This window comes from Chelonia mydas, chromosome 2, assembly GCF_015237465.2.
Source record: "Chelonia mydas isolate rCheMyd1 chromosome 2, rCheMyd1.pri.v2, whole genome shotgun sequence".
NCBI lineage: Eukaryota > Metazoa > Chordata > Testudines > Cheloniidae > Chelonia > Chelonia mydas.
Window position 1 is genome coordinate 51,255,982 of NC_057850.1, and position 72,089 is coordinate 51,328,070.

A 72,089-nucleotide genomic window follows, 5' to 3' on the forward strand; every position below is an offset into this window, starting at 1 on the left:
CAATTAGCAAGTATATTTTCCTCTTATCACTCCGAGTCAGTCTGAATTGAACTCCCAAAACACCTATGATAGATCTTATTACTATCAAATCACCGCACACAAATTCCACCTCCTAAAGATAAGCTAAATGTACAGACAAATGTTTTGTTGTAGCAGCAAGAATGTATGAAGGGATGTCTACATTGCAGATCTGCGAGCCCTGGTAGATGTATGGGCTCTTCCCAGGATGCAGTCAGGTCTCTAGTGGAATACACTTGTGTTGTGCGGAAGGGAGGGAAATTACCTAGCTGTCATATAGACAACGACCTTCATCCACCTGTAAATAGAAGACTTCTGATTACAGGTTAAGCAGGTTGGTCACACATTCGGTTATCTAGATTACTTATGCAGAGTCTAAGCACAGGTGCAGAAGCTTTTCTATATGTTTCCAAAGAATTTTAAGAACCTTAGATGACAGGCATTTTAGAAGTGCCAAGTATTCTGTTCTCTCATTCTTTTGGAGGCAGTTCTTCCATCAAAATGTTCCCCAAGCTGAGTTGTTGAGGAAGGAATCTTAGAGAAGCAAGAAGTGACTCAACACCAGTTCTTTGGATGCATATTAAGTAGTAAAGTGCCTTCCCCAACTCTGGCTGAACAGAATTAAGAATCTGAAAGACAAGCGAAAAAAAAAAAGCCGTCTCTACTTTATTAATGAGAGCTCTACTAAAATCTTACCAATTTAAAGCTAATGTCAAATAATAAACAAAGCTTTTCTCAGATGGTCAGAGCTACGTCAGCTGTTGGGAGACAAGAAGTTTATTGGAGGCTGGCGTCCAGGACTTAAAGAAAAAGTTATCGGCTGGTACCCATTCCCCTCAAAATGGAAATAAAAGGTTCTGGTAATATCAAGCTGTAAAAACAGAGCTGCGATGTATGGTATCCATTTATAGATGCAAAAAAGTTTTTTACTATTGTGACTGATACAGTACAGGCAGCGGGAATTGAAGGTATCTATTAAGGATCATGTGCATCAGTCTCAGAACTCAGACACAAACTAATTTCACTTCGGAAAAAAATGATAGATTAACTCTTACAACAGATTCTTAACTGTGAATTTCTTGTGTGATGGAAAAAAGTCCATCTTTGTGTTTCATACCTTTAACATTACAATGGGAAGATGCTCCTTGGGTACTGTATGCTATTAATGTGTGTGTGCAATTTATGACAAGTTTTAATCTATTTTAGCTGTAGCTAAAAGTTTGATAAGGAGAATGAAATTATTAATCAAAATCATGTGTCTGCATCCTATGAATGTTATCACCCTGTCTCATGAACAAGTGGCTAAAAAGAAATGCCCTACATGAGTTTCTAAAGAGCAGGCATCACAGCTTTGCAAAATAAAAAACCCATTCTGTACTACAGACAGCCTGCAAAAGGAAGGGTTTGTGTCTTTTTTTGCTTCTTTAGGATATATAAAAAGGTAGCTAAACAAATCCACTGTGTCACTTTTCTATTCACTGTTCTACTAAATCACAGCCCCCAATTACTTTATCATTTATTTAAAATGAAAAATATTGAGCGACAACCAACTCAGAGTACTCAGGTTATAAACCATGTTCTGAACAAGCGCATCTCCTGTACTTACCTATTTCACACCAGATGACTAAGAGCGTCTCGTGTTACAGTAAGAAGACAATTTCTGACACCAAACAGTAAATGTTACTAACCACATAGAGATTGTCACAATACAACAGAAGAGTCTAAGGCCAGTCAATTATAAGAATGTTTGAATATTTATAAGTTACACTCAATCTATATTAAACCCTGTTTTTCAAAATATAACCAGAACAAAAGCACAACAATTCTGTAGTGTACCAAGTGTATATTTCAATTTACTGTATGCAATCTAACAACAAATTTGGTCATAATTTACCAGATATACATAAATGATTTAAGTAGTAAAAGAAGATTCAGTTTCAAGAGAATAAGTTCATACCTTGAGAAAAAAGTAAAATACATTAAGAATGTAAAGCCAGGTCCAGTTTCTAAGCATTAAGTGAGCTGTATTCTAATAAAGCAGATTTAGGTGAATTTCATATATGTGTGTGTATATATTATATATACACACACACAGACAGATCTACCAATTGTAAACTATGGTTTTAAAGGGGATAAATGGGATGGAAAAAATCTTTATGCTATACTTACATATTCACAAAGCAGAACATTACTTTTAACGTTTAAAATACTTTTTCATAGGATCTTTGCCCAACTAATTTCTACTTTGGACCCCACCAGAATTACACATTTCAGTCTAGAACAATGAGAATAAGATGTATTCTTCAGTTTAAAAAAAAGCAAAAAACAAAAACTAGTCATCTGTCAGGTTTATAGTGCTGTGGAAACTACCCATGAAACAACTGGATGATTAAAAAAGATGCATTTTAATACGCATATAACTGTAGTTCAACTTATCTCAGTTTCCTCCAGCAGAAACAATGTCTAACATTAAATCACTGTTCTACTGAAATAAACGGACAACAGTAAAGCTTGTCTCTTTAAATACATACCAACTTTGATCAGATGGAGCACCATTAAGATTCTGTCCATCAAAGCATAGTTCAAAGTTTTCCACACAACTAGCATAATTTAGTTACCTGATATAAAATAGGAAAATATACTTATTTTAAAATTAAAACAAAAGCTGAAAATATGGGGACCCTCAATTTTTTAATACAGTACAGTCACACTGGCCTAGCTATGTGTTATGATAAATGCTGTGCATATTTATTCATTGTGACACAGTATTACATCAAATGCAGTGTCCAATGATCAGCTAATTCATTAGGCTAGATGAAGCGAAGGAGTTTAACCTAAAGGTGCAATACCCTCCCCTCCCTCAGAAAGAGGCCTGAAATCATTGGTACAGTATCACAAGTTTAGAAAAAAAGTCCATGGCTACAAAAATTCAAGTTTCAATGCCTCCTCAAAAACTGAAGTAAAGAGTGTGGGGAGTGGAGCATTCTAAATGGTGAACTCAAATGAATATCACTTTGCTTTTGGTTTTGTTTTGTTTTTTAAAAACGTTCGATCAAATTAAGCCGCCAAGTTAAACATAATTTAACATTAAACACTAGAAACACCCCAGAAAAATACAAAAGAATTAAAAAAATTAGATCATTTGTGTTCATTTTAATGAATAACAATGGGCACAACAGCCTAGTGTCTAAATTCATACTGCATAACAAAACTAGCCAAAAGCAGACATTAATCGTAAATTAACAAAGTCAGATGTCATAATATTTCTATGACACACTTTCTCCATTTTGGGGATTCTTTAAGCTTTGTGTTGGACTGAGGTATACACTGGAGGAAAAAAGATGGTCAACAGGGAATGCTGCCAACAAAAAGATACCTAAAACAGGCAGCAAGTATTTAATATAGTAAAATTTTTTAAGTGACAAGGAAAAAGTTACTCATACTTGAATCACAATCTTCCCAGTATTATTAATCATTTTTTCCTCGTGTGATTATTCTGCATTTGTTGAAAGAGAAATAGCTTTCTTGCAAATTCAAAATTGTCAAGAAATCAAGTCAGTAAATTAATGCCAATATTATCTTCTCCAGTGCTTGTCACCTACACCACAGGCTGGCTTAAAGCCAACCAATATAAGTCAATTTCATTAGCATGTTGATATTACCTATACTGCATATTTAAGTTACTGAGGAGTTTAGACCATTAAGGGTAAGGGGGAGGCAAGAGTGGTGTGACAAAGCCCTATTCTTGGAAATAAGAGCCACTAGCCCAAATTAGCCTCACTGGTTCACTGAAACTATGATTGGATTTGGGGAAGCTGTCATGTATTTCCATAACAAGATTGTAATTTTCTTCATTCATGTTGAAGGATACATGAATGCGTAACATAATAAGTACAGTTACCATGTTTGAATAGGACCCAAGTAGCTATATCCTATAAATAATAAAAAATACATTTTCTTTTGATAACTGACTAGATGTGAGGACTCTGTATAATTCAACCAAATGGTTGTATGCTGTACAGTCCTGTGCAAATATCATAAAAAATTTAATAATCCTTTTTTGCTATAAGGCTTTGACCCTACAGTTTTCACAGCAACATAACTACCATCCAGCCTGTACCATATTTTGCAAGCCTTCAGTCCAAGAACTCAAATTGTCAATCCACAGTGTCCAACTGCAGCATCCTTAAGCAGTACACCCTCAGTCATCTAAAGGCATACAGACTTCCCCAGATTCATCCCATCGAGACTGGTCATTCTGTTCTTCTACATCATCAACTAACTCTTCATCGGCTTCTCCGACTTCATTTTCCTCATACTCTTCATCCCTAGGGAAGTCTGTGTCCTGCACCTGGTCTACTCCCTCTTGCCCTCCTGGTTGAGATTTATCTGCACAGTCTACACACACTCCGTAGCGTCGAGATCCATGTCTTATTCCAACACTGGCTGCTAGCATGAAGATCTTCTTACACACCATACACTTGTACTTTTTATCCTTTTTATGCACCTGAACAGGAAGAGAAATGTTATTTAGAAGAAAATCACATTTGCAATATTTCGAAAAACCTGCTGAATTTGCATGAATTGTTTGAGGTCAGTTCATGTTTTGAGGTCATCAAAAGAGTTTTTGATACAAACTTTGCTAGCCAAAGGCTGAGAGGGGAGACAAAAGGGCCTCTGAAGGCTGAAAGGCAATATTTTCACTGCCTTAACTGTTGCCTGCCTACAGATTAAGCAGCTGGCTGGGATCAGACTGGCATGATTCTTGTCAGTTTCACTGCTGTACAGAGTTTTATATAGACACTTGAAAAAAAAGACACTATAAAGTTCCACGGGGTCATCTTTTAGAAGACTGTCTTTGCTATTCTAAGGGCTAGAAACTAAAAATAAATTAGCTTAAATCCTGCATAAATTAATGGCTTAGGCCCCTTCGTTCCCTAGGAAAAGCTTCCCACTTCTCTATGAAGAGATTATTTTCAAGACCTTTATATGGGACTGAGCTCCTTATGCATACAATTGAATTAATATGATTTGTAACCATTCCATTATTGTTTAAGGATACGATATGAAAATAGTTTTCAACAAATCACTGAAACGCACAATTTAAAAACCAGATGGAAATTAGTCGGATGGGAGGTATTTCACCATATAACATTTAGGCCTTGATTATAGGGGAATATGTTAAGTTACAGTGCTATAACTATACCAGCATAACCACTCTACGATATTTATAAGAAGAATGTTTTTTGTTTAGCTGAAATGCCTTCCTATGCAACACAATGTAAACAGTAAAAAGTCAGTCTTATATTGGAATACAAGTGTGCTCACAGGAGGTTATACTGGTATAACTGTTTAAATTCTCAGATTATACTGAAAAGTTTCCTCTGTAGACAAGAATGAAATTGGTACTCAGTTTAAGGCAATGAAGGATGATGAAAAAATAAAAATCCATGCAGATCATTACTGTTCTCAGAAGCAATAGATTTTCATAGTTCAGACTAACTCGGATATTGTCCTATACCTAGTGCAACAAAACCCATTCCTCAAATGAAATTTACTTACTAATAGAAACACCTGCTCACTGCAGTTAAAGTCTCGAGTGGTACTGAAACTACACCACCACGGAACAGTTATAACTTGGTATATATTACTAATACAATGTGTTCTCTTTTACTCTGAGCTCAGACTGACGCAGTAGGCAGCAGTACTGTGTACCAGCACCTCTTTCCTGTTGCTTTCTTGTTCCCCAGAATTTTTGCTTTGCTTTAATTTTTAAAAAAAGTTAAGGCTCTACGTGCAATGGTTGTTGAAATAAACTTAGTTGGCTTTTAACATGTTAACAGATGCAGTGATGCTGGCAAAACCTGGAATTCCTCCTCAGAGATACTAGCACCCACTGAAATGAATGGAGCAGCTAACTCAGATGCTCAATGACAATACTTTAAATAATTGATATTGCTAACAGCTTCATTGCTCACAGAAGCATACATGAGAAAGGAGAGGGAGGACAATATCAGGAAGGTTTACACAGGGCACTGAGTGTGACATCTCATTTAGAAACCTTGAATGAACAGACTCTATAGTGTACTGCCATTTTCCCTTCCCTGACTCAAGAAGCAGCCAAGTCCAACGAGCCTAGCAGAATGTGTCTTTCCTGCCCTTCCAAAGGGGAGCCAAATTCAAGAACCCCAATAGGGCTTATGGGCTTGAGCTTCCCCTCAATGAGGCCCAAACAACCCAGTGGAGCTTGTGGATGTATTCGGATAACAGAGGGGGCCAAGCCCAAGTTACCCACAGAAGTTGCAGATGTTCAAAATGCAATCACACAGTCTTCCACAGTGGTGTCTCATGAGGGTACTACTTAAGAAAAATACCACCATCTTTTTTGCTACCAATTTGACAAGCCTTTATTGCTTCCCTAAAGCTGAAATGTTAGTGCACCTAGGATTTATACAACCCAAGAATTAAAATGAAACTTCATCTGTCTCATCACTTGTAAACTACATAGAAAATACCTGTCGAAATGCCTAGAATATAAACACATCTCTGGCTTCTCACATAATCATAGCACTTCAAGATGAGTTCTTTTGGCCATTTAGATACTCACTAACGTGCCATATGGGTGCATGTAACTGTTCAATGGCATTTTACATGGGATCAGTGTCAAAGGCAAGTTTTCATTTTCAGCATCAGGTTGGAAACACTGGTCGCCCCAACTTGGATTTTTAAAGTGCATAATACATCATCCAATCAGATGGCTTTGGAATGAACATACCTTCAACTTCACCAAGGCACTTGGGAGAAATTGATTAGTGAATTGTCAGTTTGGGCAGAAAATGGTGAAGTAGTAATACAGAATGAAAGGATGTTATATTCAACTGCTGCCCTAACAAGGGAAGGTTTCTTCTGGTCTACTAAGCCTATAAAATGATGCATTTCTGCTCTTATTTTTCTGTCACTTCCTCAATCCTCCTAAAACATCTGCCCCAAAATACTCGTGCCATCTCCACGGAATATCTTGGAACAAATTTCACTGACAACAGTGTGATTTCCAGATGGGAATTTAAAGAGAGATATAGTTGTCCTGGCACCAAGTAGACTCAAACTTGGTTACTTCACAGTAAAACAGACTATTCACATGTCAAATCTCTTATGAAACTGTTTCTATCAAAAGATTAAGAAACATTTGAGTGCTTTAAAGACAGAGAAAATGTTACTCACCAAGGAATGTCTTTTTACATGCTCTCTTCGAGTAAACAGCTTCCCACAGATGTCACAGCTAAAAGATCTCACCCCTGTATGAATGAGCAAGTGTCTCTTTAGTGTTCTTCTGTATTTGGCTACATAATTACAGTGTGGACACTTCAGTTTGTTCATGATTAGAGCAGATGAATCACCTAAAAAAAAAAATCCCAGTGTTTAGTAACGAAACAAAATAAAACAAGACTATCATCTGATATATTCTAGTTCAGCTGAAACAGCAAAAGGTTTTTGCACCATATAGATGTCAAAATTACCCAGGTCAGAACAGTGCTTCCCTGGGGTCCACTGATACAGTAGGCCCAGGAAGCAGAATTTGACTGAAGGTGCCTATCTAGTAAATATGGACACCTCAAAGTCTCATTCTCATACAAAAAGATTCCAGAAGCCAAGGACAGACCAATTCTTTGAAACTGAGGGGAAAAACCCTGTTTTTATTGGTTTATATAAAAATTTGTTAAAAATATGGAAGGTATTTTGGTTCATTATATTGATAGCAAGTTTTATTATAATTTTAGAATAATCAAAGTTACTTAACTTCATTAATTTACTTATGCATTGCCTCCATAGAACCTCATTTACCCTCCCTTCTTCCCCTTTAATTCAGAGCTCAGATACAGCTTCTAGAGGTAGTGAAGAACCGAGGTATCATCAGGAGGCAAGAGCTAGTTATTATACCCATGGGCTAGGGATGGTAGAGCTCAATGGCCATGCACAAACCCGAATTACAAGAAATGTTAAGATACTACACTACTATATGACAAAAGGAAAGGAATGGGTCCTATGACTATAGTGCAGTTGGACAGAGTAGAACTCAGGAACCATTATGGGGGATGGCTGTTCATATGTTCACCCAGGGAAGACAGGAACACAAGATACAGGCACATGGACCTAACTGCCACCAAAACTTTTAAAAGAGGTTTTCTAAGTGCACGTGGCTATGCATAGGATGGATTCTGGGGAGCTGATGTCAGGAAGGAGAAAGCAAAGACTTGTGTGTGTCTAAACAGAAGGTACTACTGCTCCCTCTGGCAAAGAATTAATTCATTTGTACCATGGATTTTAAGTATTTGTAGTCTTCAAAAATTTGGCTTGCAATAGCTGAGCACTCACATTTGCTGCATCTAACAGATCCGTAACGTTAACTAACTTATTTGAATTCTAGTCACCTTTAAGAAATCTTATCCCAGAACTGACTGAACCTGTACTCGTATGCTTCCAGGCAGAGACAGTCAATAGGTGGACTGCAGACCAAATTCGGACCGTCAGATGCTTTTAAATGGACTGCAAAATCTTTTTATTTACTTATTACCATTATTGTTATTGTAGTGTGAAAAATGTTTCTCTGGAATCAGGACCTTGACAAAAAATAAGTGACTATTCCTGCATCCAGGTATTGCATCTTTAAAAGGCAAAAAAGACAGCCACTCAGAGTGCCATAAAAATCCCCAACAAAAATAATCAATTTAAAAATCTAATACTAATGTATAAGGCTATGATTTAGTCAGAGGTCACGGATTCTGTGACTTTACTGGACCTCTGACTTCTGCTTCAGCAGCTGAAGCGGTGGCTGGAGGCAGGACTGTGCACCCCTGCCCAGCTGCAGCAGCTCGTAACTGCAAGCTGGATAGCTAGAATCAGGACCCTGCAGCCCCTGCCCTGTGGTTTGCGGGGAGTGGAGGGATTGCAGTCAGGCTGTGCGCCCCTGTCCCGCAGCCAACTCTGGAGCGGGGGCTGCACATGCCACCGCCCTGTGGCAGGAGCTGCAGCAGGGGCTGTGCACCCTTGCCCCGCAGCATCCCAGAGCCCTGCCCGCCCTCCCTGCGGCCAGCTCCAGAGCTGGGGCTGCGCTTCCGCTGGGGGCTGCAGGCGGGAACTGTGTGCCCTTACCCCGCTGCGTCCCAGGACCATGCGCCACCCCGGTAGATCAGCTCCAGAGCTGGGGCTGCGCATCCCCCACTGCCCTCCAGCTTCCACCAGGGGCCACAGCCGGGGTTGCATACCCCATCACCATGGCGGGAGCTGCAGCGGGGGTTGTGCGCCCCTGCCCCATGGTGTCCCGGGGCCATGCGCCCCCTCCTGGCTGAGGCCGCAGCTTGGGGAGGCTGCAGCTGGGGTCGTGCACCTGTCCCACAGCTGCGGCCATCTCCAGAGCAGGGAGCTGTACACCCCCCAGGCTGTGCCCTGCGCTGCGGCTTCTGGCATGTCATTCTTCCCGCCCCCTCCCTGGACTCCATTCCTCCTCCCTATTTAGCCCTGTCCCCGGTTATTTTTAGTAAAGTCACGGATAGCTCACAGGCTCCATGAATTATTGTTTATTGCCCATGACTTTTACAAAAAACAACAGTGACAAAATCTTAACCTTACTTATGTGTGCCCGCAAGGATGGGCGGGGGAGAGGCAGATACAAAACTTAAGCGTAACATTAAGACCCTGCTTGAAGTATTATGTTGAGGAAGTTTCTCCTAGTAGACAGAATACTGGACTGGGACTTGAGACCTGGGTTCTATTCACTGGCATGCTGGCAAGTGACCGTAGGCATGCCATTTCACCTCCTTTTGCCTCAGTTTCCCTACCTACAAGTGTCAGAATATAATCATCCTTCCTTCATAAAGCACTTTGAGTTCTGATGAGGGATATAAGGGCTAGATATTACTACTGTATGTTCCTAAAATAGCTGCTTTATTGAGAAGGGGTGTCTTATTAAGATGACTGTTACATGACAGTGCTTCTTTGTATATTCTCAAAAACTTCAGAGAATTTGTCTACAGCTAACCCCTAGCTAGATCTATGTAGTGGGGGTGAATGGGGGGGGGGGGGGGGGGGGGGGGGGGAGGGGAGATGTTACTCCCAAAAGGGCAAGACCACCCAACATGGGTCTCAAGACAAGATGCTTTTAGCCATGCTGAAAGGAAATATGAATTGCACTAACCAAAACTTAATATGTTGAGTGACAATTTTCAGAGTTAAGCATTATATATTTGAAGATCAAATCTATTTCATCTGTATGCTAATCCATCTATCCCAAATTGATGGTAAGAGCCTAATATTTCAAAAAAAGCCAAACTGGATATACTTTGGGAAAAGCTACTGTGACATTGTCAAAGAGGAAGTTTGCTATAACCCAGGATTTAAAAAAATTTTCATAGAACAAGAATAAATTCAAGGAGGTCCAATGGTCTGTGCTATACAGAGGTCAGACTAGAGGACCACCGCTGTCCCTTCTGGCGTTCTGATCTATACGATCATTAAATAGTACAAGAAACTGGACCCCCCAAACAAAGGGCTATGAAGGGAAAAAAATATACTTGCCATTTTCCCATGCTTCTTTTGGCCAAGATTCCGGCAACAGTCCATACTTGAAGTCATTTGAAGTACCCGGCAACAGTCCATACTTGAAGTCATTTGAAGTACCCGGCAACAGTCCATACTTGAAGTCATTTGAAGTACCTGTTACAAGTAATGTTCTTTTCACTTGATTTATACAAAATTCTACAGAAGAGAATTCTCTAAACAGTTATATTTTTAAACAAACTTTTCAAAAAGCTTTATGACTAAGAACCTATTTAACTTGCGATATTGGGCAAATTGCAGATTCTGCAATATTAGGTTTCCACTGCAATTTTGACAGCGGGCACCCGCATTCTCAGCCCCGAGTGGCTGACAGCAGAAAATTACTGAAAAGTAATAATGACTTCATTACTGCAAATAATAAGGTCCATTATTACTTTTCCACAGTTTTCCATGGCTTGTCTGCAACTCAGCCACAATTTTTTTTTTTTAAACCGCACAGCTCAGAATTCAAATAAGGCCTTATTTATGCATTGATTACTCTGATAGTCCCTTATAAGTAAACATTAACTAATTTCACCAAAATGTAAGATTCTTAGACTACAGCCCTGGGCAATTTTATCCTCTCCATGCTTGGAGATTCTACAAAAACATTTTTCATGCCACAAAAACCCTGAAAGATCAAGTTTTACTGTATGTATAGAGCCCTACGCAAATTCAAATTTATATCCGTGGATATAAATCGGTATCTGTGGAACTGCAGGGTTGAAAGGAGCAGAACGTGTGTCTGCCACTCCCAGGAGCCAGCTCCCCGCACCGACAGCTCCTCCAGCGCAGCTGCATTGCCCCCAAAGAGGGGGCAGGGCTGGGGGTGGTACAGCTATGCTAGAGGAGCTGCCGGCACGGGGCACTGGCTCCTGGAAGCAGCGGCCCCACGTTTTGTTCCTTTCACCACTGCAGTTCCTGGGAGAGCCCTGCGGTTCCGCGGATACTGATTTAGATCTGTGAATATAAATTTGTATCCGTGTGGGGCTGGCTTTATGTATGTAGGTCCTCATTCCCCCACTTTTTGCCCTCTTATTTTTTCTGTTTTTGTACGCCAGCAAACCCTTAGTGTAAACTCCCAGAAGTTGTTCTGCTGACATAGCTACACAATCTCTCTCAATGACATTAGCTATCCTGACAAATACTCTTCTGACAGCACCGTTGCATCTACATAAGCAGTTTTGCCAACACACCGATGGCAAGCAGAAAGCATAATTTTTTCCTCATTCCCAGCCAATATAGCTATGCTGGCAAAACTGTGTAATGCAGACCATGCCTTATACCTGTAGAAAGGTGATTTAAACAGGTGTAACTCATTTCTGTAAGTCTACTGTGATAAGTGCATGTATTTGCACTATAACTACATGCATACCGGGGATTGTACGGCCTTAATTACACCCAGTTTCAAACATACTTAAAGCAGTACAAAAAACTGATCAGCCCTTTCTCCCATTCAGTCTCTGTAAATTTGTATGTTTGTGAAAGAAGTTGCACAAGGAATTTTTTTTTTTTTTTATAAAAGTCAAATTTAAAGGAACAGTCTACTTAACACACACTTATTTGAATTTCATCCTATTGTCATACTACTTACTTAGTAAGTAAACAAACAGTCCTCTCACTGTCCCATTTTTGTTGGTTTGTCAGTATTCTGTGTGCAATTAGTGCCATGGCTTCCCTAGCCAATGAGTTTCCACTTTTTCTTATGTCTATTATATAGCAACAGGAAACTACTTTTAAAAAAGCTGATTAAATCCACCCACCCAACAAGAGATCCAGGAGTAAGTGTAGAAGCTGAAGATTGTAGTCATTAAGAATGGTTAAAACTTTTAAAGTCCTATCTCCCTTTAAAAATGTTATAAATAAGGAGCCGTTCTGTTGAACCTCTATGAGGACTGCAATTCTATTTTTGGTTTCTAAATCTAAACCCTCCCCATACATACACACACAAAAACACCATACACCTATTATCTACAGAATGTGTAGGAGAAAGCTTTGAAATACAGTCTCCACCACAAAACAAAATTTTATGCACTCTGTATCATTCTTCTCGTCCCCCATTCAATTCATGTTGTCTCCCTCTCCTCGCTTGACTTCTTAGGTTTTTGTTTTATTCTTCTTCTAGCTACCAATGATGAAAAAAATACATTTAGAAACCACCATGCCCAGAACCATATATTGTGGTGATCCCCCAGCAATTAACTGGGTACAGGTCCCTTATCTATTTTGTTTCTTTAGTCAGGCATAAAGAGAACAAATCTTTTATCAAGGGCATATCACGCTGGCATTGGCAGCATTACACACCATTCTGATACACAAAAACATGTGTTTTAGACTGAATTCTGATGGGCAGCCGCATCATTCCTACCCTTCTCCTGTGCCTATTCTTCATTGGTGATGGGTGTTTTAAATCTGGAGGTTTGTAAACCTGTCCTACCCTCTTTTGTTGGGGGTTAAGTCCTGAGCAGGATGGGAGTAGCTATGTCTGCACTTTTGTAAATTCCAGCTAACAAATCCATTTGCAGGTAAGGAGTGCACATGATATAAGAAGTTATGCCATGCTTTGACAGTGCTACAGCAGAAGCAGGAGTGACAGTATACTTCCTTTCTGCTGGGCAAGGTATGTGCAGAAGTATCCAGCGTACATTAATTTTTCACTACTATTGTAGAGTGAAAATCTCCTCAACATCAGATTGTATGCATCAGTTTTACTCTGCTGCTTAAATAGCATTATGGATTATGGTTGGCAATGGTAACTGCATGGGAAGACAGCTCAAAGAGAGCCCAAATGAAGTTAACAGGTGTCTGAAAAAACTGTCACGCAGCTGGGTAGCCAGCTACAGTCCATGTGGGATCATTCATGCAACTGACCTCAGCAGCTCAGTCTCAGTGATCACAAAGCCTCAGATCCCAATGAGTAAACAGGAAATTTTTCTCCCTCTGCCCACAGGATTTGTTCCAAGGTTATTGGTTTTTGGTTTTTTGGCTTGGGGGGGGGGCGCGTAGAGGGAGAGAAGAGGAGGAGAATTCCAATATTTTAGCTCTCATGCCTGGTTGTCGGAGGGGAGGAAGTGACAACGTAACTTTCCTTTGATTCCTGGGAGCTGGGTGGAGAAAGAATGAGGGGGGAAAAAGTTCCTTTGTGCCAGCAATGCCCCTCTGCCATGTACATTGGTCAAACCAGACAGTCTCTATGCAAAAGAATAAATGGACACAAATCAGACATCAAGAATTATAACATTCAAAAACCAGTAGGAGAACACTTCAATTTCCCTGGACACTCAGCAACAGACTTAAAAGTGGCAATTCTTAAAAAAAACAAAGACAAAAACAAAACCTTCAAAAACAGACTCCAATGAGAAACTACAGAACTAGAATTAATTTGCAAACCGGACACCATCAAATTAGGCCTGAATAAAGACTGGGAGTGGACAGGTCACTACAGAAACTGATTTCTCCCTGCTGATACTCACATCTTGCCGTCAACTGTTTGAAATGGGCCACTTTGATTACACTGGCCTCATTAGCACTACAAAAGCTATTTTTCCTCCCTTGGTATTCACCCCTTCTTGTCAACTGTTGAGACTAGCCCACTTCCACCTTAACTGAATTGGCTCGTTAGCACTGACCCCCCACTTGGTAAGGCAACTTCCATCTTTTCACTTGCTGTGTATTTATACCTGCCTACTGTATTTTCCACTCCCTGCATCTGATGAAGTGGGTTTTAGCCCACAAAAGCTTATGCCCAAATAAATTTGTTAGTTTTTAAGGTGCCAAAAGGACTCCTCATTGTTTTTGCTGATACAGACTAACACGGCTACCACTGAACCCTGTAAGGAAGTTGTTCTTTGACATTTTAGATCATACTTATGTCCCGGTTTCTGCACACAAAACGTAGCGAGAACTCCCTCAGCTTGAAGAGTATATTGTTGATTCCAGTACAGGCATTTCACAGTATCTCATGTAATGAAACATGGGACACACATAGGGTATCTAACTTCCTATTCCTTTCGAATAGGTCAAATTCCCATATATACACAAAATCCTCCCTTTGTGGTGAAGAGTATGGATGAATGGTGATCTGTTATACCCCACTCTGGGGAATTAAAAATCTCCAGGTCTCTATTTAAAAAAAATCAAGGAACTGGAACCGATAGTGAGGGCAGGCAAACACTTTAAAGAGAAAGGAAATTGTTATGATGCTCTTAGTCTTAAAGAAAAGCTGTAAAGAAAACAGTGCCATCCAAAAAGAAAATTTAAGCACCAAAAAAAGCTTTGTGATCAAAATTTTTAGCAACCCTAAGCAAAAAGGCCCCATATCTGCAACACTGATAATCAAACCCTGTCTCTTGATGTCGTGTAAACAATACGACAACTGTTCTCATCTCTTTGCAAGGCAAACTAAAGTTGTGTGGCAGCAAATTAAAGGTTTGATGATGATGATTAAGGACATGATTCTATCTCAAAAAAATACAGCAGATAGGATAACTTGAAATCAGACTTAGCAGTTTTCATTTTCTGTATAGACAGACATCCTCAGTTGTGTTACAGAAAGTTTAATGGTTCTCTGTCACCAGATATGGAGAGACTTTTGCAAGATATAGTGGGCAACCAGAACACTGAAAGGATAGAGAACTATATTTGCCTCAGCCAATAAGCAGCAATTAGATTTCTTACTGCTACTAACACACTAGTGCCCATGCCCCTACACAATAAGGAACAGGGTTCACTTGGTACAGGGTGTGCCAGAAAGTATTTAGCAGGAGAACTGCCCAAAGATTTTACGATCGCATTTAACACAAGAGGAAATAAGTGGGTAGCAGACAAGAAAGGCAAGAGAGACAACATTATGCAACCAGAGCAGCCATTATGCATAGTTCATTTTAACTTGAAAACAGCAAATGAGTTAAATGAATAGGCAACTTACCTAGCAGCTATCAGTTACATTTTACTGTAGGTATCATGGAGGTGACTTTTTGAAAGTGACTTAGAAGTAGTTTAATGAGAAGGTCAGTAAGAATATTATATGCATTAAAGCCACTTGGGAGAGGGGAGACAGAGGCTAGCTTTGTTGATGGAACAACACAGTAAAGATACAAGGAAGGATAGAACAACGAGGAGTCCTTGTGGCACTGTAGAGACTAACAAATTTATTTGGGCTTAAGCTTTCGTGGGCTAATAACACACTTCATCAGATGAATGGAGTGAAAAATACAGTAAGCAGGTATAAATATACAGCACATGAAAAGATGGGAGTTGCCTTACCAAATTGGGGGGGTGGGGATCGGTGCTAACTAAGCCAATTCAATTAGGGTGGCTGTGGCCCATTCCCAACAGCTGACAAGAAGGGGTGAATATCAGGAGAGGGAAAATTACTTTTTGTAGTGCTAATGAGGCCAACTCAATACTCCCATCTTTTCATGGGCTGTATATTTATACCTGCTTACCGTATTTTCCACTCCATGCATCTGATGAAGTGGGTTATATCCCACAAAAGCTTATGCTCAAATAAATTTATTAGTCTCTAAGGTGCCACAAGGACTCGTTGTTTTTGCTGATACAGACTAACATGGCTACCCCTCTGAAAGAAAGGATAGGTAGCAGCTAAACTGGAGGGCCTAAACAGCATAAAGACCAGAAGTTTGATACAGTGGAGAAGGGGAGAGTCAGTAGAGATACTGGAAAAAGAGGGGTGACGTGGTCAAAAGCAAAAGGTCAGGAAATCTATTTTTAATCAACAGCTTTTTGAATAGGCTGAAGGAGGAGAGATGGATGTCAGGAAAGCCAGAGAGAAGGAGTTTGCTGTAGTTAAAATAAGAGAAATTCTTAGATGAATGCCAGAAAGGGTCAGAACTTGGAGTGTTGTGAAGGAACAAGGGGCAAGCTATGGATGCAGACTGGTGTCAAGAACAGAGAGTTGAAAACACCCCAGTTACGTGCTATACAGGCGAGTTTCATCTTATGCTGTGGTCACGTTCTGTAGTCAGTGCGTAAAGCGAAAATCGCGTATAGTCAAAATTACATTGAGTGTAATGGCAGGCGGAATCGCACGCACTACAGGTACAGTATTTAAATTGTTATTTTAATCTTTTTTTTGTTTTTTGCCGACTGCGCAAAGCTGAATTCGCGCATGTTAAATGCGCGTAAGATGAGACTCGCCTGTAGTGGCAGATAAAATGGCATTGTCAGGGGCAGAGATCTGGACGGATGGGGAAGGAAAAAAAGAGAGGGGAAAGAATGGCGGTCACACTGGTGTTTGGCGGGAACATTAGTTCTGATCATGAAGCCTTTGTCTCAGAGGTTGGTCAGGACTTTTTGTATCAGAGATAGTTTAGCAGAGGAACGTACGTAACCCATCTCTAGTTGCCAGCCCAATCTTTCTGGTGGCAAGTGTAGAGCAATTCTAGGTTGTTATAAACAATCTTTACTGTGCCCCCATTCATTAAAAAAAACAACACAAAAACAAAAACTGATTCACTACCCCCAAATAAGGGATCATTCATGTAGCTCTGTCACAAATTGGCTTCAGTCAGTGATCAAGTTTTGCTGTCAAGCAAACTAGGAAAATCTATAGAATACTGCCTAGTCTAAAGACTTCTTGGTACAATTAGTCTGTTTATTTAGAAAACTGTGACCTTACCATCCACCTGAATCAGGACCTCCTTGAGATTACCTGAAGCTCCTCAGTGCATTCAGAACCACCCAGATGGTCCTAGCAACAAATGCCTTAGCCACCTTTTAGACCATAAAATTGCCCTAGCCCAGAGTTATGGGTCACTGTAGCTTTTGACAGAAAGGATTTCTTTTAAAGCATGTAAACCTGGGAAGTGAAGAAGAGCCATTTTGGAGGCAATTCAAGAGAAGAATTTCTATGAAGCAAAGATTCCATACCCCAACAGTGCAGAGCCTTTTGATGTACAAGACTCTTAATATCCCTTTAACAGATAGGTCCTCTAAGGCAGATACCACAGACTTGCTGGTCTTTCTGAAACCTTTTGAAGACCAAGCAGCTTTTGCTGTTTGTATTTAGGAGGCTTGCGTCCCTTCACCCCTGTGTGAAGAGAAAGGCCGAACACGCAGATTCTGGATGTATTAAGTACCATTTAACTTCTCTGGTCAAAGATAACTGGACAACAAACCCAAGGAAACTAAGGTTGGCTTCCATTTTCTTAGTCTTTGAGGAAGCCACCCTTTTTCTTTTGGGAGAAAAAGAATATCTTCCATAACATGGCAGATCACCATGCTTTTATTGAGCCCCTACAAAGGTCTGAACAGTGCAGTCACGAGTACTTTCCAGCATCATGGCCAGAGAGGAGCTGCTGTTGCTACCATTTACTAACAAACTAATACCTACGCCCAACATCTGGCAGCCTCAGTACCTTCACATGTTACCTTGTTGAATTAACCTTGTCTCCCTGTAGAAACTATCATCCACACAAGTGTCCTTCTACCCTTCTACAGTTGAACTGGTATTTGCCCATGAATAGGCATATGTGACAGATAAACACTGGTATAACCTTTTCGCCAGGAGCAGATTTACTATGAAAAACGGTAGGGTGGCACAGGGCCCCTAACGACAAGGGCCCCCCCAGAATTCAGGGCAAATATCTGACAACCTGCCCAAGTCCCAGCTGGCAGTGCAGCAGGGCTCAGGCAGGCAGGCTGCCCCCATGCTGTGGCTGGTTGCCCCACGCCACTCCCAGAAGTGGCCAGCTGCTGGCATGTCTCTGCATGCCACTGGAGGGGGGGAGGTGTCTCTTTGTGCTGCCTCCCTCCCCCACAAGGGGCATGCAGAGATGTGCAAGCAGCAGGGCTAAGGCAGCTCCCCGCCAGCTCTACCTCCCTCCCTCCCTCTGTGCCACTCCCAGAAGCAGCTGGCATGTCCCTGTGGCCCCTGGGGGTTCGGGGGTGCTGCGTCTCCAGGCACTGACTCTCGCCCCAACACTGATTCCGCAGCTCCCATTGGCCAGGAACTACAGCCAATGGGAGGTGCAGGGGCGGCAGCACGTGGAGACACCCTATCCCCCTCCTGCTTAGGAGCTGCTGCCAGAGGTGTGCGCGCGCTGATTGCTTTGGGAGCCACACCACCCAAGGTAAGCATCACCCCCCCGCCTGCATCTAAACTTCCTCCCAGAGCCCACCCCCTGCAGCCCTACCCCATGCCCCAATCAAGGTACCTCACTTTATTTTAATTTACTGCCCCTTACTTATAATACAGAAGGAGGATGAAGAAAAATAAAAAAAACAGAAAGGGGGGTGGGGGTCGGGGAAGACAGAAGATAAGAGAATGTTCTTTTCTTGGCCGGGTCCCAAGGAAGAGCCCCAGAAATGAAGCTGTGCACAAGGCCCCACTAACTCTAAATCCACCACTGCTTTTAGCTGACAATATACTAGTATATGAAGTCAGAAGTGTGGCTGGCCAGTGTTGCCTCTGGTCACTGCAACATTCACCACCAGGCTCTCGTACACAAGGTATAGCTGATGGATTTCCTAAGCAGAAGATACTTTCATCTACTCCTTTGATACAATCAGATCAATGGATTGTGCATGGGTCATCCGTGCTACCTTTTATCCCCAAACCATTATGTACTATATCAGCTCTAGGGCCAGCAAGCGTAAAGGCTGCCAGAGCACACTATTTTATATAAGTTTTTATACGAGGCTCATCAGCACAGTATCTGAGTACCTTTCAGTAGTGCACTAAGAAACATGACTATTATTATCATCATGTTTGTTCGCTAATTCTCCCCAGGGAGAAGTCTGATCAGTGAAGCATTTTGTTCACATGCAAAAGTCATTTTCTCTGGTACACATTCCCTATATGTACCTGTTTACTGAGCGAGATCAAATCCGACTTTTTAAATATTGCTTTCCCAACCTAGAACTCAGTTGCTGGACACTAGCTCAGGTTGAATTGGAGCAGGTAAGCTCTATTTGGTGCAGAACAGTGTCAGTTTAAAACAGAAGTGTGCACACAAGTTAGAACAGTACAAGTCTATTCACCTTTTTTCCTGAGAACGATCTCTCTGGGCTGGGATCAAATGATCCCAAATTTGCACCACTGAAACTGACTTTGCGCCCCAATGAGGAAAACCAATTTTCAGGACAACTGAGTATGCATATGGAATTTAGAGCACTTTGAAACGTCAGCTCTTACTATGGGAGCTTGGCCATGAGCTTCCTCCCATAATGCTTTTGACCAGCCTTTCCTGTGCCACTCAAGCAGCAGCCGCTGGGGGAAGTTCTGCTCCCTTCTTCCTCCTTGTAACAAAGCTAATTCAAAACCACTTTCGTTTTAAAGAGTGGGGGTGAAGCTCAGGGAACATTTTCAACTCACAACCAAGTACAAATTTTGTTAACAATTGCCCTTAAGGGCCACAAGTGACTATGCCTGTCCTACAGGCTTGACCAACACTGATTTATTAATCCTTTGAACTGGTCAAAGAAATAGTGGATAAAGGAGAAACAGCGGAAGTTTATGTGGACTTTCCTAAAAACTAGTAATTGATAAAATTTCTCACAAAAGGCTATTACAGGAAGTTAAGCACTCATTGGAGTAAGGGGCAAAGTGCTAAAATGAACTGAAAACTAGCTGGGAGAAAACAGGATAAGTAGATGGTTTATTTTCAACATGGGAAGAGGTTAATTGCAATATTCAACTCTTGGGGCATCTTAAGACTGGTATTGTTTAAAATATTTATTGATTATCTAAAGGAGGGGTGAACAATGAGGCAGAAAAATTTAAAGATGACAAAGTTATTTTGATTAGTGCAGTTAAGACTAGTGAAAGCTTTAGAGGGACTGAAGGGCTGAATGAGTAAGTAGTATAACGACAGATCAAATTCAATGTTTTTCCAATGCACATTACCTCACATTTGTGGAATAATTTGAAATCTCTAACTATTCAGGGCAGTGGAGAGAGGGTGGAGAGAGGAAAAAGGGTAGGGATGGAGAGATGAAAGGACATCCTTGTGGGCAGCTGAAATAAAAAAAAGTCTGCTCATCGTGCAACAGCAGTTGACAAAAAAAACCAAACAAATTATTAATTAGTACATACACATAAAAATGGGATGAAAGATACTGAAAACTTATGCCAGGAAATACTTTTAATAAAACCCACTCATTACTTCCTTCAGTAGCATGGGTTCTATTGCTCTTTCTAGAAAAATAATTTCTAGCAAACTCTTCATTGGTTACTAGCTGGGAAATTTGACACAAGAATCCATTCTCATTTTGAGTAAAGTCAGTAAGCATGGTCTACCTGATGGTGACACTACAAAAACAAAAAAAACAAACAAACAAAAAAAACACAAAACCTCAGCAGGATCTGAGAATCAAGAATAAAAATTTACTTGTTGAGTTCCCTAATATTTATCAAGCAATGTTGCTGTTCTCCCTCATTCAGGCAATATAAGGGTAATGGAAGTTGTCCACAGCAGGGCATTTGTGGGTATCCCAACATGTGGAGAATCCATAACAGCACAGATCCAGCATGACTGGCTCCTACACACCCTAGTGCAGTGCCCTGAACAGAGAATAGGTTGGAGCAAGGAGAGGAATAGTTTGAGCATGCTGTACTCCAGCTATCCCCAGCTGGCATATGGTTGCTCAGGGACCATTACTAGCTGAAACTGGAGCTGCCATGGGCTGGACAGACAATTGGAGACCTATAACTCACTGATTCTCAGCTTCTTTAACCTTTTCTTAGGCTGCCCTATCTGGCTGCACGGGGAAGGAGAAGCCCTCTTTTGCAAGTCAATCCCTTAAGTTTAGGCAGGGTCAGTCAAGTTCCTATCCTGTTCATTATAAAGCACCTGCAGCTCAACAAGGAAGCAGACAATATAGCATCCAAAGCAACTCTCCTCCCTCTCATGTAATACAGCAGGCAGCCAGCTAGGGAGCTACTAAGGAGCTGTTCAGAGCAATCCTGACTCACATTACAACTACTCCTGGGAAACGCAGCTGGAGGGAATCCCATCCAACACCAGCCCATACCAATAGGACTGGCACACCACACCACACCACCCATACACCACGCTGCAAGTGTGGCTCAAGGAACACACTTTCAATTCATAATAAAAGTGAAACGTCTCTTCAAGGGCCATAGGTTGACCACCACTGGTGTGAAGTCAAAATGCAACTTCTCTTTATACGGAACAAAGGGATGATCATTAAAAAGATAAATCACTAGCAGACGCAAATTTACAGACTTCAACCTTTCCACCACAGGAGAGGTTTTGGCCAGGCAATTAAACTCAGTTATTTTCAAATTAAAAGGCAACTGCTGATTTTAAAAGCATAGTACGGATTAAGTTACATGTGGTGTGGATAGTTGAAATGTGCTAGTCAAGAGAATATACAATTAAACATTTATATAAGCAAAATAAAAAAATGTGAAAGTTTTCACCAGTTGATATTACATTGTTTGGTTTAATAGATTACTGGCTCTTGAGGATTATAGGAAGTAGGTATTCACCAATGTGAACTGTAAGTTTTAATACTTTGTCTACAAGTATTTTGGCAATAGTGTACATCTGCACACGAAACAGACATTCAGCCTTTTTTTTTTTTTACTACTAATTGAAACAGAGTAAGCATGTTTACATTAGATAAGACTCCCTGCAACATTGTACGATATTTGCAATTCATTTTGTCTACTGATTTAAGACTTGTTGCAGGATCTTAGCTAATACATGTTTATAGAAGTGAGGTTATCCTAGAATGGATACAACAGTTTAACACTTGGATAATCCAATATATTAGTGAAATAATTTACCTGGTTCTTCCTTAATAAACTGCAAATCTTCTGGATATGGGACTGACGGCTGCATCACTGAGCAATCTTCTAAATTCTCTTCATTATTAGGTGGTATATTATAAATAAATCTCTTTGTAGTTTGGTTTTTCCTTCTTGCTTTTCCTGGTTCTTGAACTGATTGTCCCTGTGAGGCCATGTCATTCCACACAAACACTTTTCCTTCACCTTGAGATTCATTTTCAGCCATTTCAGGTGAGCTATCCTGGACCCAACTACAATCATTCATTTGATAGTTTTCAATTTGGCCTTCATCAATACAGTAACCATCATTTTCAGTTTTTATACTACTTGCCAAGTTAGTAAGATTCCGTGTTGCCCAGAAACTGGCAACTTTCTGATCCCTTGATGAAGGCAGACCATCCCGACTAACAGATCTTCTGTTATAATCCACTACTACAGCCTCTGGAGCTTCTGATTTAATGCTTATATTTAAGGCATCTTTAATGAAATTGCGACAGGACTGGACAACCTCAGTCATCTGAAGATAGCTGGCCACTGACATCACTTCAATGGCATTTTGGCTTGTGAGGACAAGGTTACCAGAATATAAGAAGTCCAATATGACAGAAAAACCTTGAACAGCAACAACATCTAAATAGGTAACAGTGGTTTGGTTACGGCTTTCTTTGTTTGTAAAGCAGTACAGAGTCTTAAAGAAACGGCTGCCGGCAACCAGGATGTTCTTGTGAGCTCTGAAGACCCTCCCACTCACCACAATATTGACATCACAAAGAATGCCTTTCTTCCTCTGTTCATTTAGTTCTTGCAGCAGCTGATAGCAATAAGAGTTCTCATTTGGCCTACTGTTGTAGTCGCAGTATCCCTCATTTGTCAACTCAGATGGTATTTCTGACTCCTGCAATTAGAGGGGGAAAAAAGTTAACTCTCAGTTAATTTCCTTCTTGGTTTTCCCAATGCTGCCAACAGGATATGAAAATAAACTTGCGTTAAATATGCAACACAGAGGAAAATGGGGTTTATATCCTTTGTTTCTTTATGTCATAAAAGCAACATGAACTAAAAAAGTTTCCAGAAAGTTTCCTTGTGTATTAGAAACTCAGTCCAGTTCTACCGTTTTTTTCAGTTTCAGGAAAAAGGGGGTAGATGAGCTTTAAGTACCACCGACGTAAAATGTAAGCCACTGATGTAAAGATATTTAGCTCGGGTATTTAAAGTGTTCATTTTTGTTAACACAAATTCCTGAACTAGAAGTTAGAAGAGATTTACATTAAAGATTCAACCACCAACCTGTTCAGGTAAGAGCTAGGAAAACTCCCTCACACCACTTCTCTGGTCTTACATAGAGGCCTCAAGTAAAAATGGGAAGACAGGACTTTAAGAAATTCCCAATATATCCTTCCACCCTCCCACAAACAAATGGAAGCAAAATGAATACAAATGCCGCCCTGCCTCCTTTGCAGATCACATTTAGTAATAAACTATATTCTAATGAACATTTATAAAAGTTGGTGCACTACTGGACATTTTTTACTTCTAAAGATAATATTTTAACAAGTATTTAATTTTCAACTATGATAGTTGGCATCACAGAGACTTGGTGGGACAATACAGGACTGGAATATTAGTACAGAAGGTTTCAGCTTGCTCTGGAAGGACAGGCAAGGAAAAAGGAAGGAGGTGTTGCCTTAGAATGAGGTTGAGATAGAAATAGGACACAGACTTGTTGAAAGTCTCTGGATAAGGATAAAAGGGGTAAAAAGCAAAGGTCATGTCATGCTAGGGGTCTACTACAGACCACCTAACCAGGAAGAGGAGGTGGATGAGGCTTGTTTATAAAGAGCTAACAAAATCATCCAAAGCACAGGACTTGGTGGTGATGGGAGACTTCAACTACCCAGGCAACACAGCAGGGCACAGATTATCCAGCAAGTTCTTGGAATGTATTGGAGACAACTTCTTCTTTCAGAATGTGGGAGAAAGCCATCAGGGGAGAAGCTGTTCTAGACTAGATTTTGACAAATAGAGGAACTGGTTGAGAATTTGAAAGTGGAAGGCAGCTTGGGTGAAAGCGATCATGATACGATAGAGTTCATGATTCTACAGAATGGTAAGAAGGAAAACAGCACAATAAAGATAAAGGATTTCAAGAAGTCAGACTTCAGCAAACTCAGGGAAGTTTAAGAAGGTAAGATCCCATGGGAAGCAAGTCTAAGGGGAAAAACAGTTCAAGAGAGCTGGCAGATTTTCCAAGAGACATTATTAAGGGCACAAGAGCAAACTATCCAACTGTGTAGGAAAGATAGGAAGTATGGCAAGAGACCTCCCTGTCTTAACAAGGAGTTCTTCAATTATTTGAAACTCAAAAAAGAATCCTAAAAAAAGCAGAAACTAGGTCAAACTGCAAAGGATGACTATAAACAAGTAACAAGTATGCAGGGACAAAATTAGATTAAACCTGCTAGAGACAGAAAAGGTAACAAGAAATCATTCTACAAATTAGAAACATGAGGAAGACCAAAGACAGGGTAGTCTGTTACTCAAGGGGGGGGGGGGGGGAGGGGGGGTGTAAAGAGAGAACAATAACAGAAAATGTAGAAATGGCAGAAGTGCTAAATGACTTCTGTTTCAGTTTTCACCAAAAAGGTTAGTAGTGATTGGACGTTTAACAGAGCGAATACCAGTGAAAATGAGGTAGGATGGGATGCTAAAATAGGGAAAGAACAAGTTACAAATTAGAGGTTTTCAAGTTACCAGGGCCTGGTGAAACATATCCTAGAATACTCAAGGAGTGACTGAAGAGATATGAGTCATTAGTGATTATCTTAAAAAAATCATGGACGACAGGTGAGACTCCAGAGGACTGGACAATGGCAAATACAATACCAATCTACAAAAAGGGGAATAAGGACAACCCACGAAATTACAGACCAGTCAGCTTAACTTCAGTACCTAGCAATCAATTTGCAGACACCTAGAAAATAATAAGGCGATAAGTAACAGTCAGGATGGATATGTCAACAACAAATCATGGCAAACCAATCTAATGCCTTTCTTTGATAGGGTAACTAGCTTTGTGGATGGGAAAAAGCAGTAGATGAGGCATATCTTGACTTTACTTAGGTATTTGATAATGTCTTGCAATGACCTTCTCCTAAACAAACTAGGGAAATACGACCTAGATGGAGCTACTATAACATGGGTGCATAACTGGTTGGAAAAAACTGTTCCCAGAGAGTAATTATCAGTGATTCAGTGTCAAGCTGGAAGGGCATATTCAAGTGGGGTTCCACAGGGATCAGTTCTCAGTCCGGTTCTGTTCAATATCTTCATCAATGATTTTAGATAATGGTACAGAGAGTATATGGTAACAGCGTTCAAGTACATAAATGGTTGTACAAGGAGGAGAAAGGTAAATTATTCTCTTTAACCAAGGGGTGGGAAAACTTTTCGGCCCGAAGGCCACATCAGGGAATAGAAATTGTATGGGGGGGCCATGAATGCTTACAAAATTGGGGTTGAGGTGCAGGCTCTGGGGTGGGGATGAAGAGTTTGGGGTGTAGAGGGTGCTCTGGGCTGGGACTGAGGGGTTTGGAGGGCGGAAGAGGGATCAGGGCTGGGGCGAGGATCGGGGGTGCAGGTTCCGAGAGGTGCTTACTTCAAGCAGCTCCCGGAAGCAGTGGCATATCCCTCCTCCAGCTCCTATGCAGAGGCATGGCCAGGCGGTTCTGCACGCTGCCCCATCCGCAGGCATTGCCCTTACAGCTCCCATTGGAGCACCGGAAGGGGCCACTGGAGCGCACAGGAGCCGAAGTGGAGTCATGCTGTGGCTTGCGGGAGCCACGTGGTACGGCCCCCGACCCTGCGCCCTGACCAGAGCGGGACCCAGCTGCATGGTGCAGCCCCTGATGCTGCGCCCCGGCCGGAGCATGCCCAAGCCGCATGGTGCAACTCACAGGCCGCAGTTTGCCCACCCCTGCTTTAACCTCTGAAGCTAGGACAAGCAGCAATGGGCTTGAATTGCAGCAAAGATGGTTTAGTTTGGACATTATTCCAGTGCTTAGCCACCCTGACAGGAAGTTTGTCATAAACTGCTTAGGGAGGTGGTGGAATCTTCATCATTGGAGATTAAGAGGTTAGACAAATACCTGTCAGGGATAGTCTAGATTAGGGGTCTCAAACACAAGGCCTGCATGTGGCCCACCAAGTTATTTCCTCCGGCCCGCTATAGGTGCCAACTCTGTGGGTGCTCCGGGGCTGGAGCACCCTTGGGGAAAAATCAGTGGGTGCAGTCAGCCCAAGCACCCCTCCTCCTCCCCCCATGTGCCACGTCCCTGCTCCTCCGCCTACCTCCCAGCGCTTCCTGCCCAGCTGCCGCCAAACAGCTGTTTGCACGCTCCAGGAGGGGGGGCGAGGAGCAGGAACATGGCATGCTCAGGGGAGGAAGCGGGGAAGAGGCAAGGCAGGGGCAGTGATTTGGGGAAGGGGTTGGAATAGGGCATCTGTACAACTTCCTGAGTAGCAGCTTTAACTAGGGTTGAGCACAGTCCATTCCAGATGGGCCAACAGCCCACGTTACTTTCCTCTCTAGGCTGTAAACAGAGACAAAGTTCCAGATGGCCTCCAAAATCCAGTTATTCTCCACCCAAGAGCAGTCCCTAGAGGCCATTTCAAATTGTCCCAGAAATCCAAGACAGGATTTTCCCTACCTCAATCCACATGAAGGAGCAGGCTGCAAGAGTCCTCTACCTCTCTTAACACTAATGCAAGACTTAATCAACGTGCTTCCTGCAGGACAGTCAAAGGTAAATCCCAGCCTGGAGATCTGCAGGTTTCCCTGAAAGAGATTCGAGCTGCTCCCCCGCCTATCTATCTTTGCCATTCTGCAGACGTTTGCTGGTACACCCCCACCTCCAGGGGGACTGTCCCCTTCTCCTTGGTGGTTCTGCTGCCAGTGGAAAAACCCTGCTTGGGGTAATTTTCATGTGAAGGGCCAGGCCCTCTTGGGGAATGCTTCCTCTTTTTCTGGATCAGTATTTAAGATTGCTTTAGTAAATGTACTTCTCTGATCTGTACTCTTGTCATATTGGCTCAACTCCCTGGGAGTTTTGGGTTGGGTTACTGCAAGAATGATAGTAGCTCCAAAGGAGAGAAATACAATTAAATTAAAAACATCTATTCTCTAATCCTGGGGATGCAGCAGGGGGAAGAGAAAAGCTGGAGCGGCTGAACATTCACTTACAGCACAATCCTAGCAGGATTTGTCTGTAGGCAAATTGCATCTCATATACATTGTCACTGCCTAGCTGAAATCTCAGGCACAGCAGTGAGGGAAAGATTTGGAAGGAATGCAAACGACACAGCGATTTTACCAGGGCTTCTAACCTTCCTTCACAGCCCTTGAGACTAGTTGATGCAAAATGCTGACAGCTAAGTGGCCAAAAATGAAATGACTATCAATATTAGCACTGACTTTTTGCAGTACAGTTTTTAAAAAGTTAATACATTGACTTTTAATAGCATAATATATCACTCTTTTTTCATTTTTGATTATACTTTTGTATCATTGTATGAAAAGGTTCCAGTGTTGCCGACCTCGGGCCAATATACTAGTCCTCATGTGGCCCTCGTGGTGATTTGAGTTTGATATCCCTGGTCTAGAGAATACTTAACCCCACCATGAGTGCACAGGACTGGATTAGAACAGTGGTTCCCAAACTTGTTCCGCTGTTTGTGCGGGGAAAGCCCCTGGCGGGCCGCGCCGGTTTGTTTACCTGCCGTGTCCTCAGGTTCGGCCGATCGCGGCTCCCAGTGGCCACGGTTCGCTGCTCCAGGCCAATGGGAGCCGCTGGAAGTGGCACAGGCCTAGGGACATGCTGGCCGCCGCTTCCAGCGGCTCCCATTGGCCTGGAGCAGCGAACCGCGGCCACTGGGAGCCGCGATCAGTCGAACCTGCGGACGCGGCAGGTAAACAAACCGGCGCGGCCCGCCAGGGGCTTTCCCTGCACAAGCGGCGGAACAAGTTTGGGAACCACTGGACTAGAAGACCTCTCCAGCCAGGTCCCTTCCAGTCCTACTATTCTATGGTTCTATAGAGGCAGCCTTCACCATTAGTTCAGAAAAAACAAGTGGAGAGAGTACTGAAGGTGATTACTGCAAGTGTTAAAATACCACAAAAGCCTGAATTACTAAATCAGGAAGCATCTTAAAAATGTTCCAAAAGGATTTGCTATTATAGTAGTATTTAAATGTGTAACAAGTGTTAACAAGGGAATTACATGCTTTGCATTTATACACCATTTTTCATCAGGGTATCGCAAAATGGCTTGTAACAATTACTGAAGAGAAAGAATAATAGCAGGCAAAGAGGCACCAGGCAGTGAAGTATTACTGGTTTCCACTATCTGCATTGACCTATAGCAGTAAGTAGCAGACAGGAGAGTTTTGAGCTGAATTTTCAAAAAGGGATGGTGAAGTCAACAGATGATATGGCAACAGCAAAGAAGTATCCTCTGAACAAGGAGGAACTGGAGAGAAAATTGGAAAGGGCAGACTGGGATATTCAGGGTGGCCCTAACGGAGATGGAGTATTCCCATGAAGAATACTAAGAAGGCAGCAGAAATTTTGTAGCAGATCAGTCAGAGATGGTCTTTCAGGACATGGTTAATGCAACTCTATTTCTATTTATCAGTTACGAAAGGGCCACAGATGTTTCAGAACAGGCTGGACTCTGGAGAAGTGATTTAGGTGGCCACAGGCTAGAATTTCAGTAATCAAAGCATGAAGAGAAAAACACTATCATTGCCAACTATAATTCATACTTTTTAATGCCTATCATCTAGTCTGACCTATGTAACATACCAAATTTCATCCAGTTACCGCTGTATTGAACCCAATAACTTGTGTTTGACTAAAACAGATCTTCAAATCAAAACTGATGCCTTTCTGGAAGACATCAAGAGAGATAGTTGGTTTGCACCAAAACTAAAATCATTTCCCACAACACTCAAATAACTTGTGTATTTCGTTTGTAGCTCTCAAACTCAATCCAATGTGGATCATGAAGAGGATGGCTGCAAGACTGACCAAGACTTCTCATAAATCAAGTTTTAGCTGCTTCTCTTTAGGTAGCAGCTATTACCTTAGTGGGGCAGAAATGGAAGGAAGATTGCGCTGCAGCAGTGTTGGGTGTAGCACTCAATCAACTCTGTACTTTCCTAAATCACCACCCTCCTCACAGCTGACCACATGCCAGGTGTGCAAAGAAAAGCAGAATAGTGAAATATGAATGTGATAACTGGAAATGGATGTGGTTTTCTTAGCCACACCTTAGAACACCCTTGGTACATCCACTCAATAATATCCCAAAACCTTCTATCACAGAACCATGCGATACTCCCCACTCGGAGTACCCAACTTCTTGCAGCAACTAAGTCCTCAAAGGATTTTGAAACTAGAGTTACAGAAAAGAAACACTGGTCAAGAAACCATTTGTCACAATGTATACCCACAGCACACTTGTGCTTAATGTGGTCTCTCCTAAAGGAGCTCGATTCATCTATTAGTTTATAAAAAAAAAAAAAAAAAAAAAAAAAGAAGGAAGATGCAAAGACATTTCAGATTAATTCAGAATAAGATAGGATGATCTAACAAGTAGCAATTCCTCAAAGCGCAGATGATTGCGACGCCAAAGAAACATGTTCTTAAAATGCAGTAAATTAGTGAGATCTTGAACTCACACAGAGATACTTGTTTGGCATCAATCTCTGCTGTCTCCTGGGAGCAGGAAAGGACCAAAGGCTCTTGCACCACATCTTGTATATGTGTATGAAGAGTAATGGAGAAGTAGTTATCCTTTCAGAGTCTTCCATATGTTGCTTTGTTTGCCTTGCAGCATCCTTCCTCTATCCAATTAGTTAGTTCTTTCCCCATCAAGTAAACACTGCCCGCAAACAAGCCCTTTCAGAAGAGTGAGAGAGTAGTAATTTCCTGGCCACAGTTTTCTAGCCAAAACCTTCCGAAATGTTTTCCCGTCAGCTGCCATGAGTTGGAGCATCACCTAAACATCACTCACACAGACCTTGCCTTATTATTTAACATTTATATTGCAGTAGCACTGAACAGACACAATCAGGTTGGGCCCCATGGTGGAAAACGCCATAGAAGATATAAGACAATCCCTACTTCAAAGAGCTTACTTTTAAATCAGCAAGTAAAGGTGGGGAAGTAATCCTTAAAACGGGGATACTCAAACATATTTATGAATGAAACACCACCTCCTATTCATGATTGCATGACACTGAGGCAATTATGGTTCCTGTGGAAAAAAGTGATACTACATCAACTATTCTTCTGCTTTCAGAGAACTTCTGCCTTTAATCAAAAACGTATTTCAGACTGAAAGGGAGCTTTCGTGGTGTTACCTGCAAAGCCATAACTTTAAAAAGTGTTAAGTAGAGGGAAAAGAAAACTGGTACCCCACCACATGCATTTACGTCAGCAGCAAAAGGAACACAGACCAGAGTAAAACATTTTTGCAAAACTTATTAACTAAATAAATCTGTCCTAGTGCAAGAGTCCACATTTTAAAAACCTGAAGAGTCAGTCTACCCCAAGGTGGATATAAATCTGATTTTTTTTTTTTTACTGAAATCAGACTTTTCATTATTTAAATTATAGTACATATTTATTTTTAAAAATTAATTTGTTATGGCCTAAAAATATGTTAAGGCCTAAACTTATAATTTCTTAAAACATTTAAGTAAAAAATAATGCTGACTCCAGGAGCCTCTATTAAAATCTTTGAGTTAAAGACTGCTTTTCTATATAAAGATAATTTCCCTCTGATTCTAACTTTTTTTCTTTATAAGCATGGCACAATAGGTCATGTACTTTATTAAGGGCTTGTTTTAATTAATATAAATTTTATATGCTGTTTGTGTATTTAATTAAATTTCAGTTTCCATCCTAACGTAGCTTGACACAGATCATGAGTAAAAAGCTAATTATCTAGTAAACAAGCAATATAACATTCACTATTTTCTAACATACTAAAAGGTACAATTAATAAGAATCTAAAAATACTAAGCTAAATAATTGCTTAAATAAATGTACACAGTTACAGCCTACCCTCCTAAGTAGCAAAAAGATATACCAAATCTAGTGTAAAGGCTCTATTTAGTTGTAAATCAACACGTTTTAATGCTTATATGAGAATGCACTCTTCTGTAGAAAACCCAAGTCTACCACATACTATAAGTAATTTAAAGGCAGGCCATATTTTTGGCCTATAGTAACTATTTAAAACTAGTTTACAAAGGGGAAAAAAGGACTTAAGATTGGTGCCTCAGTAAAAGGCAAGGACTCACAATACCCTTGAATTTATAGCAGCGGCAACCACTTGTGATGTATTTTGTGATCTGTATATCTCTAAAAAAAAAAAAACCTGAAATCACTGCTTTCATTTTTGAGAGTCTATTGCCCAACAGATCTATAGAAGTTTCCACTGCTTTAGTGTCTAATACCCACAATTTCCTTTTCTCACTTGAACAGTGGCATTATGCCATATGTTTGTTATTAGCAGCTGTTAAACATGCCCTGCAGTTGAAGCTTGTCAAGTCAAGAATACATGTGTACTGTGTAAGATCTCTCCTAGCTTTTAACTAACTCTTAAAAGGCTTCCTCCCCCCATGATGTTTCCTCAAAAATTTAGGAAAAACATGCTAAGGAACACAAATTACCTATTTAATATTCCAATGTTCTAAATATTTGATATCAGGGAATTTTTTTTTAAAGGAATATTGTTTTGGTGTTACCAGATTAAATTTAGAGGTGGAGAGAAATGTAAACACGATAGGGATGCGATAACACATGGGAATAGAAAGTAACAGAAAAAAACCCCATAGTTTGTTAATTAAATGTGGGATTAATGGCGAACGCGATTTAAGAGATTTGACAACCTAGTAAAACCATTTATTCTTTTGAACATTCATACAAGTCAAACTTGAACCATTGTTGTGATTCTTTTTTTGCTGCAAGGATACAGAGATCAGTATCTTCCATTTGAAAGTTCCATCCTCTAAAGCAGGGGCGGGCAAACTTTGGCCTGAGGGCAGCATTGGGTTTTGGAAATTGTATGGATGGCTGGTAGCCAAGCATGGCCTGGCTCCCACCCCCTATCCCCCCCACTTCTCGCCCCCGAGAGCCCTTCCCCGCCCCGGGGACCCCTGCCCTATCCACACACACTCCCCCACTCGCTGACCTCCCTGACTGTCCCCCGCCGCCCCATCCAACCCCTCCCTCTCCCTGTCCCCGACTGCCCCATCCAACAACCCCTTCTCCCTGTCCCCTGACTGCCTCCCGCCGCCCCATCCAACCCCCGCTCCTTCCTGACTGCCCCTCCAGGACTCCTGCTCCCATTCAACCCCCCTGTTCCCCACCCTGACAACTCCCCCCGAACTCCCCTGGCCTCTATCCAACCCCCGGCTCCCTGTCCCCTTACTGCACTGCCTGGAGCACCAGTGGCTGGCGGCGCTACAGTCGTGCCGCTTGGCTGGAGCCACAGTCAAGTTGCTGCACAGCACAGAGCACTGGGTCAGGCCAGGCTCTGCAACTGCGCTGCCCCAGGAGCTCACAGGCCCGCCACCCAGAACACTGCATCGGCGGCGCAGCAAGCTGAGGCTATGGGGGAGGAGGGAACAGCAGGGGAGGGGCCGGTGGCGAGCCTCCTGGGCCATGAGCTCAGGGGCTGGGCAGGAAAGTCCCGGGGGCCGAATGTGGTCTGCGGGCCATAGTTTACCCACCTCTGCTCTAAAGCTACCCTGCAGGGGTTCCCACTTATTCAGAAATAGTACAAAAGAGGCAAAATCTGATGTTACACCATAATGCAAATGTTTTCATTTGAGTGAGCAGGTATGGAACCTGGGGAAGATTTCAAGTGTATTAAGCAATCTACTTTTATTTTAGGCCTTGTTATATTTAGAAGTGTTTGAAAAGATCAGTTTGCTCCCTCTTTAGAATATTGAAGTGTTACTGTATCCCATCTACTCGGTGTTTAGAGTTTGTGGACAAGCACTGACTGACAGTTTACAGAAGAGACAACAGATAAGGCTGATTCATGTTATGAAAATTCCCAGCACACCAAAGTGCAGATCTTTGGCTGGTGTAAACAACAGCTTGAAAGAACTTCAACAGAAGCTATGACAGTCTATACCAGTTGTGGATCTGTCCTTAGTGTTTAAAGGTCTTCCTATAGAATACAAAAAAATGTTCAAATCTGAAGGAAAGCAGTAAGAAGGCTGTAAGATAGATGACTACTTAAAATACATTTCATGTGCACCTGGGTAAGGTGACAATAGCAGAAACATTTTCCTTTATACAAAAAATTTTAAAAGCCTAACATATAAAAGCAGCAAAATCCAGTTACATATCAAGAATGAACAGAGATACCACTTCTATAAATTACACCAGACTTACCATTACAAGATGACAATCCAAAAACAATTTTAAAGTATAAACAAGAAGGGATAGGAATAGTTGTAGGATTGCTAAAGAGGTTAACACAAAGAGTAAGGAAATAAAGCAAAGGAAACTGTCAGAAAGGAAATAGAAATTTTAGTCATTTAACACACATCAGGACAAAACAATGGAGACAGAGGAACAATCCTCAAATTACAGTACAAGAGACAAAATATGTGAGAATTACATGACAGATCACATTAGCAGTCTCAAAGCATCAAGTTTCTGAGAATGCTTTTACTAGGAAGATATAAAGATACTTCAACTAAAGGTGAAGTTTATAGTATATAATTCAAAAATGCTCAGACAACTGAAGTCACTGAGGTGGACTGTAACACAGGAGCAGGGCATAGGAAGTTTCACATGAAGTGAAACCTACATATCCTATCCAATTGAAACTGCAGGGGCATCTAGATTTGCTTACCATACCTGTCTTTAAACCCTGAGATCCTGCTCAAATTTAGAACACCTGGTTTTGCCACAAGTGCAAAGGCTTTCCATTTTTCCAGATATGCCTTTAGACAAGTCTATATAATAGAAACTATTTTCCTTATGCTTGACTTACATTTTGTGATCAATTTACTTCACTATATTGTTAATTTAGCCACAGTGTAGGATACTGTCAGAACACAAGTGACAAAGGAAATTAAGTACTCATTGTAGACAGGTTTCGGAGTAGCAGCTGTGTTAGTCTGTATCCGCAAAAAGAAAAGGAGTACTTGTGGCACCTTAGAGACTAACACATTTATTTGAGCATAAGCTTTCGTGAGCTACAGCTCACTTCATCTGATCTGCATGCATCCGATCAAGTGAGCTGTAGTTCACAAAAGCTTATGCTCAAATAAATTTGTTAGTCTCTAAGGTGCCACAAGTCCTCCTGTTCTTTTTTCATTGTAGACAGTTAATTAAGCACGATGTCCAATTAAAAAAGTACAGCTTTTATGTCAAGCACATGTATTTGTTGACATTTCAAACACCCTTTAGACACTTGGTAGCTATCGTAAAATAGTAATGTTGTCAGTGGCTTTGCCAATAAGAGGATAACAGCTTTTGCTTTCAGGGTGGTTGGGGATGCACACAGCTCACTAGTTTCAAAGCATTAAAGGGGTTAGGTGGCATATTAAGTAGGGTTTCAGGAAACCACATGTTTATCTTGATGCAATTGCAGACTCTTTATGCAAAGTAGTAGATGAAATCTAAAGTCACCTATGTTGGGAAAAAAAGAACTAAGTCCAAAAGCGTATACGAGCACCCCATGCAGCCCCTAGATACTAAAACGAATATTCCTTCGGATTTCGTGCTAGAGGATTTTGCACATAGCTGTTTTTGGGACACTGCCATCGTTTTCCCCTGGAGAAGAAGGAATAAAAAACTACGTGCAGCTATCAGTGCATTAACACATTTAAGTGCATACAATTTTCTTCTCCTAAGGACACCAAATCATCATCACAAAATTAACAAATGAAAATAGAAGTCACCCATCCCTGAACACTTAAGTTATATTAACCAGGTATAACTACAACTAACTATATGACTACTGAAACTATTATATATACCCCCAGCTAATGTGTCTGGACCATAGGTGCTGGAACTAGGGGCCTTAGCTTGAAGTGGATTCCATTATATACAGGGTTTACAGTTTGATTCAATAGCTCTCCACACCCCACACTATAAAAGTTGTTCCAGCACCCCTGGCCTGGAGAGACCTATTATATGCTTCAGCCTGAAACAGAACGCAGGGTAATCAGCATACTGGAGACAGAAGGTGTAAGAACTGGAGCAGAATGTGCCCCGCACTCCTCCCAGACAGAGAGAGACAGAGGAAGCCATTTAAACTACACACGTGGGCATGCAGACATGTGAAAGAGTTAGTCTCAAACAGGGAACTGCGATACCCCCACCCAATACTACCCTGGCCGGGAGGGTGCCACCCCCTGTGGCTACGTACCTGCTCTGCAGTGACCGGTTCGTTGAGGCGGTGCTCGGCGGAGAGGTGGTGCCTGAGAAGCAGGGCTCGTTTGTAGTTGCGGGTGCCCTTGCAGAGCTCGTCGTGCCCCCCCGCACCGCCTCCGCCAGCCATGCTGATGTCGGTGGGGGCAGAGGCGGCGGCGGTGCACCACGCGCAGGACATGAGGCCGGTCTCCTGGCAGTAGTGCAGCCATGGGAACTCCTTGAGCCAGGAGCCCTGGAAGGAGACGTGCAGCTTCTGCAGCAGGGACTTGGGCCTGGCCGCTAGCGGGAAATGCTTGATGCTCTCCCCCTCCCCCGCGCCCACGCTGCTGCCCTCCGCCTCGTCCCCCCCATCGCCTCCAGACCGCCTGCTGCTGCTACAGCTGCCGCCCTCGGCGCCGCTGCCGTCGCCCAAGCTGCCCCCCTCGCCGTCCTCTTCGTCGTCACTGCTGTCGCTCAGGGAGCCCCCGTCCTGGACCAGGTCCTTGCCCTCCAGCAGGCCCTCGGGCTCCAGGCCTTCGGCACCCTCCAACTCCAGCTCCTCGTCCGCCCCCCGCCCATTGAAGTGCCTCCGCGGCCAGGCAGGGGCCTCGCAGCCATTGTTAGCGGCGGAGGGGCCGGAGAGGAGCCCTCCGCCGCCCCCCCCGAAAGGCCAGAGTCCTGCGGTTCCTCTCGGCGAACATGGGGCCGCTGGCGGCCGCAGGGGAGACTGCGTCCTGGGGCGGGGGCAACAACAGCAGCTCCTTCCCCTCGGCGGCGGCCTCCAGCTCCTCGGCCTCCAGCCCCTCCAGCTCCACTTCCTCGTCAGCCCCCCGCCCATTCAGCTGCTCGGGGTCTTGCCGGGCCCAGGCCTCGGCCGGGTTACCCCCGTTGTTATTGTTCGAGGAGCCGCCCCCGGCGGCTCCGCCGGCCGCCGCTGCGGCCGCCGCGGTGACCAGGCCGCCAGCCCGGAACGCCAGCGTCCTGCGGTTCATCTCCGCGAACATGGCGCGCGCGCGCGCGCCCCCCGTCCGCCTCGCGCCCCCCGGCCTCGCGCTCTGACTCGCGACCGCCGCTCCCCGACCGACCGACTGTTCTGCCCGCTGACGGGGAAACTGGGACCCGGCCTGCCCAGGGAACAAAGAGAGACAAAGGGGCAAGTCCGGCCCCGGGTCTGGCCTCTACCGCCGCAGGCTCCCCACAATGGATCCGGCTCGGCAGCGCTTCCGTCCCGACAGGCCCCGGCCCAGGTCGAATGGCAAATGAACAACGGACTACTCCCACAATGCACCGGGACAGCCACCGAGGGGGGAGGGAGGGTAGAGCGGGCGGGGGAGGAAGAGGGAAAGAGAGCGGGAGGCCGAACAGCTGGTGAGTGTCAGGTTCTAGTCAGCGCTCCCTGCACCTCCTTCTCCCCCTCCCCGCGCTCCCCACCCCCAGAGCACAGCGCAGCTCCCCACCCCCAGAGCACAGCGCAGCTCCCTGCCTTCCCCCCACCTCTGACTCGCTCTTTTTCCTTATGCTGCCATCTGTAGCCATGAGGTGCCCATCGAGCTGTAGCCCACCTAGGGTGGCCTAAGCATCCCGAGCCCCATATTGTGGCTCAGAAAGGGTGCCTGCAGGGCCCTGACTTCTTATTGTAGGCGATGGTGGCGACACACCGTCCGCCTCCGCGGTACAGTGTGCCAGGCGCGGGTAATTGCTCCGAAATGTACTGCCCCGAGTGCCTAAGCTACTTGCGCTTGTTGTGAAATGGGAATGCAAAGAAAAGGTCACACACGTGCTGAACTGAGTGGGGATGATTGCCATGGCTGTTACATCATGCACCGCCAATTATAGAGCGCCCTGCCTGTTTATACCTGCGCAGCCATACACTCTAATGCCATAGATTACCTGGGTTCCAGAATCCAGTACAGGGGAAGGGAGGGGTGAGCGGGTCAATGGTCTCAGTGTGCACTGTGCACTGAGGCAGTAATCATTAACAAATCTGAAAACACAGGTTATATTGGTTATAATAATGGACTGGTAGCTTTCACAGCAGTCCCTGCTGCATGTGGTTTCTAACCTCACCCAAAATCAAGCTAGCATTTCTTAATTCCTTTCCACTTGAGTGCTGTGTTTATGGACACAGACCTAAAGTTCACCCTGTAAAATAGTCAGGGCCCTATCTACTCTGCAATACCACAGTCACTGACAATTTGTAGCAGACTCTATTTCTTGCACAGAATTTAAACACTTTTGCGGGGAAAAATCATTTCTAGACTTCATAATTGTGAGAAAAAAACCCACCTTGAAAACGAACCAAAATAAGCCGATATTGTCAAATTTGCTTGATACTGCACATGGCCTGGAAGTGTTGCCAACCCCCCAGGATTGTCCTGAAGTCTCCAGGAATTAAAGATGAATCTTTAATTAAAGATTATGTTAAGTGATGAAATCTCCAGGAATAGGGCCCAACCAAAATTGGCAACCCTACCTGAAACAATAGCTCTGAATTGCTCCATTTATTGTAGCGGGGTGTTAACTTTGCATAATCATGAGCAAGTCTACACTTAGGGCTTGGCTACACTTGCGAGTTACAGCGCAATAAAGGAGCCCCGGGTGCCCTAGCTCACTACCTGTCCACACTGGCAAGGCACGTAGAACGCTCTGTCTCCGTGGCTACATCGCTGCTGGTACTGTACCTCGGTGAGTGGAATAACGTTTGCTGCGCCACTGCTGGAGTGCCGTGAAGCCAGTGTGGATGCCCTGGTCTGTTATTGCACTGTGATCGGCCTCCGCAAGTATCCCACAATGCCTGTTCTAGCCACTCTGGTCATCACTTTGAACTCTACTGCCCTACCCTCAGGTGACCAACCATCAGACCTGCCCTTTAAATTCTCTGGGAATTTTGAAAATCCCCTTCCTGTTTGCTCAGCCTGGCATGGAGTGCTCTCTGCAAATCTTTCCAGGTGACCATGCCTCCATGTGCCAGGCAATCCCCAATATGGAGCAATGGCGAGGTGCTGGACCTCATCAGTGTTTGGGGAGAGGAAGCTGTCCAGTCCCAGCTGCGCTCCATCCGCAGGAATTATGATATCTTCAGGCAGATATCAAGGGCCATGCTGGAAAGGGGCCATGACCAGGACGCACTGCAGTGCAGGGTTAAAGTGAAGGAGCTGCGGAATGCAAACAGCCACTCCGGTGCTGCTGCCGCGACCTGCAATTTTTATAAAGAGCTGGACGCAATACTTGGGGGCGACCCCACCTCCATGCCAAGTACCACCATGAACACCTCAGAGGCCAGTGCAGCAAGGCAGGAGGAGCAGCAAAGCGGGAGCGAGGGTGCTCCGGAGGAGGAAGACACCCCGGAATCCCTAGATGCATGCAGCCAGGAGCTGTTCTCAAGCCAGGAGGAAGGTAGCCAGTCACGGCGGCCAGTGCTTGGGGAAGGACAAACACCAGAGGAGGTTCCTGGTAAGCGGCTTTTATTTTGGGAAGGAAGTTATTCGGTGCGGGCTCTTGGGGCGAGGAGGGTTAGGGCTGCTCGCATGCCTGGATGTGGAATAGGGCATCGATGTGCTCCCTCACATCACAGTAATTGGCCTCAGTGATCTCTTCAGAGGTCTCAGCCAGAACTTGGACAATGCACTTGTGCAGGTTTTTTGGGAGCGCCACCGTGGTCCTTGTCCCAGTAAGGCTAACTTGTCCGGGACACTGTGCCATAAGGGGCGGGGGAACCATTGCTGCACACAGACAAGCTACATATGGGCCAGGGTGGAAGACGCATTGCAGTAGAAGACCCTCCCTTGCTTCCCTGGTCACCCCCAGCAGCGAGATATCTTCCAGGATGAACTCCTGTGGAAAATGTGGGGACAGTGTTCAGTATAGGGGCCCCCTGCCGCTTTTGGCTCTCCCCAAGGCACAGAAACCCAGAGGCCAGTACAACGGTGAAACAATCAGTCACACTTGATCCTGTGCTTACTCACCATTTTGGGGCTCCTGTGGGTTATGTGCGCTTGCTTTGGGACAGGCAAATTATGTTATTGTGTAGACTGTGCTTGCCCTTGAGTACAGGGGAATCATTGCTCTGTCTGGTGTGAACAATGCTGCCTCTGTTAAGTGTTGCATTTTGCCTTTACAGATGCAACCTTGAGATCTCAGCCGTCCATGTTATCAACGGCCAAGAGGCTGCAAAGAATAAGGAAGAGGCCACGTAGAAGCAAAGAGGACATATTGCATGAAGTCATGCAGCATTCAACTAATGAAAATAAAAAAGTGCAGGAGTGGCAGGAGAGTGAAAGGAGGGTCCGCCAGCAGAATGCGGATTGCCAGCACCAAAGCACAGAGTGGCTAATAAGCATCATGGAGCGCCAAGCAGACTCGATCCAGGTGCTCGTAGCCATGCAGGCAGAGCACTACCGCGCCCGCCCCCCCTGCAGCACTTGTCCCAAAACTGTTTCGCTTGTGCCACCATGTCACTTCCAAACCACTTTCCCCAACATCCAGGTTCTTACCGCCACCTGCTGCCTCCAACACCTGTTGCTTCACCACCCAGCCCGGAAAAATACGACCCTTACTCACTGCACTTAGCCCCCATCACCATGCAGTATAGCCATCCTGAAGTGCAGCACGCATTGCACAAACTCCAGACAGGACATACGCAAATCTGTGATTGTACCGTTCCCCACCCCACCCTCTTGCCCTTTGTGTTTCCCAAGCAGTTGTGTTGTGTTTCTTTTCAATAAATTGATTTTTTGGCTTTGAAAACATTCTTTATTATTGCATAACGTAAAAGAAAACTTAGCCCAGGAAAGCAACAGGTACTGCAAGTCAGTGTATCATACGTAGCACACATAGATTCCTACCACACGTCATTCCCAGGCAGGGCACCACACCAGACATTACTGTTGGCTTTCAGCCTCAAATTGCTCCCTCAAGGCATCCCTAATCCTTGCAGCCGCACGCTGGGCCCCTCTAATAGCCCGCTCTCTGGCTGTTCAAATTCAGCCTCCAGGTGTTGAACCTCCAAGTTCCATGCCTGAGTGAATCTTTCACCCTTCCCTTCACAAATGTTATGGAGGGTACAGCACGCTGATATAACTGCGGGGATGCTGTTATCGGCCAGGTCCAGCTTCCCATACAGAGAGCGCCAGCGACCCTTTAAACGGCCATAAGCACACTCCACAGTCATTCTGCACTGGCTCAGCCTGTTGTTGAACCGCTCCTTGCTGCTGTCAAGGCTCCCTGTGTAGGGTTTCATGAGCCATGGCATCCAAGGATTACAATGGGCATTTCGACTTCCCCTACGGTGATCTTCTGGTATGAGAAAAAAGTCCCAGCTTGCAGCTTCCTGAACAGGCCAGTGTTACGAAAGACATGTGCGTCATGCACCTTTCCGCGCCAGCCTGCGTTAATATCAATGAAATGCCTACGGTGATCCATAAGCGCCTGGAGAACCATAGAGAAATAGCCCTTCCAATTAACATACTCGGAGGTTAGGTGGGCTGGTGCCAGAATTGGAATATGCGTCCCATCTATCACCCCTCTGCAGTTAGGGAAATCCATTTGTGCAAAGCCAGCCACAATGTCATGCACGTTACCCGGACTCACGGTTCTTCTGAGCAGGATGCGACTAATGGCCCTGCAAACTTGCATCAACACAATTCAAATGGTCAACTTCCCCACTCCAAACTGGTTAGCGACTGAGCAGCAGCTGTCTCGAGTTGCCAGCTTCCAGATTGCAATAGCTACCCGCTTCTCCACCATCAGGGCAGCTGTCAATCTCGTGTCCTTGTGCCACAGGGTAGGGGCAAGCTCCTCACAGTCCCAGGGAAGTGGCTTTTCTCATCCAGAAGTTCTGCAGCCACTGCTTGTCATCCCAGACTTACATGACGATGTGATCCCACCACTCAGTGCTTGTTTCCCAAGCCCAAAAGTGGTGTTCCATGGTGGTGAGCATGTCCGTGAATGCCACAAGCAAACTCGTGTCATTTGCGTTACTTGAGTCGATATCGTCGGAGTCCTCACTGTCGCTTTGGCTCTTAGGGCATAACTCGACTACCAAACGTGACATGCTGGCGAGACTTGTCAGCATATTCCTCAGCAGTTCAGGCTCCATTCCCGCAGACCGAAAGGGAAGACAGAGCGCGCAGTACAAAAACCGTTGAAAGATGGTGCCAAATGTGGACGGAAACAAAGAGAATGCTGGGATGCGAACCGATGCATCACGGGGCACTGGGTCAGGACCCAGAATGCCCCCGCACTCCCAGCCCCCTTCACACAAGCCACGGTGCCAGAATGGGAAGTGGTGCTCTGTGGGATAGCTACCCACAACGCACCGCTCCCAATGCCACTGCAAGTGCCACAAATGTGGCCACGCCAGTGCGCTTGCAGCTGACAGTGTGGACAGACTGCAGTGCTTTCCCTACTGCGCTGTACGAAGGCGGGTTTAACTCACAGCGCTCTACAGCTGCAAGTGTAGCCATGCCCTTAGGTCTGGTCTGCACTACAGACCTATATCAGTATAACTACATCACTCAGGGTGATGTAGTTATACCAACCTAACATCCCCATATGGACATAACTGTTTCCTCTTGGGGAGGAGGATTAACTACGCTGATGGGAAAGCTCTCTCCCCTCGGCTTAGAGCGTCTTTATTAAAGTGCTAGAGTGGCACAGCTGCATTGGTGCAGCTGTGCCACTGCAGTGTTTTAAGTATAGACGTGCCCTTAAAATGCTGCATCCGTGCAGCTACAGTGCTTTAAAGAAGATGCTCTAAACTGATGGGAGAGAGCTTTCCTGTCAGTGTAGTTAATCTACCTCCCCAAGAGGTGGTAGCTATGTTGGCAGGAGGAGCTCTCCCGCTGACATAGCATCTACATGATGGGGTTAGGTCAGTATAACTACATCATTCAGGGGTGTGGATTTTTCACATCCCTGAGCAACATAGTTATACTGATATAGGTCTGTAGTGTAGACAAGACCTATGACAATCCAAATGTCACACAAAACATCCAACTAATGTGCTTGTTCCAAACTGACTTCCAGACCTTCCCAGGTGCCAGAAACCCAATTGTCTCCTCTCCAGCTGCCAAAACCTCCCATTTCCCCGACCACCACTTTCTATAATGCAGTTATGTTTTTAGCACAAAATTCTGCAACACATGGCACAGTGTTAGAGAACAGAGTTTTTGCTTTAAGTCTTTGCTTATAGGGCACTATCACAAGACATTTTAGTATTAAACATTTTATACTAAAAGGTAAAATACTTTTAAATAGGCAATTAATTAAAATCAAAGAGGCAAAATAATTAAAATTCAGTCCAAAAGAATCAATTTGGCTAAATTATGCAAACTCAAACAGCACCAAGGAATCTGGTATAAAAGACAATTCAGTGGCTCTCAAGTCAGATCTCCCAACCAACAAAATGGATCAGTTCACAAATGATATAAATGATAGGGTTGAAAAAGGGTAGCATTAAGTTTGAAAACTAAGGGAGAGGTCCCAGCATAGGCAAATCAAAATCAATGGGAATTGTATTTTAATTAGTCAATGAATGGGAAGCAGAGCACTGCCCAAATTCTAAATATAATAGTTGCCTAAATAATATTCATATGCTAAGGTGAGATCATGAGAAAAATCGGTAATTGAAAATACTAACTCCCCTTCACAACTCTGAGAGGATTCAGACAGATAAGTAGTTTAACACTGTCCTCAGGAGTAGTAGTACAATTGAGTTCAGAAAGACACTGTATTGACTGGATTCCTAGTATTGGAGGTTAAAAGCTTAAGGGGGTCTTACTATAATTCCATAGATTCTCTGGAGAAACAAAGAAATCATACAATGCATTGTCATACAGCTACAAGAATTGTGGAAACTACTTGAATCTATAAGAGGAGATAGGAAAGTGGTGGAAAATATTGAATAGGTGACAAACAGTCAGAGAGAGGCAAGGCAGGGTCATATGGACCCCAGGATGAAGAAACATAAGCTTTGTATTGCAAAGTATAGAAGACAATAAGCTCCACGTATACTAACTAGAATGTTTTTCTGTCAGAAAATACTGTTTAATTGAATTCAAAACTTTCCATGGGAACATGTCAAAATTTTGACAAAATTTTGTTTTGAAAAAAAAAAAAATCAAAATGAAGCATTTTGATAATGATGAAGCATCCCATTTTGACATTTTCAGAATGGAATGTTCAGTTTTTAATTTTGAAACAAATTCCAAATTTATTTTATATTACTTTATAAATTATAATATATAATAAAAAGTCAACACTGAAATGAAACATTTTGTTTGACCCAAAACAAAAATAATTCAAAAATTTAATTTTGCAGAAAATTTCAAATTTCAGCGTTCCATTCTGATTCAAAACAAAAACAATTTTTGAAATTGTGGAATTTCCTATGAAATGGAAATTCTGGTTCTCACATAGCTCTAATTGTACCATATAGGTCAAGTCCCAACACAATTCAGCAAATGGTTCAAACATAAGTTACAATGTGGAAACAATTCTCAATATCCCCAGGGAACTGGGCCAAGATGGAAGAGCTATCAAAAGGACACTGTGTGCTTCATGGCATAATGGGACCAAATCCTGCTGCAAGCATTCTATAATTCTGCAGGACTCCTAAATTCTGTGATAATGTTAAATTATTATTTCTCCATTAAATGTCTCCATTAAATACCCTTCATTTTCATCCTTCCCATGCGAGACATACACACAACTATGGTTCATAGTTGAAAATACTCATTGATGTAAAATTGGTCAATGATTATTTTCAGCAAAGATTATTTCTGATTATGTATTTTCTTCTATGTGTTCTCTAGACAGCTAAGCTAGTTGGACTTCAGTAGTTAAACCATTGTCTTGGTGATACAGCTCAAAATCTCCTTCCTTCATCCCATACATACCAGAGAAGGGAGGAGGATGTAAGTTTCAGTGGTTCATCTTCTCAGCACCTCAGGCCTCAGATGCTACTTCTACTCTCTAGGAAACCTAGCTGTTATTAGGGTTAACATCCAGCTCCTCTTGCTCCCTGCAAACTGGACTCTAGCCTCCTAATTCATCTTTGGCCTGGTTCTATACAACAGAACACTAAAGAGAGCATGCACTTTAATCCAATTAATTTCCACTTGTGGGAAAATTGCAGGCAGTTCTCAGCAGAGCAGGGAGACAGAAAAAAATGCTGGATGGCTGTCTGCTGCAAAAGAATGAATTCTGCAGCAAAAATGCTCAATTCTATGATATCTTGGAAAAATGACAGATTCTAAGGCCATAGAATCATGGAGTCCATAGGGTCTTAAGTGAGATGGCCTGGGCAGTTCACACCTCCCAGAACCACTCTCTCAGTGCTGGTCTACACCCACAATTCACTGGGAAAGAATCACTGAGCAGCTCACAAAAGTCCACACAACAGTGAACAGGAGAGAGGCTAGTCCATGAGATAATCTGTTTATTTAAATAGAACAGGAGTACTTGTGGCACCTTAGAGACTAACAAATTTATTAGAGCATAAGCTTTCGTGGGCTACAGCCCACTTCATCGGATGCATAGAATGGAACATATAGTAAGAAGATATATATATACACATACAGGACAGGCCCAACAAAAAAAATAACAGAACACCACTAGCTGTCACCTTCAGCCCCCAACTAAAACCTCTCCAGTGCATCATCAAAGATTTACAACCTATCCTGAAAAATGATCCCTCACTCTCACAGATCTTGGGAGACAGACCAGACCTCGCTTACAGACAGCCCCCCCAACCTGAAGCAAATACTGTCCAGCAACCACACACCACACAACAAAAACACTAACCCAGGAACCTGTCCTTGCAACAAAGCCTGATGCCAACTCTGTCCACATATTTATTGAAGTGACACCATCATAGGACCTAACCACATTAGCCACGACATCAGGGGCTCATTCACCTGCACATCTACCAATGTGATATATGCCATCATGTGCCAGCAATGCCCCTCTGCCATGTACATTGGCCAAACTGGACAGTCTCTACGCAAAAGAATAAATGGACACAAATCTGACATCAGGAATCATAACATTCAAAAGCCGGTAGGAGAACTCTTCAACCTTTCTGGCCACTCAGTAAAAGACTTAAGGGTGGCAACTTTGCAACAGAAAAGCTTCAAAAACAGACTCCAATGAGAAACTGCTGAGCTTGAATTAATATGCAAACTAGATACCATTAACTTGGGTTTGAATAGAGACTGGGAGTGGCTGAGTGATTACATATATTGAATCTATTTCCTTAAGTTAAGTATCCTCACACCTTCTTGTCAACTACCTAAATGGGCCATCTTGATTATCACTACAAAAGTTTTTTTCTCCTGCTGGTAATAGCTCATCTTAATTAATTAGCCTCTTGCAGTTTGCATGGCAACTTCCACCTTCTCTGTATGTGTATATATATATATATATATATATATATATCTTCTTACTATATGTTCCATTCTATGCATGCGATGAAGTAGGCTGTAGCCCACGAAAACTTATGCTCGAATAAATTTGTTAGTCTCTAGGTGCCACAAGTACTCCTGTTCTTTTTGCGGATACACGCTAACACGGCTGCTACTCTGAAACCTGTTTATTTAAATGTGATCCTCACTATCCCACTGTCTAAGAATTCCTTTTTTACAATGGGGCAAGAGAGCAACACAAAGCAAAATGGTTACTAATGGGTGAAATCCTGATCCCACTGAAGTCAATTTTCAGAGTAGCAGCCGTGTTAGTCTGTATCTGCAAAAAATTGGCCCAAATCCACAAAGATATTTGGGCTCCTAATTTCCGCTGATTTCAATGGAAATTAGGACCCTAAATACCTCTGTGGATCTGGGCCATTGTGTTCATTATTGAATCCAATAACACAACTTTAACGATAACTATCGCCCTTCTGCAGAAGCATTAACATTTCTTAAAATAACTGTATTTTAACAATATATTTTACTGTCAGATAATCAAAACAGGTTTAACAGATCCCTTCTTTGTTGGGTGAAGTACGTTACCAGAGAGGCAGATGCCTGGCCAATAAGGAGCTATGTCAGTACTCACCCGTGTATATGATAGATAGCATAATGATATCCTTCTCATAGCTTCTGCTGCTGCTGCCGCCACCTCATGTGTGGCTCAGCCATGGCAGCTGTAGTTCTTTTCTCCTCTTTCATTCTCAAAATCCTCTGCAGGTGATGCCTTTTACCAAATCTCCCCTTCCCAGGGATAATTGGGCATATCCACACTGTAGAAAAGACCCACGTTGTTGGATAGCACATTTCAAACCTGGCTCCCTCCTGCCCCAGTTTGGAAGCTGGTTTGGTTGTTGACATACAGAAGGCCAAACTGTGTTCAGAACAGTTGTCGAAATCCATCTGTGGTCTTTGGAAACACATCCTCTCTCCCCACATCCCACTCACCCCATATCTCATGTAGCCAAAGCTAATGATATTACTCTTTACTACTCTCCTGTGTCTGAAGCTGTCTTATTCCAAAGGCTCCTCTCATTTCCCTTTCCACTACCCTGGAGCAGGGAACCAAATTCTGTTTCCATGTTACATTAACTTTGTTGAATAGCTTTGTTTCTCTCTGCTTAAGCTTGCCCTACTCTAATCTTTCTACCCACTTCACTTTCTCTTCCTCCCCTCCTAATCGTCAAACAAGGCTCATATACCCTGGAAGAGGAGCCACAACAAAGCCTGGTTCCTTGGACATTGGGCTGGTCAACACCTAAATCGTAGGGAAACTTAGCTAAATCGCTCAGGGCTGTGAAAAGTTTCACACCCTGTGCGACAGTAGTTAGATCGACCTAACCCCCACTATAGATGGTAGGCCGATGGAAGAATTTTTTCATTGACCTAGCTACTGCCTCTTGGCTACTTCCATCACTGTAGTAAGTGTCTACGCTACAGCGGCATAGCTGCAGCTTTGTCACTGGAGCACTTGTAGTGCAGACATACCCTGATACAGTCCCTCTCCCCAACCGCCATTTCCCAACTGTCATGGAACTCTCCAAGCCAGTCACTGTGTCCTTCCCTAACATGGAATGCCAACAGGGATTCCCAGCCCAGAGGCACAAGTTAAAGGGCTCTATACTTGCTGCATTAGAGTAATACTATCATCATAATTAATTAATAAACAATCACAGAATCATAGAATATCAGGGTTGGAAGGGGCCTCAGGAGGTCATCTAGTCCAACCCCCTGCTCAAAGCAGGACCAATCCCCAACTAAATCATCCCAGCCAGGGCTTAGTCAAGCCTGACCTTAAAAACTTCAAAGGAAGGAGATTCCACCACCTCTCTAGGTAACCCATTCCAGTGCTTCATCATCCTCCTAGTGAAAATTTTTTTCCTAATATCCAACCTAAACCTCCCCCACTGCAACTTGAGACCATTACTCCTCGTTCTGTCGTCTGCTACCACTGAGAACAGTCTAGATCCATCCTCTTTGGAACCCCCTTTCAGGTAGTTGAAAGCAGCTATCAAATCCCCCCTCATTCTTCTCTTCTGCAGACTAAACAATCCCAGTTCCCTCAGCCTCTCCTCATAAGTCATGTGTTCCAGTCCTCTAATCATTTTTGTTGCCCTCCACTGGATGTTTTCCAATTTTTTCACATCCTTCTTGTAGTGTGGGGCCCAAAACTGGACACAGTACTCCAGATGAGGCCTCACCAATGTCGAATAGAGGGGAACGATCACGTCCCTTGATCTGCTGGCAATGCCTCTACTTATACATCCCAAAATGCCATTGGCCATCTTGGCAACAAGAGCACACTGTTGACTCATATTCAGCTTCTCGTCCACTGTAACCCCTAGGTCCTTTTCTGCAGAACTGCTGCCGAGCCATTCGGTCCCTAGTCTGTAGCAGTGCACGGGATTCTTCCATCCCAAGTGCAGGACTCTGCACTTGTCCTTGTTGAACCTCATCAGATTTCTTTTGGCCCAATCCTCTAATTTTATAACAATCCATGATCCTATTCAGAAGAAAATATTTGTGGCCTTGGCAATTGCTGGCTGTGAAGTGGGCTGACCTGCTCTGGGAAAAGGCTGACCAGCTGTGTGAAATGGCTAAATAAATAGGACTAGATTCACTCGGACCAGGTTTATGGCTGCTTTGCATCATTGGAGTGGCACAAAGCAACCAGAACATACCAGCGAATCTGGCTTATAAATTCCAACTTGGGTGCGAGGAAAGTTCCTGTACCCCATGAACAATAATTACCTTTGCTGAATCTGTGCATGTGCCGCAACTGAGGCCACATTTTCCACAGGGGCTATCAGGTGTACAATAACTCTGACTGCATATACCCCTAGTGGGACAGATGAACAGGTCCCAGGCTTAGCTTCCATTTCATTAATTAAAAAATAAAATACCAGCCTTCAGTTGCAGTGGCATCTCTGGAGAAGGGCAGTTGGGAAAGACTTCTGCGTCCGTTCTTTGGAGGTTGTGGATCGCCCTCGCATTACTACCGACTAACTTCTCAATCAGTGAACTATGTTTCTATGTCTTAGCATGATTATATTTAAAATTTCTTCAAAGAAGAACCTAGACCTTGGTTTAGTCATTTTGAATAATATATTTGGGGAGGGAGGGGGCGACATAAAAATGTAAATAAATAAATAGATAAATAAAAATGACCATTTTACTTGGAGAGAGTGGCAAATTCTTCCACCCAATAGATCACTTTCCTCTCTATAGCTGAGCTCATATAGAGCTGTCAGGCAAGGCAACACCATCTTCAGAGTGTGTAGTTCTTTTAAGTGTCTAAAATCTTCTGTTGTTTGCTTTTCTTGCTACAACCTTGAACTTCCTCTCCCTCAGAATGTAGGTTACAGCAACCTACATTCACTTATGTAGATTTAGTTGTCCTGTTTCACCACTACATTGCTTCTTTTTTATGCTGGTGCAACTATATTGAAATCAGTTGACGTTTACCAGCATAAAACTGTGTTTTCCACTGAATGCATCCGATGAAGTGAGCTGTAGCTCACGAAAGCTTATGCTCAAATAAATTTGTTAGTCTCTAAGGTGCCACACGTACTCCTTTTCTTTCAGCATAAAACTGGAATTACAGAGTAGTGAATCTAGACCAATGCTATTTCACTTGGACCACCATTGATGTCACCAGTGATTTTAGCCCTGGGAGTTCAAGAAGTTGCAGAAAAAGTATCAATAGGACTTTAAGAGTTCCATTTGAACTGGTTCTCATTTAACAGCAATGAGAATTTAACAGTCTTACAATTTGTTCCTCCACGCAATTCAGCTTGTTGACCTTGACCTAAGAAGTCCTTTCCTGCTTGAACACAGAAACCACTTCTCTTCTAATATGTTAATCTGATAGTTGAGGTCAGCTGAGAGTGTTCAGAGTAACAGTTCTTAGGTCATATTTACTTTAGGCAAACGGGTGTATTTTTACAAGATAGCTAACACTTTGTAAAATCCTAGACAGGGCAGTTGTAGTTTAACTTGGACATAACTGGTACAGGTGAACACTAGGATTTTACGTGTTAGCGATATCATTAGAAAAACACACTTATATGTCCTAGTGTGAGTAGGGGTTTTTGTAGGGAAAATACAATGGTTCAAGGGAGAACACTAGATTTGTTTATGGGTAAACTGATGACTCAAGGGTTTTCTTTAGGCTAGAAAATGGGAGCTGATCACTCTTGGCTATGGATGATGTTCCTTCCAGGGAGCTCACAATGCAGTTAGGCTGCTTCAGTATTTTGGATATCAATCAGGGATTTATTACTAGAATTGGTCTGATAACTGCTGAGCCGGGTGTAAAATACAGGAGCTGAGATTCTCATTTACATTTCCACTTTCCTCAGACTGAAGTGGAGAAGCTTTGCAGTGCCCAAAAGCCAGTTCCTTCCATTGTGAATGTCCTGTTATTGCCCCCAAAGTACAACTCTAAGGCTATGTACAGAGGTTGCTTCCGGTTGAGGGGTTGTATAGCCGTACTGGTTACTACCAGTTGTGACATGAAAGTGGGGATAGGGACATACTAAACCTGTGACATATGAGGGTGGCAGCTTGAAAGTGCTGCTCAACCCAGACTACTGGGGCCAGGGGCATATAAGGGTGACAGCTTGAAAGTGCTGCTTAGACTCATAGAATCATAGAATATCAGGGTTGGAAGGGACCCCAGAAGGTCATCTAGTCCAACCCCCTGCTCGAAGCAGGACCAATTCCCAGTTAAATCATCCCAGCCAGGGCTTTGTCAAGCCTGACCTTAAAAACCTCTAAGGAAGGAGATTCTACCACCTCCCTAGGTAACGCATTCCAGTGTTTCACCACCCTCTTAGTGAAAAAGTTTTTCCTAATATCCAATCTAAACCTCCCCCATTGCAACTTGAGACCATTACTCCTCGTTCTGTCATCTGCTACCATTGAGAACAGTCTAGAGCCATCCTCTTTGGAACCCCCTTTCAGGTAGTTGAAAGCAGCTTGACCCAGTCAGCTGAGTCCAGGGGCACGTAGGGGTGGCACCCTGGAAGTGCTGTTTGACCCAGCCTGCTCAGGCTTACTCTGTTCTGGTGCGGTACCTTTGGCACATGTGGGATGGCACATAAGGGTGCCAGCTTGCAAGTGCTGCTTGAGCCGGTCTACTCAGACTTGTTCTGTATATGTGTGTGTGTTCATCCGGTTCTGGGGCTGGAGGAACCCAGCCCTGGGGACCCTAGGTCCTGCAGGATAGCTCCATTGGGAGGGGACTTGCAGAAGGGAGAAGTAGAGCTCCATGTGAAAACACAAGTGACACAAGCAGTACATTGAAAGAATTACAGAATCCCCCCCACCCCCGCGGAAGAGTAACCCTAATAAATGAGTGTACCCCAAAGTAATGGGCAAATCTGGTAACACCACATTGGTAACAGGATCCTGGTGGAACCTATAGGTGCCCCATCCAACATACACAGAGGCACAATTTTTCTGTAAAACGGGTTACTTGAGTTTGGGGTGTATCCCAAAGAATAATGAGACTAATCCTTTCCAAAGCCTCCTATAGTGGTGTGATAATGAAAGACATGAATCAGTTATGTTTTGGGAAGAGGCAGCAAAAATTTGTTTCACAGACCTGGCCAAAAACGTTTAGGCTGGTCCTGTCAGAGGAAGGCCCTTGAGTAAAATTTGTTTCCCAGCTCAGCCCAACAGAGCCCAAACTTATTGACCCACATGGCATATTTCAAATCTTATCTATTTATTCAGGCTTTCCCTGAGGATCTGGGTTACATGGAGGGGGTTCTTTTCCTTTGTTTATATGAGCAGGGACAATACTTTTAAGTACTGTTGACATCAAATCAGCGTAGATACTTGACTTTTTTGTGAGTGTGCCTAGAAATTATGGTAGAGACCCAACATAAATTGAAATAAATAATTTAACAAACTCATTTACAGACAGTATTGATAGCTCTAAAATAGAATATAGAAAAACATCAACAAAAACCCCTCATATATATTCTTTTATTTTACAGAATGACATCTCGTGCCACAGCAACCTCTTCAGTTAATCTGTGGAGGCTGAATTTTTTCAAAATTAGGTGCCAAGTGTAAAGGCAATTAAATCTGTAGTGAGCCATCTAACTACAAGTTTTAGGCACCTCAGGGTACATCTACACTGCAAAAATAAAAAACCCATGGCAGTGAATTGTGGAGCCCAGGTCAACTGACTCAGGCTCATGCTACAAAGCTAAAAATATAGACATTCTGACTTGGGCTGGAGCTCAGGCTCTGAAACCCAGCGAGAGAAGAGGGTCTCAGAGCCCGAGCTCCAGTCTGAGTGGGAATGTCTACATAGCTATTTTTTGCTCCATTGCAAGCCCGAGTCAGTTGACCCAGGCTCTGAGACCTCACCGCCATGTTTTTTTTCTAGTGTAGATGTACCCTATGTGTTGATTTAGGCACTTAAACCAGGATTTAGGTGTCTAAAACTGATTCAGCAAAGCACTTAACACATGCTTAACTTTAAGCATATGTTTCTGTTCAGCAAAGCACTTAAGCATGTGTTTAACTTTAACTTGAAGTGAATGAGATTTAAAAGCAGGTGCTTTAAGTTAACTATGTGTTTAAGTGCTTTTCTTAATTGGAGCCTCAATACAAACTTTGGTGCTTAAAGTTAGGCACCCAAGTTGAAAAATGGGCTTTGTAATGTGAAATGTATATGCAGTCTTAGTCAATATATTTATCAGTAAAGGAAGTTCCTGAATTCCATTCTATCACTTTTCAGCCTTATTATAAATATATAGAACCCTGAGGAAAAAAGCTATATACATTAATGGTTTGGGAATGTTGATATAATAGCGTGGACAAATATACGCCTCCAGAAGCTTGAAGTTAGGAGAAAAGTTTATAGACCTACAAATACTCAGCAGAATTTTTTTTAAAAAAGCTTATGAAAATAATTTCTTATTAATATAATGTCTGTTAGTTGCTGACGTTTTCAACAAGTTATTTCCCATTTTCAATCAAAGTGAAAGTATTTTTGTCATCTGAAGGATCTATTAGGCAATTTAACATGACTGTTATGGTACATTATTCAGCTGTTCTCATATATTGGGGCTCTTTCCGTTACTTTCCTTTGAATTTACAAATACTATTTCCTACAAAATGGAAAACTATGCCAAGAAAAAAATTATAAAAAAGTGGGTTGGCTGAAAAGCTAATATCCTAGACTCTGTACAGTCTAGCTTCAGGCCAGGATATAGAACTGAAACCACTTTAATAGCATTGATTGATTATCTCCTCCTGTCAGTGGATAGAGGGGATATATCCATTCTCATCCTCCTGGATCTCTGCAGCATTCAACATTGTCAGCCATGAAATACTGCTATCTCACCTGAGGGTGATGCACTCAAATGCTTCCTGGAGGGATGCACCCAACAAGTAGTGATGGGAAGCTGTACCTCCATGTGACACTCTGTACCTCAAAGTGCGGGTGGCTCAGTGGGAAATCTGGATGTACAGGGGCTGGTTGGTGGGTTCCGGATGCAGGGGCAATGGGATTCTGCAGGGGATCCAGGTGAAGGTGGTTGGGGCTCAACAGAGGGGGTCTCGGTGTGGGGATAGCGGGCTCAGTGGGGGATCTGGGTGTGGGGGGCTCAATGGGGAGGTCCAGGTGCCAGGGGAGTGGGACTTGATGGGGTGGGGGTCCAGGTGTAGGGGGGTAGGGCTTGTCAGGGTGAGGGTTCAATGGACCTGCTTAACTGGGGAGCCCCAGCTGCTGCCGAGGGGATGCTGCATGCTGGGCTCCCACTTCCCACTGTGATTTCCCTATCCCCTTTTCATCTCCATCCCGCTCCCCTCATTCCCACATTCCCCTTCTTCTGCCCTATTCCACCCCCCTCCTTCACCACTGCCTCTTCCCCCACCCCCTCACTCCCCTTCCCTCATTCCGCCCCCCCTTGCCCAGCCCCACCATGGGCACTCACTGTTTCACAGAATAGAAAACAGGAAGGCTCCCAGCATACAGAAGGGAACTAGGCACGAGGACCCAGGAGACACCATTCAGATGTAGAGTCAGTGGAGATGAGACACAGCCTCCTTCGGCTGGGCAGCTCTGTACTTGCAGAATGAGGGGGGACAGTGGCATGTAACCCCATGTGCCCCCCATGCTTTGCCTATGTTTGGAGGAGGGAAATCCCCACCCCAAAACTGTGCTCAATGTTGCCCCTTCCCCCTCCCCCATACAGCTGCCATTTGCTTCCCTGCTTTTTTCTGCAGGGAAGCACAGGAATTCTGCAGGGGTGCGGGGCATTTTCTGTGGGCATGCAGTCACGCAGAATCCCCTCAGGAATAAATAAGGGTAGGGGAGAAATGTGCGGGAGATAGAACCTTCACCAGGGCAGTCCGAGACTATGGAATGAACAACCCTGGGAACTAAGGACCATCACAAACCTCACCACCTTCCGCTCCAAGTGCAAGGCATATTTCTTTGATTTAGCTTTCTCTAACATAAATGCGCAACAACATGTGTATTATATATATAAAGCCTACCATATATATAAAGCCTATTATATATATATAAAGCCTACCAAAACAAAACTTTCCTCTGTGTACACTTCACCCCCTGGGGAGAAGATGAGAGAACAAACAACACATGACAGATATTACTTGCATCATTTAATGCATAACTGGAAGGTGCCCAGATACTACAGTGATGAGCACAGTATAAGAACCTGAACAGAATAGAATAGTATATAATGGAAAAGTTGATTTGTTTATATTCCTCTCTCAGATGAAATGTTGGCATGCAGAGTGGTAAATAAAGGCCTGATCCTGCAATCTGTCAAGGGCCCTTAGTACCTATTGACATCTATGAGAAAGAACAGCACTCAGTACTTTTCAGGATCAGGCTTGAAGATTGTCCCATAGAAGGCAGAATATTGTTCAAAGAATACGTTTTCACTCTGCCAAATTAAAATATACTGAAACACAGAGAGAGAGAGTTAAAATAAGTGCTTAATTCCACAGAACAAGGCTTAAATACTCCTCACCTTACTCATGAGGTTAGTCCCCTTGGATTGGGTTTTTGGGTTCATTAAGCCAGCTTTGCGCCATACCAGTGGAGCTAAACTGCCTTAAGGTAGGCAACTGATCAATGGAGCATCTCCTCTGCACAGGGCCATTGTAACTGTCCAGTGGAACTTCCCCTATGCATAAGACCACTGTAGTAATTCCTATGTCATGCCTCACCTGGTCCCCCCAGACATAGGAAAGTAGCCAGGGAAAATAGGGGTATGATCAGGACACCCCAGTACTGAGCTGATCACCAGCTGCTAGAGCTGCAGCTGAGGATATTGGTAATTGGTATAAAATAGAGCAGACTTCAGGCTTCTTTGTTTTAGGCATAGGACTGGGCTGGTGACAGCAACATAGTACACTTGCCTGGTCAGGAGAATTTGGGTTATTGACTTCAATAGACTACAGTACTCACATTAGTAACGAAATCAGAGATCACAAAGGAAATTCTATCTGTAGCTCACTCTACTATGCCTGGGATTCACAGCACATTTGATTTGTTCTTATCTGGATTTTGTAAGGTATGCATCTATGACGATCATGATCATAACAGGAGTACCTAGATAAAGAGATATGATCATTATGCAACCTCTGAGCACAATAGTGAATTATGCAACCTCTGAGCACAATATGAGAACTAAATGTGAAATGAAATCTGTAATATTTATGACACCAGCAGAAAGCTATCTTGCTGGTCATCGGTCTTTATTCCATCCTCTTCATCCTCCCCAGGTGGCAGTTAAACAAAACACAATTCATTACACCAACCTTGCTTCAAAGATAGTTATAGCAAAGTGAGATTTCCATACAAACAGTGTAAATTGCCCTCCTGTGAGGAAACCACTTTTGCAAATAGAATATTTCAGACTGAACGAAACCGTGTATAGTCAGCTTCATTCTTGTTTTTTGTTAAATGGTACATTATCATTATTTATTCAGGATTCCTGTGTTATTCTTGCTGTCACTGACTTACTGTGTGATCCTAAGCAAGTTATTAAATCTTCCTGTATTTCAGTTTACCTGTCTATAAAATGGGACTACTTATGGTGCCCACCCCAGAAGAGTTTTATGAGGAATATTTAATTAGAGGTAGATTGTTTTTTTAGGCACAGCCCTGAACACTGGGTGGTGTGCAAGCTGCATCATCCCAAGCGTAGCCCCAGGAGGGACTGCTCTGTCTCAGGGACATTCCCCTGAGATACAGTTGCTCTCTGGGTCCCTTCTTGCTCCCGGGGAAGATATGTTACTGCAGGACATAGTTTATTTCCTCCCCTTTGCCTGACTACAGTAATTCCTCACTTAACGTTGTAGTTATGTTCCTGAAAAATGCGACTTTAAGCGAAACGATGTTAAACTAATCCAATTTTCCCATAAGATTTAATGTAAATGGGGGCGTTAGGTTCCAAGGAATTTTTTTTGCCAGACAAAAGGCATTATATACATAAACAGTATAAGTTTTAAACAATTTTAAACTAGCAATTTAATACAGGTGTAAGTTTTAAACAGTTTTAAACAAACAATTTAATACTATACTCAGCAATGATTTGTGAAGCTCTTTGCCCGTCCCCTCCAGCCTCCTGAATGCTGGCAGAGTTCAGTCCTGGTTGACCGTGAAAAATTAACAGGTGCTCTGCACCCACCGGCAGCAAAGCTCCCCCCGCCCCATCGCCTCCTTTCCGGAGCGCGCAGTGGACTCGCTCCTCCCCGTCCCTCCCAGAAAGTCCTAACAGCTGTTTGGCGGCGCTTAGGATTTCCTGGGAGGAGGGGGAGAAGCAGGGATGTGGCACTTCCCCGCTCCTTCCCCTCCCTCCCAAACAGCTGTTTGGCGGCAGGGGAAGCTCTGGGAGGGAGGGGGAGGAGGCGGAGAAGAGGAAGTTGTGCAATGCTCCCTTGTAAAGTCGCTGCTCTTCCAGAGAATCCTACAAGCAGTGGGCAGAGCAGGCAGCCAAACAACGTTATAAGGGAGCACTGCACAACTTTAAACAAGCCTAATGGACAAACAAGACACTAATGGAGCAGGGACGTAACATCAAAACAACGTTAAGCAGGAGGTCGTTAAGTGAGGAGTTACTGTAGCTGTTTTGGTCAGGGAGTGGGCAGGGTGGGCTTGGAGTCAAGGCTGTATCCACTGTCCATCCCTCTCTGCTCCCACTTGCTCACAGTGGGGAGAGCAAGGACTGTACTCCACCTCAGACCTAGATCTTGACCCAGACCCAGTATCTGGATAGATCTTATTGAACTGAACATATTTAGGCTTGGGTTATAAATGGTTATAAAGCTTTAACATTTTGAATCTCAATATCTACTGTCATTAAATAAGTAATGTCTGACCCCTGGCCATAATTTCCCAGGACTGTGAAAATTTAAATAGATAAAAATAAAAAATATTGCTTAAAACCCATAATTTCATGCAACTGTGAAAATTTAAATAGATACAATTCTAAAAAAATGCTTAAAAGTGAATATTGATATTATCCATTACAGTTATTAAAAAATAAAAATCTAATTCTGCCAAGCCTAAACATATGCAGTATTATTGTAGCTGTGTCAGTCCTAGGATATTAGGAGACAAGGAGGATGAGATAATATCTTTTATTGGACCAACTTCTATTGGTGAGAGACAAGCTTTCGAGTTACACAGAGCTCTTCCTCAGGTATGGGACAGGTACTCAGAGTGTCACAACTAACTAGCAAAGTTATAGGACCCATAGGTGCTGACTCATGGGGAAAAAATGGTGGGTACTGAGCACCCACTGGCAGCCACTCACCCCCGGTGCCTCCCGTCTGCTGGCAGTGCTGCCAATCAGCACCTCCTCCTCCCTCCCAGCGCCTCCTACCTGCCGCAATCAGCTGTTCGACGGTGTGCAGGAGGCGCTAGGAGGGAGGGGGAGGAACGGGAACAGGGCACACTCAGGGGAGGGGGTGGAAAGAGGCGGGGGTGGAGCCTTGCGGGGGAGGGTGGGAGTGGGGTCGGGGCCTGGGGCAGAGCCCGGGGTTGAGCACCCTCCAGCTTATTAGAAAGTTGGTGCCACTGATAGGAGCTGAAATTCATAACTTTCCTGGACACTAGATATCATGTAGACACTGGATTTATGGTTTATTACAACAATCTGTAACCCACTAATCCCCTCTTTTTGTCCTAGGACTGCAGAGGTGTTAACAGGTCACTCTACTTTGAATAACCCCTTACAATATGTGTTAACTACTTATGCTAAACTATCTGTTTGACCTTGTATTTAACTGTGACACTCTGTGTACCTGTCCCAGACCTGAAGAAGAGCTCTTTGTAGCTCAAAAGCTTGTCTCTCTAACCAACAGAAGTTAATCCAATAAAAGATATTACCTCACCCACCAAGCTTGAACATACTCCACCTTACTCTGGGCTTGGTCAAGTAAGACAAGAGTATAGTCTAGCCCTTAATGAGTGTAAATAAAGCTGGTTGGGAATTTTCCACCACAATCTTCCAGTGGAAAATGCAGTTCTGCAGAATTGAATTTCTTCAGGAAAATGTAGATTTTTGCCAAAATTTTTTTCAAATTTCTGACCTGAAACGTTGTGTTTAAAATCAATTCAACAAAACATTAAATGGTGCTTTTACTTATGGGATTTGCAGTTCTGGTTGTCATTTTTTCCCAATGGGCTGAGTTCCCTGGAGGACAACGTCTTCCATAAAGCAATATACTGATTTCCCTTTGATTGAACTACATAGTGCATCACGGGAGTCACATGACTCAGGTGCATTGTGGGTGATCTAGTTTGAGCACTTGATACTCCCATTCTCCCCTCTGGGCCAGCCTCTCTGGCCAGACTACAACTCTTATAAGACCACTCTCCATAATGGGAAAATGCAGTTTAATGTTGAAATGACGCAAAATTAAGCCTTTTGGTTGGACAAACCAAAATGAAATATTTCATTTTGATCAAAACTGTTGATACAAAACATTTCAACAATTCCAAATACATATTTTCATTCTGTGAAAAATTTCAAAATTTCAACTTTTCATCCCAGTTTAGGATGAAAACAAATATTGAACAGTCAGAATTTCCTGAGGGATGGAAATTCCAAATTTTGCTCAGCTTTAATTGTAAAGTGATTTGAGATCCTTTTGATGAAAGCTGCCATATATGTGCAAACTAACCAATGTGACGGGGCAAGGCCGGATGGCTATAGAAAAGTAGTGGGAGATAAATATATTAGCTCCAGGCTAAACAAATCCCTGGTACCAGGTTAAGTGAAATGGAAGCTGCTCCAGGTCAATTAAGACACGTGGGGCCAATTAAGAACTTTCCAGAAGGCAGGGAGAAGGCTAGGTTGATTGGGACACCTGAAGCCAATCAGGGGCTGGCTGAAACTAGTTAAAAGCCTCCCAGTCAGTCAGGTGGGTGGGCATGTCAGGAGCTGTGGAAGGAAGTTGTGCTGTTGGAGAGGCTAAGTAGTACACACCATATCAGGCACAAGGAAGGAGGCCCTGAGGTAAGGGTGAAGTGGAGCTTGAGGAAGTGAGGGCTGCTGTGGGGGAAGTAGCCCAGGGAATTGTACATGTCATGTTTCTAAAAGGTCAGCTACCACAGCTGATACTATTAGGGTCCCTGGGCTGGAGCCTGGAGTAGAGGGTGGGCCCGGGCTCCCCCCCACACCTTTGCCCTCTGATTAACACTGAGCCTGGGAGACAACAGAGACTGTGCAAGGAAGGATAACTTCTCCTCACCTCCCTTGCTGGCTTATGATGAAAATGGATCAGTAGACTGTGACCCTTGTCTCTAGAGAAAGAAGGGTCACGTGGAGGGTCACAGTGAGCCTCTGAGGCTAGCGAAATCTGCCAGAAAACACGGGACCCACGGAGGCAAGGACAGAGCTTTGTCACACCAATTTATCTTTCCATGCCCTTTTGGAAACTGGTCTAGTGTGAGTGATCATTGTACACAGTTGGGAATATGTTTGAGTTTTGCTTTTTCACAGTATTTTAAGTAATAGTTTATTAAGAGTAAATATGCCCAGAATTTGTCATGGGCAGTCTCATATTTCAAAAGCAGTGTATAACTCTCAATTTGCCAAGTCCCAAATGTGGAATATAATATGTGACAAAGACTCTGAATGAGGGACACAAAAAAATATTGATGAAGGATACTTAAAATTCTATGAAATTCCCTCCTTTAGAGTAAACTATTCTTAAGGCTAAAATTTTGTCATGGATATTTTTAGTAAAAATAACGGGCAATAAAGAAAAATTCATGGAAGCCTGTGACCTGTTCCTGACTTTTATTAAAAATATCCATGACAAAATGGGCAAGGGCTGGGCAAATGCGGGGTGGCTGGGAGCTCCGGAGCCCACACCACCCTTGGGGGCTCAGAGCTCTAAGGTCCCCCTGCCCCGGTAGTGGGGAGCTCTGGGGGTCCCCCTGCTGCTGGCTGGGTGCTGTGAAGGTCCCCCGGCCCACTGCAATGGTCGGGGAGCTGCCGGGGTACCCCTGCCCTGCCACGGCGGTTGGGGAGCTGCAGGGATCCCCCTGCCCTGCTGTGTCTGATGGGGAACTGTGGGGATCTCCCTGCTGCCGTGGGGGCCGGGGGGCTGCGGGCGTCCCCCTCTGACTGTGGCAGCTGGGAGCTGAGGGGGACCCCTGCTTTACATGGCGGCTCGGAGTTTGGCGGCTCAGGCGGTACTGGTACCTCACCACTCCCTGCTGCTGCGGAGGTCTTGGAGGTCTTTGGAAGTCACGGATTCCGTGACCTTCGTGACAAAATCGTAGCCTTTGTCTTAATCTTCGGTTCATGAATCTATATTTTTGTTGTCACTAACTTTCAATGATAAAAATAAGGGGACATCAAATCTGTGTGGAATGTAGATAGATAACTTTAGGACTAAAATGAGAGACATCTCTAGAAATGAGATATGCTTCTCAGGTATGAAATAATGGATGTCTTCTCTTGTTGAGAATTTTGATTCTGCGGAAGTGTGTCACTTTTAGATGCAATTTATTCTTTCTCACCAAATAATCCTGTCTAAAACATCACTTCCAGCGCTCACTGTTTATAGTTCGCAATTCACAAATTCATTTAAACATTAGTGAATGAATTCATTAGTTCATGTTTGTACAGTACTTTGAAGACAAAAAGCGCTGTATAAAAGCTAAGTTACAACTTGTGAGTTTTCCTGAAAGTTTAATCAAAATGATATTTGGCATAATTCATCTGCAAATGATGTTCAAATTCAAATATGCTTCTTTTGCAGTGGAAATTCTGCTTTATGTTTTAAAAACTGTGTAGGATTGATTGCTATATGTTCCTTCAAATATCCACTGCAATCAATTCTACTCAGAAGAATTTTTTAAATTAGCTGAATTGGTTTCTACACCGTATAACACCTCAGAATTATACACTGCTTTAAAAACATGGTGCTTGATTTCCCCCCACAATGGTGACATCTCACCCAGGGCCCTTGTTATTGCAGAGGGCCCATAGCTAGTCAGTGCAACCACCGGAATGCAGATACATATATAGTCTTTTGAATTAAATTGAAGCCAAGGCACAATCTGGAGGAATAAAAACAAGGTTGAATGTCAGGGTGTCCTATTCCAATATGACTGTGTTAGTGATTTAATGTGTGGCCTTGGGTCAGTCACTGATGCTCTGCCTCAATTTCCCCATCTATATAGTGGAAGAATAATTTGGGTAACTGGTATAAGCTACATCAGGAAAAGAACTCTTGCCAGTACAAACTGTGCATGCCTCCACTGGGAGAGTTTGCTAATATAGCTATACTAGCACACTGTTTCTAGTGTAGATCTGGTCTTGATTGTGGGAAAAAATAAATGTTGGTGTCTTCCCAACACCACCCACTCCTGGCACCAAAATGAAACATCATTCACAGTAAATTGTGCAGATCTGTGAATGATGTTCCAGACACTGACCGTCAAAAGTGTTTGGCCTTCAGCTGGCCAAATGCATATTCCGCAACTGTTCAGTATTTAATTAAACCTTCTCCTACCATGTTCTTTGAAATCAGTCTGTTGCTTCCTGAGCCAGGGCTGTAGAGGTTAGGCTGCGTCCCCTAAAATAACAGTTGGCACGAACACCTCATGTACACTCATATAACTGGCAGGGAATAAAGTTCCATCTTGTCCAAACAGATAAATGCCAGATCTTGTGAGCATCCTGGCATCATGCACCCTGCAGGTGCATTCCACGTTGGTGTTCATGAACCTGCCTTTATAGTCAACCAAGGCCTGCATAATGATCAAGTAGTATCCTTTCTGGCTGACATGTTCATATGCTCCTTGTGGTGTGCAGACAATGGGCACATGTGCCTTTGATGGCCCCAGCACAGTTGGGGAACTCCGTTCTCTCAAAGCCAGGTATTATTTAGGGACATTAGCAACGTTCACCACCTATGGTTAAACTGCAGCAATATAATCTCCTTTTTCCCCTTTTTGACTACATGAGATCAGGTAATCTACCCTGCACCTCTAGTTAGAGTTCCAGTTACTATACTGAGCAGTTGATTTTCCTATTAAGGAACTTTTGTTGAACTTTGAGGGAGAGAGTTGTTGTATCCTGGGAGTTTGGGAAAGTTTATTCAGGATAGTTCCTAAACACGTACAAAGAAGCAGTTATTGAGTTCAGACCTGGTGTGTTGTGCTCCCTACATACCCTGAAAACAGCTGTAACAATGATCTCCTCACCAAGACCCAGCACTGCCTTCTTAGGGCAACAAGCTAATGCTGTAATGCCCTCCACCATGCACCATATCCTCTATCTCAATGGTTCTCTTGCGGCCCAGTCAGCACACAGCTGCAGCCCATGTGACATCCTTAGGGCCATACAGTTAGTATGTATATTGTGTGGATGCGACCTACATAACACAAAGACAGCTGCATATGTGGCCCACGATGGTAAATAGGTTGCGAACCACTGCTCTGTCTGCATCCTGCTGCATTAGTAGGAAGAGGTCATCATCCTGTGCTGGATCCATGCCTTGGCACTGGCTGGACAGACAGAAGGGAGGAGGGTACAGAGTCAGAAGGGCTTTCATTTACTTGTGTTGGTGGGTAAATACACTTCTGCACAGGGGCTTGGGAGTTGGGAAGGACAGACAAGTTCTCCCACAACACACCACAAAAAATTCCCCAGAGCAGCTTATCTTGATGAAGTGCTAAGAACCATGGGCTATGCTCTCAGGAAATCCTTGTGCCTAATTCAGGCTACTGTAGTGCCAATGTGGATGCGGCTACACCGGTATGACTTAAGTGTGACTCAGCAATATGGACACTCACAGGCTACATTTACACTATACATCAGTGGTGGTGGTGTGTAGTGTACGCATAGCTACACATTGCAGTGAAAAGCACACTGTCCAAAGTGTGATGTGTAGCGACACATGCCTGTGAAAGGCTGTGGTAGGGGAAGGACTGCAGCAGCAGAGAGTAGCCAGTGTCTTTCACTGTGGCAGAGAAGGGTTCCAGCAGTGGGGAGGCAGTGGGACACTACATTGCTGAAAAAGGCAGTGTAGATGGGGAGGCGTGGCTTGGGCGAGTAGAGACCTGTGTAGGGTATGTGCTCATGTACATATCCACATCCTTCAGGCACGTCTATACTGTATTTGCCGAAGCCATGTCTCTCTGTCTACATTGCTATTTCTACCCGTGCTCAGGGACTGCATGTGTACATATGCTACACCCCACCAAAACAAGAGTGCAATGTAGACACACCCTCACAGGCAGGGTTGGTTAACTGGGTACCCAGACCTGGGCAAACACTGCAGAGAAGACATATGCTGAGTGGTGCCTTCCTCAGAGCTGAGAGAAAAATGAGTCATTGCTGTGTAGATGGGAAATCAAGAGCTGGAGAACAGGCTTGAGAAAAAGTGATCTTCTCTTTCCCTACCCTCCTCTTTGTGGGCTCTCACAACTGCCTTCCAAGAATCAGGCTAAATATTTTTTTATTTTAGTCAATTCTGGCCATGACCCTGGAGAAACCATCTCATGATCTTGTAACGATGCTGGTTTTGGTGGGACCCAACTGAGAGTGCCAATTCAGGACAAACTGCTTAAAGCAGGGCAGTTACAGCCCAAGGCTGGGGTTTCTGTGCACACCAAGGCAAACCAAACCAGCCAGACAGAGAAGACTTTGGTTTTACCCCACTGGCTAACCACAAGTCACACAAGCAATTCCCTTAGATGCTCCAGTTTCCCAGTATCACCACCAGTGCCACCCGTTTTGGGGACAGATGGTTATGAAAACCAATACCCCAGTAAAAGAAAAAAGGTTCTCTCTATCCCAAAGGACCAAGCCCCAGATCCAGGTCAATATACAAATCAGATCTTACCCACAAATCATGCTGTTGCCGATCCTTTAGAATCTAAAATCTAAAGGTTTATTCATAAAAGGAAAAGATATAGATGAGAGCTAGAATTGGTTAAATGGAATCAATTATATACAGTAATGGCAAAGTTCTTGGTTCAGGCTTGTAGCAGTGATAGAATAAACTGCAGGTTCAAATCAAATCTCTGGAGTACATCCACAGCTGGGATGGGTCTTTCAGTCCTTGGTTCAAAGCTTCAGTGTAGCAAAGTTCCTCCAGAGGTATGAAGCAGGACTGAAAACAAGATGGAGGAGCTGCAGCAGCTTTTTATATTCTCTTGCCATGTGGTCTTTCTTTCTTTGTTTCAAAGACAAGTTGTCCATCACATGGCATGGAAAAACCTCAGAGTTCTGTCCATAGGCACGTCCCTGTATACCTTGCTGAGTCACAAGGCGTGTCTGCCTTCTCTCAATGGGTCAATTGTATAGCTGATGGTCCTCAATGGGCCATCAAGCAGGCTAGGCAGAGCTGACACCAACTTGTCTGGGGTGTCACCCAGAAGCATAGCATAAGTTTGAAATACAGATAGTATACAGCCAATATTCATAACTTTAACTACAAAAATGATACACACATATAGACAGCATAATCATAACCAGCAAACCATAACCTTGTCTTCGACACCTCATTTGACCCCCTTTATATAAGATATGGTGTCACTACAGGACCTTGGTTGCAACGATGATCTATACGGTCCCAGATTATGTCAATAATGTCACAGATCTATGTTAGGTTTGTGATCTTAAGGAGAGCCCAATGTGCCTGATTATTCTGCCAGCTTTGTGCACTAATTGTCTGAAACCATATTCTAATTAGGTCTTTTTGGTGTTATCATACCCATGGTTTGAATTCCACATGAAATAACATCACCGGCCTCACTGTCATATCACCACATTTACTGTAAATAATATGTATCTATAATATAGTTCTCTTCCTCTCATCTGAGTGCTGATTCTACTTTCTTTTCCCTCTTTAATTCACTTTGTCTTCACTCTCTTGTTTCACATTCTGCCTTCCTTAACACTCCTCAGCACTGTCTGGTTTCTGCTTTTCATCTCACTCACACCTTTTCCTACTGAACGGTGCTGGAAAAAGTCCAAACTCCTCTCTAATTTCTAACTCTTCAAATTCATTTTCACATGTTTTATCTCATATATTGTTTTCTGCTAAGCAGCATAGTAATACCAACTTCATTCACTTCTAATCTTTGCAGATTTTATCTACTCCTAGGTCACTCCTTTCCACTCTTCCCTTCATCTCCACTCTCCTTCTGTGCAGGGTTCTTTAGATGTTATTCATCCCTCACTTTCTCACCTCCTGTCTTCCCATGGCCTCTTCCAGCTGCTTCATTCTTTGCTTTCACTCTGTTCTCTCAGTCCCTGATTCATCAGGCCTGCAGAGTTCTGAGTAAAGTAGCCATAAAACAGTTGCAGCTCCCCAAAGAATTCTCCTGACAAGAATGTCCCTGACAGGAGGAAAGTCCCAGCCGCTGCAGTTGGCATAACCACCTCTATGCCACATTCTCTTCCTGGCAGGAGATCTTGGCACAAGGACGCACCAGGAAGGGATTCCTGTGCCCCAGCTATTTCCAGCCACAACAACCCCTAGGGCCCCCGACTACCTCCTGGTCTCTGTGTCAGGATCATTTTGTTTAAAGGGATGAATTTGTCCCTCAGGCCTTTGGCCATTTTCCTTCACCACACAATAACAAACATGCTTAATTCTCTTCCTCCTTTCATACTCTTGCGCCTTCTAAAATTATTTTCATTACACATACATTCATTCCTTTGCTGCTGTCTTTTATCTTCCTCATTTATTTAGTCAAGCTGTGGTCTCTCATATTCTCAAAAAAACCCCACCCATTGACTCCCTGCATATGAACAACTGTTGCCTAATCTTATTTCCTTTTCTCTCCTATTTTGGAGCTTGCTGTTCATTTGCAACGCTCAATCTTCCTTTCACATCATTCCCTCGAGATTCCCTTCAGTCTAACTTTTACCCAAAACATTCCACTGAAATTGCTATTCTGTCTGTGTACTGTTCTCTGTTAAACCTACTTCTCTCTCATTTATCCGTATTCTAAACATTTCTGCTGCTTTCATACTGTCACAGGCTTCTTTTGTCTTTTTGTGAGACAGTGTTCTGTTTTCTCATGGTTCCAGTCTTATCTTTCTAACCTCTCCTTCTTGGTGGCTTAGGCTATGTCTACACTAGAGACCTTACAGTGGCACAGCTGTACCGATGCAGCTGCGCTGCCGTACGATCTCTCGTGTAGCTGCTCTATGCTGACGGGAGAGAGCTCTCCCATTGACATCGCTACCGCCACTTGTTAGGGGTGGTTTAATTATCTCGCCGGGAGAAGCTCTCCCGCTGACATAGCGCTGTGCACACTACCACTTATGCCAGAGAAACTTATGTCACTCAGGGGAGTGTTATAAGGGCTAGAGTAAATGGGAAGTTTGCTGATTAATTGTTTCCTCTCATCAGCTCCTGGTGGCAAAGCTCAGAAGCAGAGCCAGTTCAAGGGTCCTGTTACTGGGGTGGGAGATGGATATTTTGGGACTCTGGATGTCACTATTTAAAAAACAAACAGCCTTTGAGGAGTGCAGGGGCTAGTTAGATCCTGGAGAATCTTGGATTTTAAGAGAAAATTTTTTTTTGGCTATTGTCAGTACTTTGATGTGATCTATAAAGGATGAAGACTGTACATATTGTACATATTTTGGCCTTTCTGACAATAATTTAAGGCCACTTGAAGATCATTCTTCCCCCTTCCTTTCCCTGATAGCACCGGGCCTACACATATGCAGTGGCGTAGCTAGGTGGAGCGAACAGGGGGAGCGGACATAAAGAAAGGTGCCACCCGCTTGGACTCACCCGGCGGCGCTCCGGGTCCTCGGCAGCACTGAAGGCCCCCACTGCGGAAATGCCGCCGAGGACCCGGAGCGAGTGAAGGCCCCCCACCGGTGAAGTGCCGGACCCGCCGGCGAAGACCCAGAGCGCTGCCGGGTGAGTAAAAATTAAAGAAGGCGCCACTTGTGCTCAGTGTGGGAGTGGCTGCTCCCCCCCTGCTGCTGCTGCGCGTGTGGAGTTCTGGTGGAAGTTAAACTGGTCTCTCTCCCACACAGCCAGGCCCCAGAAGACGGTGTAGCAGAAACATTACTTGCCCTACACTGGGGTGCGTGTCTGCTCCAGAGCTAGGAGGTTAGCTGTTGCTCAGTGGTATAAAATACACCCTCAGCACTATCTTTTCAAATCTGGCCTGAACTCTCTGTTCTCCATTACCAAGCAGGGTATCGTGACGAAGGAGAGGAGCAGGATGAAGAGAAACCAATAACGAATGTCAGTATAGAAAGAGAGCAAAAATATTCAGGACTGGACCCTCAGCTGATGTACTCTGACGTAGCTCCATTGAAGTCGATTGGTAAATTGGCATAGCTTCATTGAAGTCTGGAGATACACAGCAACTAGGAATCCCCGAGTCTGTTCCCTGAGAAATGTTAGCTCTGCATTATTATTTACAAAGCCCCATAGGAATACATGGCATTGTGAAGACATTTAAGATAGCATGGTCCCTGTCTCACAGAGTTCACAGTCTACATTCTCTGCAAAAACAAAAGCCCACAAAGGCAGGTGGAATCGCTGTAGAATGGGAGATTACAAATTGCTACGTCTGGGAGATTACAAATTGCTACGTCCAGAGGAACAGCAAAGCAACAAGGGGGGTGGTCAGATGCGCTGGGAAACAACTGTGCAGCAACGGGATGGGGAAAACAAGGAGGCGGTTGCACCTTTTCCTTCATTTCTATTTTTTAAAATGTAGTTAGTGCTCCCTGTCTAATTTACAGATTAATAAAAGAACAGGAGGACTTGTGGCACCTCAGAGACTAACCAATTCATTTGAGCATAAACTTTCGTGAGCTACAGCTCATGCATCCGATGAAGTGAGCTGTAGCTCACGAAAGTTTATGCTCAAATAAATTGGTTAGTCTCTAAGGTGCCACAAGTCCTCCTCTTCTTTTTGTGAATACAGACTGACACGGCTGCTACTCTGAAACCTAAAGATTAATAATCACTCAGAATAGCCATGTCACCAAGAGCAATGGAAAGGGCCTGTTCTCTTGATCTCCTTCTTGTTGGCTGAAGGTTACATTACAGCAGTATTTCACTGGAATAGTTGATTATCGGATATCATTTCACTGGTCTGAGAGGGACTGGATCGATAGGAACCAGCTAACACAGACTGATCAAACTAATTTGAGGCTTTTAGCATAAATCAACTAATCTAGAGGCTTTAGCATAACTTGAGCCAGAAAGGGATTTCTAACTTGATCACAAGAGCAAAAGAAACACCTGCCCTAGCCAACTTCCCCTTCTGTGAATAGAATGGGGGACCCTGGTTGTACAATCGGAGCTAAGGAGAGGATGGCTGTTGGCATAGGCAAAGCAATGTGTCAGAGGAAAATAATACCTCTATTTACAAGGGCAAAACTAAGGTTACGGAAGCTCACAGGGTTTTCATGACTGAACGAATGAGGATAAATAGAAGACAGAAAATTTTTAATCACAAATAGCCAAAAACAAACAATTTTTTTTTTGGGTACAGGATACATGTCTCCTAGTGTTGCTGTAAATAATAAGGGCAGAAATATAGATTTTTCTGACATTTCAATAAGCAAAGATTGGAAAGGTTCTATGCAAAAGTCATCTTAAAAGCCCCTTAGATTTGATATTCTTCTTACACCAGTTTTACACCCGGGTACTCTATTGACTTCAATGGAGTTACTCCCAATTTACATCTGTTTAGATGGGAGGAGAATCAGACCTACTATTTCCAGGTTTAACGCTACAGGCTTTATGATTTCAGGGAAGGCTGAGAAGGATGCTACCTACACAGGTAGTAGGCCAAAATCATTCCTGCAGTAAGTTCATTAATGGCAACAGCATCTTAGCTGCTTCAGTGAATTATAATTTGAGATATGGAATCTCACATCACACTCCTGCCCTGTGAGAATTTGTGGGACTTGAACCCAGGTCTGGAGGCACATGGTGCTTCGGAGGCACATGGTGCTTCCACACTGCCACCAGGAAGCCTTGGCAGAGCTATGGCCTAGGCATCAAATATCTCTGGGAGATCAATCACTTTGGGAAGTGCCATCCATGGTAGAGATGACCTGCAGTCCCTCCCATGACCTCTGATTGGCCCAGACCTATTAGTTAAGCCTGGAGAGAATACTAGAAAGTTGCCTGTGCAACAAGGCAGATCCCTGAGCTGCTGCTGAGACTGGCCCTGCCCTGCTCCCTGGCTATTGACTCCAACCTCACCGTTACCTCTGGTTCCTGACTATTGACTGTGGCTCAACCTTAGGCATTGATCCTTGGCAGGACTCTTGGCTCTGGACCCCAACTATCATCAACTCTGGCTCGATGCCTTTCGGCCTGATCAGCTCCAGCTCTATCCACCTGACTGGCCAACCACATCCTTGTTCCTGACACCCCCACCATGTTGAGTTGTCCTTGCCCCATCTTGGAAGCAAACAGAGGGCCAGCACAGAGATTCAAGCACACATTCTGTGGTCACAGCATCCTGCCCCATGTTCATGAAGTAGGCAGCTGCAGCCCACACCAGCTGAAACTTCTGGACAATCTTCAAGCATAGCACCCCTAAGCACAGTGCATTACACTTGTCAGTATGTAGGTGACAATAGCGTGGATGACCATTACAATGTCTGTATGAAATGAGAATGGTCACAATCTTCTAGTCATTGGTAAGTTATTAAAGGCAATATATCCTATTATTTCTACCCAAGAATTCAGGGGCAAGGATGGATTTAATATGACACCAGGCCTAAACTGTTCTGGCAAAGGTAAGTGCCTACACCCTCAGTCACTGGCACAGAAACTAACTCATCCATTTCTCTACATAGTTTCCCATTCAGACAAGTACCACTTCTGTTTTGTTGGGATTGGTATTGCAGTTCACCCTTATGCAGGTACCTGTCTAAGCCAAGCACCAGGAAAGAAGTGAAACTCTAGATTCTGCATTTGATGAAAAGATAATGTAGAGGTTAGCATTATCAGCACCTTTATGTGATGACAGTGGAACCTGGAACACTGTTCTCTCCTAGTGGCCTTACATGTATATTGAATGACGTGTGGATGTGTGAGACAAAATGGACTTTACAGAGCAAGGACTCAGCTTGGGAGAGTCTTACAGAAAGATGGGCAATTGCCCAGCACCACAGCATTACCCTGTGAGATCTCCAGTGAAGAATGCCAGCCCCACCAACCTCTGAAAAATGCTGCAGGAAAGTCAATGCTATCTGATGGCCAATGCTATCTGACATTCCTTATAGATCTACATCAGAATGAGCAGTAGAATAATAATAATCAGTGTTAACTGATATTTTCTTGTGCAGATATAGTCACAATTTCTATTTAATACGTAAAACTAGAAGAGGCTAGCAGTTCATTTACTTCCTGTAATTAAGTAGTCTGGGGAGGGGAAGGAGGTGTTAGGGCTTATGTTTACCTTAATGGGAGCCCAGGCCTACATATAGGAACAAGGTCTGGCCCTTGAAATACGATAGAGTTCAGGGTTCTGCAAATTAACATCCTGAGAGATGTAACACAGAAGGCAGAGCTTAGGGAGGAAGGGGCCAAATAAAATGGTGATCAATTTATGGCAGTATCCACACAGCTGTCTCTAGGCTGCACTGCAGCCCAGAATCCCCATTCAATATGGACTTCCTACTTGCCAATGATCCGCTGTTTCCCATCCCCAGCACGACCTCTCTATGGAGGCCTGCAAAGGGGGAAGTGCAGAGCCATGGTTACTTTTTTATACTCTCCCCAAGGCCTCTGCATACCTTTTATCGGCTGTCTACACCTCCCAAAAGCCATATAAGAGCAGGGAACAGAAGCTGATCCAGAGCATTCAAAACAGATAAAGCTTGTTTAAAAACCTACACATTTTCACCCTTTCTATAGGATAAATATGAAATTAAAGAATTAGAGCTATCTTAAGTTTGGTTAAGGAAATATATTTGTGTTGTAAAGAAAGGCCCTGACTAGCAAGTAGAAGGAAGGCCTTGAAAATAATAAGTTTTAAGGCCAGAAGAAATAAAGTAGGGATGATGTCTGGTACAAAGAATAACTAATGAGGTAAGGGGAAGTTTCTAAGAAGAAGGCCTCTGACCGATAGGGGTGACTGCAGATGGTTTTAAATAAGACAAAAGAAATCTATCTTAAAATGAGCCAGCAAGGCCCTTCCCAACCCACACACCAGTGTTATCTCAAAATTTAGGGCTTATGAGAACTCAGCTGCAAATACTGTTGGTCAGCAAGAAGGAAGGGAGAAAAGGCCTTGGGAAGAAAG

The 72,089-nt window shown here is 43.6% G+C and overlaps 2 protein-coding genes across 2 annotated transcripts; one reads left to right on the forward strand and one right to left on the reverse strand.

The window, feature by feature from the left end:
• Window positions 1–1,846: 1,846 nt before the first annotated feature.
• ZBTB10 (zinc finger and BTB domain containing 10) lies at window positions 1,847–37,105 on the reverse strand. The gene is given in 6 exon segments (XM_007052964.4): window positions 1,847–4,525; window positions 7,240–7,415; window positions 10,591–10,728; window positions 22,388–23,285; window positions 35,854–36,498; window positions 36,500–37,105. Coding segments are annotated over 6 exon segments (2,505 nt in total). The 5' UTR covers window positions 36,842–37,105; the 3' UTR covers window positions 1,847–4,219.
• Window positions 37,106–37,174: 69 nt separating this feature from the next.
• On the forward strand, window positions 37,175–39,645 carry LOC122464442 (zinc finger protein with KRAB and SCAN domains 2-like). Its single transcript, XM_043539435.1, has 2 exons — window positions 37,175–37,205; window positions 38,786–39,645. The coding sequence occupies exon 2, from the start codon at window positions 38,792–38,794 to the stop codon at window positions 39,425–39,427; it is 636 nt and encodes a 211-aa protein (XP_043395370.1). The 5' UTR covers window positions 37,175–37,205; window positions 38,786–38,791; the 3' UTR covers window positions 39,428–39,645.
• Window positions 39,646–72,089: the final 32,444 nt, after the last annotated feature.

Coding starts and splice junctions, on each gene's coding strand:
- LOC122464442 (XM_043539435.1), top strand. CDS start 38,792: ATGCCTCCATGTGCCAGGCAATCCCCAATATGGAGCAATGGCGAGGTG.